Source organism: Carassius auratus, chromosome 13 (assembly GCF_003368295.1).
Source record: "Carassius auratus strain Wakin chromosome 13, ASM336829v1, whole genome shotgun sequence".
Classification (NCBI taxonomy): Eukaryota; Metazoa; Chordata; class Actinopteri; order Cypriniformes; family Cyprinidae; genus Carassius; species Carassius auratus.
In genome coordinates this window covers 25135476-25201984 of record NC_039255.1, presented here as the reverse complement: position 1 = coordinate 25201984, position 66509 = coordinate 25135476, and the positions used below count along the sequence as shown (strand labels likewise).

The following is a 66509-nucleotide window of genomic DNA, read 5'->3' as shown; positions in this document are numbered from 1 at the left end:
GTTTAATCTTAAAGTTTGAGTGGTTCAGATTCAGACTCGATGCAGAGCAGAGAGCACAGACAGAGATCAAATGATAGTAAATAAATAACGTCAGCGGCCATGGCATTGCACGAGCGATCGTTGTAATAGTTCAAAAGGGCAAACAGTATAAATTAACTCGAGTCAGAATGTACATGTGCACAGTAGCATTTGTCATCCGTCACCGTGACATCAAGTGGACTTTTGAAGCTGAAATAACGAGTGGATTCAGCTTGGACTTGGAATAACGAGAGGAATAACATGAATAACTTTCTTGTCGGAGGATTGTAATGCATCACAGGCAGTCAGGTACAAGGAAGAGAGACGACGGCTCTTTAAATTAGGTAAGACAAAAAGCTGTATTCTTCGCAACATGTTTATTGACTTGTAATAGCAATTTAAAGTGGAATATGTGAACGTCGGGACCAGTCGGGTCTGTGTCTTCCCGGCGGGTTCGGGTCCAGAATTCAAATAATATACGGGTCTGGGTAGGCATTTCTCGGATCTACGCGGGTCCGGGTCCAGCTTTTGAAATATTAGACGGGTCCGGGTCGGTTCGGTGTAGTACATTACGGGTCTCTGTCGGGTTCGGGCACGAATTTTTGGACCCGTGAAGACCTCTAGTCCAGACTACGAACGGAACCTCAGCTCCCTCCAACCAGTGCTGCCACTCCCCTAATGCGAGACGAATGGTCAACAGCTCTCGGTTACCTACGTCATAATTCTGTTCAGCAGTTGTAAGGCGATGCGAAAAAAGGCGCAGGGATGATTCTGATCATCAGCTGAGGAGCGCTGAGAGAGGATGGCCCCCACACCCATCTCTGAAGACGATGAACTGTCTCTCTAGGTTGGGGGAGATAAGGATAGGAGTGGATGAAAAGAGTGATTTGAGACGTTCAATCACTGGGCAGCCTCCGTCCACGAAAATTGGGTCTTGACTGATGTTAGCGCATTTAGGGGCGCTGCTACCTGACTAAAATTTTGGATAAAACATCGGTAGAAATTAGCAAAACCCAGAAAGTGTTGAAGAGTGACACAAGATTCTGGTCTGGGCCATTCAGTAACGGCCCGGACCTTGACATGGTCCATACTAACCCCCTGGGAAGAGATAACGGAACCGAGAAACGTGACTGATTGAGCATGAAAGGTGCATTTCTCTGCCTTGACAAAAAGACGGTTCTCTTATAGTCATTGGAGGACCTGTCTAACATGTTGCATGTTAACTTGGAGATTCTGAGAAAAAATCTGAATATCATCGAGGTAAACGAACACAAACAGGTTTAACATGTCTCTAAGGACATCGTTAACAAGAGTCTGAAACACGGACGGAGCGTTAACTAGCCCGAACGGGAGAACACGATATTCAAAGTGCCCAAGGGGTGTATTAAACGCCGTCTTCAACTCGTCACCCTCCCTGATACGCACAAGGTGATAGGCATTACAGAGGTCCAGTTTTGTGAAGTATTGTGCCCCCTGCAGGATCTCAAAGGCAGATGACATAAGGGGTAATGGATACCGGTTCTTAACCATTATGTCATTCAAGCCTCTGTCATATATGCACGGGCGCAACGTGCCATCCTTCTTCTTCACAAAAAAGAACCCAGCCCCCACAGGAGAAGTGGAGGGAACGATAGTGCCCGCGTCTAATGATTCTGAGAAATATTTCTCAAGAGCCTTACACTCGGGAATAGAGAGAGAATAAAGCCTCCCGCGATCAAAGTACTCCTCAGGAACCCCAGACAAATCACCTGGCTCCTCCTGAAAAACAGAAACAGAAGACACGGGAGAGGCAGCAGACACAAGACATCTGACATGACATGAAAAACCCCAGGAGAGAATGGAATTCTTAGCCCAATTAATATGAGGATTATACTCAGACAACCACGGATGGTCCAAAACTACAGGGGTCTCCGGGGAGTTGATAACTAAAAAAGAAATAGTCTCTCTGTGGTTACCGGACATGGTGAGACTCACCGGTGCTGTAGAACTATTCAGCTGGGCAAGAACGCTACCATCAAAGACGAAGACAGAAGTGGGGTCCCGAAGACTAACAAGAGGAATACCTTGTTCCAAAGCCCAACTCCTGTCCATAAAGTTCCCCTCCGGCCCAGAGTCTATTAAGGATGGACAAGATGCAGCGGATTCGGCCCAGCGAAGAAAGATAGGGAAGGTGGTCCGTAGGCGCGGTTGAGGGTCCAGAGAAGAGGCGCTCACCAGTCTCCCACTTACGACTGGTGAGCTCTGGCTTTTATCGGGCACGCCGCGGCGAAGTGTCCCTCCGCGCCACAGTACAGGCAGACGCGGTTTATGATCCGAAGCTGGCGCTCAACATGTGAGATGCAAATTCCTCCCAGCTGCATCGGCTCAGGAGCAACAGAGACAGTAGGTGGGAAGCATGCAGTTGCAGATGAGGGGGGTGTGGTGTGTGCGCGGCGAGCCCGTTGGCGCAGCTCAAAGCGCTTCTCAACTCGTAGGGCGGAGTTGATCAGGGTATCAAGGTGCATCGGGACATCTCGGGCCAATACCTTGTCCCTTATCTCACCATCAAGCCCCTTGATGTAACGGGCCACCAGGGCTGGTTCGTTCCATCCACATGACGTAGCGAGAGTGCGAAACTCCACGGTGAAGTCGGCAACAGTACGGCTTCCCTGTCGTCAGGAGGACAAGGTGCGAGAAGCCTCTGGGCCATGGACCGAACGGTCGAAGACACGTAGCATCTCTTCTTTGAACTGGACATAACTGGTGAGACAGTCAGACTCTGCATTCAATACGGCCGTCCCCCACTCACAGGCTCGTGAGCAAACAGGTGTGACTGATAAGAGAATGGAATTCAGCTTGCGGTAATGAGGGGTAAGAGTGAGAGTAGGACGAAAAACAACCAGCAGAGGGAGGAAAGGAAAAAAAGGAGGAAAGCCAGGATCATGACAGTCTATGCAAAGTGTAAACTATTAAATATAATATACAAATCATGCAATACTGTACAACTAAATAAGAAAAGTTTTTTATGGAGGGCTTAAGCTAATTAGACAAATTAGAGACAACCATTCTCATTTTGTATTAGTCTTTCTTTCATTTCACTAATACATCTTTTTTATATATATTATTATTATTAAACACAATGCTTACATTATAAAAATGTGCAGATAACAGACACAATGTAGGCCTAGCTGTCTCTGCAGGCTGCCTGTTTAGGGAATTTATGTAATTGTAGATTCTAAAGCATTGAATGGCTAATTAAATACATCCGTTAATCTAAGATTACCATGATCCTTCCAAGCTAGAGTCCCTCCAGTGAGTTCTGGCCATTTCCATCCCTCTGTTGAAGTCATTATGTTTCTGTACTGTAGGTTCTGTAGATTTTAACTTTTGTGCTGTGAGAGTTCACCCTCAGACAGCAGACAGACAGCTGTGAATGACACTTCTGGCTCTAAACTCATGTTAAATGGAGGAGAACTAGCTATGATAAAGGTGAAGTCAGCAGATGGAGCCAACACTCAAGTAAGAACTAAAACCTGCTACTAACCGAAGTGAAATTCACTTATTCATAACTCCACACAAGAACCACAGTGCTACCATGTTTTGTTTTAGTCTTTCTACTTTTCTTTCTACTTTCAATTGTTTTGTTCAATTCAGTGTTACATGCCATTTCTTCGTTATTTCTGAAAGTTTCAATACATTTTCAAATATGTAAAATAGGATTCCCATGATATTTTGGGGTTATAATCATGGAATGATATTCTGCAATACTTTTTCTAATGGTTCAGTAGAAATATATATATATATAGTTATTTTGATGAAAAGTTATGAATTAAATGATAAAAATGGATATATCAAACTATTTTAAAATGAAATTTTATCTAAATAAAACACTTTGTTTTCCTGCATGTCATGTGAAACATGAAAATATGGTACTTAATTACTAATTATTACTTTAAAATCTCAGGGCTACTTCAGGTAAAATATTATATTCGATGAAAGGGGTTCAGCTGACAACTTTTTTTTTCTTCAGGAAACTCTGCATTACATGTCATTAAGAAATAACATAAATTTGTGCATTTGAATGTATTTGAAAAACAAAGCTTTCCAAAGACATAGTAATGCATGGTTACATAACCCACTGAGTGATAATACAAATGGCTCGATTGCCTCGCTGCCCCTAAGATGTAAATAATGAACACATAAATACAGTTTGGCCAATTCATTTGTCATTAATAGCAGTCCACTTCTGTGATTTGGATTGTGTTCACATTAGAAGCGAACTGAAGTGAGTATCCCAGACCGCCCTTCACAGGCTGTGCACCCGAGTTCAGAAAACAGCCTTCACATTATCCAAGGAAAACCGCGCACTGGCGTCATACGAATCCAGCAGTGCAGCGACAGTGGGAGTGTGAAAGCCTCCTGTAATGTGTTCATCAGAATTTTGAGTGTTTCTTTCGGTGTAATTATAGCCAGCTGACTAGTGACTGGTCTCTGTGTGAATCTCCACAAGACTAGAAGAGTTCATAAATGTAGGCTATATAAGCAGTAGGCTATTTTAGAAAGAAACATTCAAAAAGGGAAAATGAATAAAGTGTCAGAATCAATCAATTATGAATTATTTATTGCTATTGAGTGAATGTAATCATATAATCAATAAAAGAGTGGTGCATCGAAATTCTGATTTCTGCCACGTATTAATTTGCTACGTGCTTCACAGCACATCCCTTCTATAACAGTCTCTTCCAGAGTCCTTAGAAGACCTCTGCAGTCAGATGGAGACAGAGATAGATAAGGCCTTTTCATTTAGTTCCACAATGTCTGTATCTTGAGTTATTTAGGTTTCTGTTATGTCTGGGTTTTAATGAGAAGCACATTCTCTTAATGTATTTGTAACCCTGTATTAAACTGAGCCTACTCCCTTCGAAGAAATTAATTCTAAATATTGGCAATCATAGGACGTTCTGACCTTCAAAAATGTGGAAGCGAAACTGGACCGCAAGGCATATCTGGGTATTTCTGTATAGACTGGAGACATACGACCAGTATCTCATATCTATTTGAGACATGACTTCAGCTTCGATCACAGGACCTAGGGGTATAAAAGAGGTGCAGACCCCCTCCCTTCTCAGTCTAGAGTCTACTCTCGTCTTGTCTATACCTGACTAACCTCAGTTTCTCATCTTTTCTTTATCTTTTATTCCGGGCTCACTTGAATGCTTTGAACTTTTACAGGTTTATTCAACTCAGATACTTTGACTATTATATACTTAGACTTTTGATACTTTGATTTTGGGTACTTTGAATTTTGGATAGCTGAATTTTGGATTTGTAAAACTGCATCTCAGGGCTACTTCAAGTAAAATATTATATTCGATGAAAGAGGTTAAGCTGACAACTTTTTTGTAAAACTGCATTTTTCCATCTCAAAAATATATCTAAATTACGGCCTATGCTCTCAATGTCAAATGCAGAAATGTCAATCCATGCATTTATGACCTCAAGGTTAGACTACTGTAATGCTTTATTGGGTGGTTGTTCTTCACGCTTGGTAAACAAACTACAGCTAGTCCAGAATGCAGCAGCAAGAGTTCTTACTAGAACCAGGAAGTATGACCATATTAGCCCAGTCCTGTCCACACTGCACTGGCTCCCTATCAAACATCGTATAGATTTTAAAATATTGCTTATTACTTATAAAGCCCTGAATGGTTTAGCACCTCAGTATTTGAATGAGCTCCTTTTACATTATACTCCTCTACGTCCGCTACGTTCTCAAAACTCAGGCAATTTGATAAAACCTAGAATATCAAAATCAACTGCGGGCGGCAGATCCTTTTCCTTGTATTTAGTAAATATAATGGCTACATTTAATACATATATGATATTTTACGCAACATCGTCAGTACTTAGATTTAGTTTTCCAAGAAAAAAAATAATTCTGAGAAAATGAAATTAACTACTTTTTTGTACTAAATTTACAGTATAAATGTTAGAGACCCAGTTCCTTTCGACGTTCTGTGATGTGAGAGAGCAGATGAAGTTTGAGTGTCCTGTCTCTTTAAGAGCTTTGGTCAAACCCCTTCACTCATTCTGACATCTACATGAGCACGTGTGTCATGTTTGTGTGCAGTGATCCCAAGACACTATTTTCAGCCGCATATATTGACATGCTGGGGCAGAGGTCAAAAGTCGATCTGTTCACTGAACACAAGTAATTGATGTAGAGGGTTAGTGTTCTGAAATAACTAGACATTAACTCGTCTGAAATGGTTTATGACTTCTCAGGAAAAAGAAAATAAAAGTCATACACGGAAAATCAGAAGCATGTTTACCAAAACTTCAACTAAAAAAAAACAATTCAGTATCAGCTCTGTTTAGATGACAGATGTCAGTCCTCACAATAAAGTATGAACATAGTAAATACTAAAGAATATGTGTGTCTGTTACTGTCTGAGCACCTCACACCTCTAGATGACAAAAGTGTGAAATCATTAGACCAGATTTTACTCCGGAGTGCTTATATATTAATATCTTTCTCATGTGAAAGAGCCATATGTTATCATGTGGGAGCGGACAGTTTGAATCCCACAGGCTCAGGAAGATGAGCAGGATACTGGCCCAGGCCAAGTGTGCTGGGAGGCAGGAAGAGATCTGGCTGTCCTGGACCCCCGACAGAAGAGAAGCAGCCCGAAGCACTTCACATGGAGCTACAAGATCTCACACAGCCAAGGCTCATTAGGTCCTCTGGCTATCAAAAAATAGCTGGAAAGGTGCTTGTGCTGTCTTTTTTGGACAATGATTCACACTCAAAGTTTGCAAGCATAAAAAGGCATACAAAAGAATTTAATTTTGATAGGCACTTCCTTCTTATTCTTTTTCTGTGACAGATGATAACAACCAGCTTTGTGCTCAGTGGCTCTCAACCTCGTTCCTGTGGATCCTAGAACAAGATTCCTCTCAAAGAACAGACCTAACTACACACGCACACACACATATATATGTACTACATATGCCTCTGTGTGTGTGTGTGTGTGGTAAGGTCTGTGTTTCTGGAGAGGAATCTCGTTCTAGGTTCCACAGGAACGAGGTTGAGCACCACTGAAACGTCTTGTGGAATAATAGTGTGGTCAGTATGCTACACCACCATCATCACATCACTACTGGAGCTCCTCCAGCACGGTTAGCTTCCTGAGCCAAACCTCCAGATCGGGAACAGCTTGTAATCACACCAGGCAGAACCGTGTTTTGGAAATGCAGCTTTAACTTTTAATCTGACAACAGTTTTGCTTTATTGCGGTAAAATATTAGCCTATCAAGGTATCCAAACTATGATTTATGCAAAGTAGACAGTCTTGTTATAATCTTACTATGTATATTAACAGAGGCAACATGCCGGTGTGTATGGATTAATATTAGGATGGTTTGGAGCTTGATCCTAAAAGTTTTGTGATCCTATTAGCTTTGTTTGCATGGTTAAAAGACTTTACATAGCCAAAGCGTTGGTTACATTAGATACAAATTTAGAAGAAAGGTTTGACTGGAGATTTGTTCTGGGGTTTAGCTGGACATGGCTATATTGGGCGTTTGTACCATGGTTTATAACTGGATCCCAGACCTGATGGGTGCCATAACCCATCAAATTATCTTTAATCTGATTCTGATAGGGATGTCTATATCTTTCTTAACAGCAGAAGAAGCTCTTAGTGATTAGACAGCTCTCAGGTCATCACAGCCTTGGTGAAGTTTCCTGTGATGATGCTGATGTGTAATTCAAGAGACTTGATCTGAAGTGAAGATGTTGGTCTTGGAGGTTTCTGAGCCACTTGGTGATAACTCATCATAAGTTACACTCTGAAGTAAATATAAGCTTGAAGGGAAGTCTTCTGAGGACAGTTTTCACTGTTATCCATGACAGATCAGTGGATGATGAGGAGCTGCAAGACGTCTTCAGATTCAAGTGCTGAATGTGATCTTTTTAGTTTGGGAATGTCCTTCTTAGTTAGGAGGGACAACAGGGAACTGATTGGATTATGAGAAGCGGGCATTAAAGAAAGACAGCAGCCTGAAAAACACCATTTAACTTGAACGAAGATTGCAAAGACAAAATGATTATTTGTACTTAAAATAACTTTACCGTGGTGTTACAGGCCTTCACATTGTGCATAAAAACACCAGCGAACAAAGAATTATGACAATTGTTTTCTTTAAAAAAAACCGTTGCACATCTAAGCTGAAGCTATATCTGTGGCATGTAAACAGTGATCAGATTGGGAATAACAGTAGAGATGTCAGACGGTGTTGAGTTTGGTCACGATGAGGACTCGTACAGACTGGTCAAATGAGGAGCAGACACACAGCCCCTGTTTGTCCGGGCTCCAGTCTACACTGGATATGGGTTGTGTGGACAGAGTCACGTTCTGCAGGAGGTTCACCGAGCCTGCTACGCCCATGTCCACGTCATCCGCACCCTTTTTAGTCCTCTGGGCTGGATACTCACTGTGAGAGTAGACAAATCAACCAAAAATGGCACAGTTTGAAGAATAATGGAGTTCTCTTCAGATGTTACAAAATATTAGCTGAAAGAAATCACTTACTATTTCCATAAATGCAGATTGCCGGCTCCTCCGGCCGTCATGAAGATGTCGCGGTTCTGAGGTAAATGCCTCACTTGCCATATTGTGGACTTGTGAGCCTGAAATAAAGAAAGCAAATGCTAAAAACTTCCAGAATAGTATAAAGAGTAATGGGCTGTTCACACAGAACACATGGTTCTATTCCAATGTGCTAATTTTCCAGATTTTCAAAGTAAACACACACTAGATATACGCGTATGACCGCTGCGCTCGCATCTTTAACAGCATCCCAGGGAACACATGTTAGGAGAAAACTGTTAGCCTGGATGCAATGTCGCTTTGGATAAAAGCTAATAGTCAAAACTATGGACCAATTAGAAGACATCATCAGATATCATACAAGTGTCCCTCGTGACTCATGCGCTACAATCCAAGTCTTCTGAAGCCTCATGTGATGAAAAGACAGAAACTGAGTCATTAATCAGTGACAGTTCCTCCTCACAGGTTTCAGATATCCGTCATCATGTATTGGTTTGAGACCTTAGAGTCATCACATGGCTTCAGAGGAATATAGTGCATAAATATTACATCACTCTTTTATGCTGCAATTATTGGAACTTCATGAAAGCAAACTAAATGATCATTCTGCACATACATAAATCAAAAACAATAATTTCAATACTACTCCCTCTCATGAACGCCTGTTGAGGGGAGTGTGGTCTACCTTCTCCGACACTGAAGCGAATCCTTTGGTGGGGTGCTGGGTCCTCATGTCAAACACATGAAACTTGCCCTCCAGAGATGTGGCCACTAGTTTGTTCATGTTGATGTCTTTCCTGTCAAATTCAACAGAGCACACCTGCCAAAGACAAAAAAAGAGAGAAGTTTTCCCCTGTTCCACTACATCTGCTCAGAACTGGATTGCTCCCACTGTAATGAAGCAGCTCTCTCTACACTATGCACTCAACACAAACCCTGTTTCTGTTCCTCATGTGCTGCTCAACCACCTTACAATCCCTGGCCAGCAGAAATTAAAATCATATCTGATGGTCTGTTAGTTACATTTATGGTCTCCTAATTTAAATCATCTTTTAATTTTAGGCATATTTATACACAGGCAACGTTATGCCAATGCATTTGAGATGCTTTGATGCTGCTGTAGCTGAAGTGTGCTTGCTCTGTGGTTAGTGAACACTGACGGTCTACACAGGCACTGAGGAGTGTTTAATAATGTACACTGAAACACTTCTGAAGAAGAGACCGGATGAAAATCATGTGATGATTTAAATGTGTTGAGTTGTTAAATGCATCGTGATACAGCTGCTGCTGGGGGTTTATATGAATGTGTCTTCAGAAAGGTGTGTTTATAAGCGCTGCGCTGCTTTGTGTGCGGTCTGTCTGCTTCTGCTCTATCAGAGCCATTGAGAAGGCGACATGATCTCACTGCCATGCGCTCACGTGTTATATTGAGCTCTCACTAGGTCCAAACAACTCCACATCTGTTTGAACAGGTTTAATCAGGACAGACAGCAGTTTCACTGAATTTGCATCCAGTTATTATTAACTCAATTAATAACATTATAAACACTATAAAATAATTTTATTCTGGGGAGTGATAAAGACAGCATTAATATGTTCTCATTCTCTATGGCAGTCAAATGTGGCCAAACATTTTCAAGTGTAACTTTAATCAATTAAATAATTCAGTAACACTTTAGAATAACGGTCCATTAGTTAATGTTAGTTAACTACTTTAGTTAACATGATCCAAGCAAGAGCAATCCTTCTACAGCATTTATTCATCTTAGTTCATGTTAATTTCCACATTTACTAATGCATTATTCAAATCAAAAGTTGTGCTTGTTAACATTAGTTAATGCACTGTCAATTAACATGAACTAACAATGAATAACTGTATTTTCATTAACTAACATTAACAAAGATGAATACAGTAATAAATGTATTGTTCATTGTTTGTTCATTTTGATTAATGAATTAACTAACATTAACTAATGGACCATTATTCTAAAGTGTTACCAATAATTCTACTATAGTTTAGTTCAGTTCTATTTAGCTAATATTTTTGTACTAAATATAATGTGCAAAAATTATAACCAATGAATGGTCATTTAAAATGTAACATTTTCTAATTATTTTTATTATTTAATATTACAATTAGTGTTGTATTTAGTGTAAAAATAGAGAATTTTTTATTTTCAATTCTAGTGCAAAGAGGCAAATTATTCATCTGTAATGCCTGTGATTTAACCACTAGATGCCCATATGGATGATTAATAAATATAGGCTAAGCCTACATGTCGTTTTTAGTAGTAAAAAAAACAATTATCGCAGGTCATAATTGCTTAATTATTATTTTTTTAGGTTTGGAGTTTTTCATGTATATTTAGACAGTATCAAACGCTTGATTTTTATAAGTTTCGATTTTTGTTTAAATGTTAAGATTGCATCCCAGTGTTATTTTATGATATTCGCATTAGCATACAACACAAGTGAATATCATAAAAGGCAAGCAGATACGAAATTTAAATACGCAATAAATAAATAAAAAAAGTTTAAAAACCAACTGCATTCAGCAAAACTCTTTATTGCATTCCTTACATGCACAGTCTTCACTGAAGCTCATTCAACCTTCTACAGTTAGAGAAAGATTACAGAAAGACTAAAAACCTCAAAAAATGTGATGTCAACTAGAATCTGGTTATAGTCACTATTAAGATGTTTTTCATGATATCTAACTGAAAATCTACTATAACTGTCTATTATCTAACGATAAACGTTAACTACAACACGCCTCATAAAAAACACTACTGCACAGATTTCTGAGAGCTCAACTAATGCATTAAACTATCAAAAAATGATTAATTTCTTGAGAAACAGTAAAATGAATGGGCTTCTTCCTCAGTTCCTATGGGAGAGTCACAGCAGTGTCTCAGTGGCTCTGTGCTCCATAAACTAAAGTCAGAGCATTCGGTTTTACTTCAGATCTTATAATTATACCATCTAACTTAGATCAGACACATGTACACAGAGTCTTTGTTTGGACTGTGATTAATATACAGTGGTTGTCTCTAATTTTAAATGGAAAGAGCACAGACAAAACCTTCGTTTGATTATATGAAGAGATTTATTTAATTTGTATTATTTATTTATTTGATTTGGGATTCGTTTTAAAATGTCAGTTTAGTTTTGTTACATATTTAAATTTCACAAAGAAAATGTGCAGCATTTTGTCTGAGAAATAATAAAATGACACCTTTTCATTTATTATGTCTTAAAACTCATTTGGTTAGAAATCGTATTGTGAACTCAGAATGGTCAATCGTATCGCATGGTGAGTTGAGTGAGTTGTTACACCCCTAATCAAAGCACATCCAAGTTTAAAATGTCTTACCCCGTTTTTGATGTTAGTCTCCCATCGTAAAGCCATGTTTCTGAGATCAAACAGCTTGATGTCACCGTTGTCGTATCCCGCACACACACAGCGGTCCTGGTCATTAAAAGCGTGACCTGCAGATAAAACACGCTGTAGTTAGCTCTTTCTGTGCTTGTATTTCGAACTTAAATCCACAGATAGATTTAGTTTGAAATGACTTTGATTTCCCTTGAAGTAAACTTCTGAACAGATTAAGAGTTAATGAGCCGGTTCTGCTCCTGTTGACCAATAAACTCCTGACTCTCCAGTGGTCTGGGACTGATCTTTCCAAATCATATTTATAGAGGTATGAATCGACAAAGTGCATTAAATACAGATGTTTTAGAACGGATTTATTTTCAATGCTGTTTCCAGGCCTGGAAATGACCATTTTACAATACAGAAGGGCTTTTCATACTTGAAGTAGTTAACCCTTTGGTCACTTTAATCCAGGGATATCTTGCTTCACGTTTCACACCTCTCACAATTTACCCTGGGTTAAAAATACACCCTGTGTACTCATAATCTGACCTTTCCCACCGTACATTCCTCAACGCCAGGTTAACGCTCTCATTTGCATATTTGCTGTGTATTTTCAGACTATAAAAGGTAAGAAGCCGGGGTTAAGCTCAGTGTGAAATGCTCCATTGATATTTTCAGGGTTTGCATGAGCATGAGGACTCAGAATGAGGGTAAAACTTCAAAATAAGCTTTTAATCCTAAATTTGAATTGGGTCACAAAACCCCCACCGAAAGCAACGGTCCAGCAGTCTCTCTTGGTTTCTCCCTCCATGGGCTCCATGTTCACCACAGGCGTGTCTTTCTGCCTGGAGTCCCACACCTTGACTGTGCCTGTTGATAAAACACACACACACACACACACACACACGCACACACACGCACACACACACACACACATGATTATCAAAGGTGATCAGAAGTGTCCCTGTTTCAGATGTGATTTGTAAGGTGTAGTCACCGTCTCTGCTCCCGGTGACGATCTCCGGGGCCCCGTCCCCGATGCCCAGTCCTCCCACTCCATCAATGCTGTTGATGATCTCCTTGTGTGCCTTCACCGAGTACACTGGGCTCTCCGGCATCTCCAGGTTCCTGCAGAGCAAGGCTTCAATCTCAGACTGCTGCCTGAAGCACAGATCACAACAACCAGACGATCTCCTACCAAACATTCAGACAGCCGTCGAAGTCCCCCGTGGCCAGGTGCCTCTGCTGCAGAGACGTGGCTCCAAACGTCCCACACTTGATCGGCTTGGCCTTCTCGATCTGGAATACAGGACAAGACATGCTCATTTACATTCAGTCAATTAGCTACAGATGCTTTTATCCCAAGTGACTTACAAATGAGGACAGTGGAAGCAATCAAAAACAACAAAAGGGCAATGATATGCAAGTGATATAACAAGATCAGTCTGCTTAACACAGTACATGTAGCAAGGGCTTTTAAAGAATATAATAAATAAAAATATTAGGATAATAACTTATGTAATAAACTGTTTTGCTGTCAAAAACCGCCCCAATGACAGACAAATGTTAGTTAAACTTTTAAAAGTTTGTTGATCCTGAGAGCGCGTGACACAGGCGTCGCTGTTACCATGACAACCGAGCGCCAGGAGTTTTCTAGAAAGAGACTAACGTTAATCCTGCTCGCGCTAATAAACGAGTGTTTGTTTCGTGGGCTGGATAGAGTGTGTGCTAATGTTGTGTTTCAGTGTTAGCTGTCGAAATTATTTGCAGCTGAATGACCCTGACCTCTTTGAGCAGCTGCAGCTCGCCGCGCTGGACCTCGTAGATCTGCAGCACTCCGGAGCCTCGGGCGAAGTTCCCCATACAGACAAACTTAGCGCTGCAGGGGATCCATCTGCTGTCAAACACCGTGTAGTTCAGACTCTTCTGGATGTGCGCGATGATCTGCGGCTTCTCCAACGCTGAAGACATGTTGCTTTAACCTTTCACCTTCAGTTAAAGAGCAAACCCCGCTCAGCTTGAGAGGAAAACACGAGAGATTTCAGCAGCCAGCGGTGCGCGTTCCCGATACAAGGACCCTCCCACAACACATAGCACCCCTACTCATAGCCTGACCAAAATCAACGACAAATCTCTACCATGCGGATAGACTATTATATAAGTTAATTTAATATATAAATATATAAATAATAATAATCATAATGATTAAGTTACAATTACTCTGGCAGCAAACATTGAAACACATCACTCATTCATTTAATAGTGGCACTGGTTGGGCAGCGATGAGGTCCTTTCTGTCTGTAAGATGGTAGAAGCCACATGTTCGTGGTAAACATCTCTGAACTGTAACGTTAGTGTCGGATCTCTTTCACGATGGAGTCTGTGTCAGTAACACCGGTGGAGGTGAGCGCTGCTGCGGAGGACTGTGAAGAAAACACGGACTCGTTTGAGAAAGTCACATCAAAGAGGAGTCATAAACGGAAGCGGGACGCGACGGAGGTGGACATGCGGCCCGAGGAGAGCGCGACAGCGGCCAAGAGACCGCAGTTCCCCGCGCTGTCTGGAGCCCAGCTCACGGTACTGATCTATGTCTGGAGTCGAGCTTTATAATACAGTCTTTAATACACGACTCTTTCACAAGTCAAAAACTCACCCTTTACTCTCATAACGCATTCAGGACCGCTACAGGGTCGCCTTATGAAATAGACTCAACTAAATGATTCAACTAAACACGCACTGTGTCTGATAAGCAGCTTTTCATTAACGAGGGTTTTTAGTGTGTTATTGCCATGTTTTTACTGCATTTGTCTATTTTGGAATAAAGAAGTTCTTTAAAATTTGAAATTACACATGAACCACATCAAAAAAAAAAAAAAAAAAATACAATCTCTCTCTCTCTCTCTCTGTGTGTGTGTGTGTGTGTGTGTGTGTGTGTGTAGATGATGCATCTAATTGTTGTATGATATTTATAAGAAAATATAATTATCAGTAAATTAACCCCATCATGATTGCTCAGAAATGTTTTAATGCCTACATATTTATTTCTTTAAAACAAAAACATATCTGTAATAGAAATAGTTTAATTCCCTTACTTAAACTGTGCTGTTTTCAGAAACTTTTGCAACTTTTCCAGGTCATCATGTCCCAAAAGTGTTCGGAGGGTTGAGTCTGAGTCTCCTGTCTGATGTTCAGTGGGCTTTAATGAAAGTGTTGTTGTTTAGGGAGGCTCGGTGGAGATGCGCAGGGTGCCTGTTCCTGCTCACCGTTACACTCCTCTGAAGGAGAACTGGATGAAGATCTTTACCCCCATCGTAGAACATCTGCAGCTCCAAGTGCGGTTCAACCTCCAAACCAGGAACGTGGAGATCAAGGTAAGTGCTGGCAGTCGCTGTAGGTTCATGTACTAGTGGGAAAAGATCATGTCCAGTAATGTCAGATCAAGTCTAGTGAATGAAGTGCTGTTGTGTTGCAGACGTGCAGAGAAACGAGTGACATCGGCGCTCTGACCAGAGCCGCTGACTTCGTGAAGGCGTTTGTTTTGGGCTTTCAGGTGGAGGTGAGTGTGACCGAGCTCATGTCTGTGCGAGATTGAAGATCCTGTCATTGGATGTGGTTTCAGAACGCCTGCGAGTGTGAAAGCATTAAGACAGAGATGTTGTTAGGAGTTTGGAGCGTGCAGTAATGTGTGTATCACATGTCTCTCCACAGGATGCTCTCGCTCTGATCAGATTAGATGAACTCTTTCTGGAGACGTTTGATGTCACAGACGGTGAGTCTTTAACCTCAGGTCCTTCACCAGAGAGACGTGTGTCCAGCCGCTGATTCCTCCGTCTGTGTGTTTGCAGTTAAACCTCTGAAAGGAGATCACTTGTCCAGAGCCATCGGCAGGATCGCAGGGAAGGGAGGGAAAACCAAGTTCACCATCGAGAACGTGACCAAAACCAGGATTGTGCTCGCAGACACGTGAGTGCACTCAGAACACACATTATTTACTATGTATTTGTTTATTTTTCTTCATTTTCAAGGGATGTAATATATTAATGCACTGTTATTTTAGCCATACATGTTGAGAACATGTCATATTTAATATTATTTCAAGCTATCTGTTTGTGCTCTTCATGACTGCATGATTTACATTTTTTGTTTTTCTGTACAGGAAGGTTCATATTTTGGGATCTTTCCAGAATATCAAAATGGCTCGAACAGCGATATGCAACCTCATTCTCGGTTAGTGAAAACTTAATGCCTAATGTTTGCATCTGAATGGATAAAAACAATCCCACTAAGAGGAACTCTTTCTGCTTTCTGCACCTCTCACAGGAAGTCCTCCATCTAAGGTGTATGGCAACATCCGGGCGGTGGCGAGCCGTGCAGCCGAGAGGTTTTAACACATGAAGAAACACAGCTCATGGACTGATGCGGAAACAATGATTTACTTTATTAGTGTAATATTGGCTTGTATGTGTGTGTGAATGATATGAGCGCTGCGTGAGCCTCAGAGAATAAACCGAAACCAGACACGTGTGGATCCAATGACAAGTTTTACACCTTTATTGTTTCATACAGTATCAAGTAGTCCATATATCCCATAATAGTTGCTTTTATTTGATGCAGCATGCAGAATAGACATCCCATAACCGACGAGCTTCATGTGCCTTCATACGTGCGAGACACCATCTCATTCACCAAAGCTGCAGAAAACCCATGAATATCTGGTTAGATCTGAAGTGACAAAACGAAGGGGCAAATGATGCGAGCTGAATATGATTGGATCTGAAAAGAATGCACCTCTGTCTGATTCTAATTTGGCAACTTATGTAATGCATTTCATGGTTCTGTTGGTTATAAATTTCACAGCTTAAGTGTAAAGCAATGGAATAGATGAAACAAAGCATGCAGAAAGGAAGTAGTTAAAGCGAGCACAGCAGAAGCCTCATACGTGTCAATATTACTGACGTATGATGCTGAGGTGGGAGGTGCGTTTGGTTACTCTGCTCCTGTCATGCATGGAAAACGTTTTTATTTGAAGCTCCAGTCTTATACACAAGAGTTTAGATGCCTTGAAGCTCTCATGTGGATGTTATACATGTATCAAAGCACACAGATCTCATGCTGCCGTTAGAAAAGATGGAGGTGAAAATAATCATGTATTAGAGACGATCGGACGCTTCAGCCACACACTAGACAAACTATCGAAGCAAGCGTCTTCCCATTAAAAGAAAGATGGCACGAGCAACACCTCTGGATGAATACAGGTTTGTTAGTGGTTCAGCTGTTCAAAACTGAAAACTTGAGTTATTAAAAGTCACCGAGCAACATTAGTTTATAAAAGAGACGTTCTGAGATCCTGCTGCATCTTCTCACAGATGAGACGGTCAGACTGTGAGTGATTGTGTTATCACCGTGTGCGGTTTCATCTGTGAGAGTCATTAAGACAAGAGATACATCTGTGTTACATCCTGGTAACTTTCTGCTGTAGCGTCTCAACGCTTCTGACCTGAAGATGCACTTTCCAACAATATAAACGTTATATCACCACTGATACAAAAACAGTTATTGAACATGAGTAAATGCTAGAAATAGTGTACATCACAGAAGAAAGCCAACACTGCCAACAACATTGTTCTGCTTGGCACATCAAACCCTACACAGATGTATTATATCATACTTAATATTTAAAAAAGAAAAAAAAAAAAAAGACGGCACAAAATAAATATAAAAAAAGAAGCATTAAAAAACGAAATAAATATGGACAAGCCAATGCTCTCTCCTGTTGAAGCGAGATGCTCTTTCAGTGTTCGTAAGCCCATGACTGAGTTCAGTAACACTGAAACACATAGAGAGCATCTGCTGGACGTCTGGAGCAGGTCGACAGATGGAGAGGGAAGATCACACATCCACCACCATCTTCTTGTGTATATCCAGACCTCCGACCACCTGAGGACACACACAACAAGACCATTCACTCCTGAAGACCTCTACATGAAATACACCGCCTACCGGACACTAGGCTAGTCTCCTGAGAAGCGGCAGGATTTTAACATCACAATATTAGAGGGAAAAAACTGCTTCTATAGTGTATCTATAATTTGTGTATTGTATAGTCTGTCATTCAATAAAGTTATTTTAAAAAAGCTATTCAAATACACACACACAGACAGACTTACAGCACAGAACTCCTCGAAGGATATCCTCCCGTCCCCGTCCTTGTCAGCGTTGATGATGGTCTTGTCCACGATCTGCTGCAGCTGGGTGTCCTTCAGGTTGTTGCCCACCATCATCTTCAGCACCTGGAACAGCTCTCCGTTGGAAATGTAGCCGTCCTTGTCCATGTCATAGATCCTGAAAGCGACTGGATCCGGGAGAACAGCAGAAGATGACTGAGAGTCCAGCACTGAGTGATGTGAGATCAGAGGTGAAGTGTGTTGTACTCACAGCGCAGTTTCTGCTCTTTATCACCCTTCACACTGAACTGAGAGACGCCCTCGATGAACTCTACACACACAAACAACATCATTAGACCAAGAACTCGAGCAATTTAGCTTTTATTATTTTTTTAGTTTCAGTTCTAGTTAAAAAGTTAATCTAAATGAAATGAAATGGTAACTAGCTATACATATACATATATAAATTTTTTTTTTTTCATTTGAAGGCAGATCTTTGGCCACTGATAGAGATTCGTGGTCAGTGTTATCCTCCAGGTGGGACGCACTCAGAGGCAGACCTTCTTTCATAATGTGTCCAGCCAGCCATTAGCACCAGTGTGTCATCACTGTACTAGGTTTGTGGTTTAGGTTGTTATATATTCATAATGACATCATTAACGACATCATCTATCATTAAGCCCCTCCCCTCGAACACAGGTGAGCCAATGGCAGTCCAGTATCAGTTGCACGGGGAATGTAACGCAGACATCTGTAGGTTTCAGCTTCATAGAGAAACACTGGAAGATCTGAAGCTTGCAGCGTTTTTATGGGGTTTATGATTCAAAAATGGAAAAATGATGTGCCTGGCGTCCTTGTAAGACTGATTCCAGATGTCCTGAGAGGATTGGCAATGGAATTCATTTTATTACATTTCCCTAAATCATAAAAAAGTCCCCAAAACATTCACCACAAATCCTAATGAAGAGTAAAACATTACTTTTCTGGTTGTCATACTTTCATTAAGTTACCATTTTGATTTGTTTAAGCAGAACGTTAATATCTTCTTGTGCTTCAGAAAGGTATCTCTGGCTAAAGCCAGCTAACGTAAAGAGTCAATGCTAATACAAACCTAAGCAGTGAACTGTTCTCACATCATGTGAAGTCAAAAACACATAAACGAAGGTCTGCTCTTCAGTGGCTCTCTATATTAAACTGCTAACTGTATATTCATTTAATCGTACCCTGCGGTACATGAACAGTGTTGATCTGGGATGTTGTGACAAATGTAACATGAGGCATCTCCCGCTTGCATTGTGATCTGTAAACCCAGGTCCAACTTGAATGGTGATCGTTGTGTGTCCAACATTTAAGCCGTCAATGTAAGACGGTTAGCAACTATGGTTTGCTATCCTGACGCCAAACCCTCCTGCTTTCTCAGCGATAGGGACAGGTAATGGGGTTTTTAATGGTTTAGTTAACTATAATCACCTTTCTGAACACATATGGAGATATTTTAACCAGTGTGAGAGAATGTGAACGTTGTTGGCAAACGACACAAAGGGCTTCTTTTCAGGATGTGATGCAACAGGTCTGAGCTTCTTTAAGCTCATTTGTTGAAGTGTTTCACAGCTGCAAGCTTGAGTTCATGCACACATGATGCAAACATTCAATAAAGACAAATCCTTAGATTCATTATGCAATGCATTAAAATCATTACACATCTGCATGTGTAGGTCTCTAACAATCAAAATGCTATATAAAAAAATCAAAACTGAGCTTATTTTAAGAAACATTTCAATATTTAGTCTGTGCATCAAAGCATGATATTTCATGACAATATAAATTAAAAATAATAGCCACCCCAAATTCCCAATTCTTCCTATTTTATTGCAAAAGCTATCATCCCCTTTACAAAAATTAAATACAAATAACTATTATATTTAATATGTCTGGTATTTTTGTTGTACTGCCTTTATGCTGGTTTAGATGACATTTAAATTTAATTTAAGTTATAAAGATGTTTGTACTAATAAGACAACTTTGTGAATGCATGCATGTAAAATAAATCAAATGTGCTTAACTTGTCAAGAAAATAATAAAATAAATCATAGTCCTAAAATACACCCAATTATAAATGTACAAATAAATAATATCAAATATGTCTAGAATAAACATTTATGCTCAGAGAGTGATGATGGTTCTGGGGTGAAATGTTTTCATCAGATGCGTTTCATGTATGATTTCCAGCTTCAGACGAACAAAGCGTTTGGATTCTTGTGCAGCTGAATGATTTCTGGCATGCCTCACCTTTAAAGTCCACCTCTCCGTTGCCGTCCGTGTCGAATATCTCGATGACCCTCTGCACCAGTGGATTCTGCTGTAACTCGGGCAAGGACATGAACTCCTCCACGCTGAGGGATCCCGAGTTATCTAGGTCGAGTTTCTTAAACCTCTTTCCCAGCCTTTTAATCTCATCAGCATCGACTGGCGTGGACCGAGAGAAAACGGCAGACACACACAACAAACACAGACATGGACAACATTAGCAAACACTTGAATCCAGCGCATGAAACAAACACTGGCCGTGTGTCGGAGCACAACACCACCCAGTCCAGCCGCTCTCTGTGCTTCAGCCAAACACACAGCAGATGAGTGAAGCGTGACACACTCACATCCTGTGACGGGATCCTTGGCTCGCGCTGGCATGGCTCGGGTCACCACACACAGAGGTTTGCCCATCGCACTGTACCGAAGAGCCATGCGGATCCCCCTCGCTGCTTATTACCACTGCCGAGCTCTGAATATCAAACTATAAGCTCATTCAGATTCAGTCACATGACCCTCCAGCTCTGAGCTCTTTACTGCACTACATGTGTCTGTTCTTACACTGACGAATGTTTGGAATAATCATGACCTGTATTGCTTTTAATCAGCAAATCTGCATCTATTTAATCAAAAATGTAATTTATTTCTGTAATGTGCAGCTGTATTTTCAGCATCATTACTCCAGTCTCCAGTCACAGAAATCATGAAAATAAACTGATTTACTGCTCAAGAAGCATTTGCATTCAACATACTGCATTTCATTAGATCTGTACTCGTACTCTGCATTTTGACAATGAAGTTGAATCTAATTCTAATCTAATTTCTGATTATTACCAGTATTTTTGTGTTAAACTGTAAATATACCTCCATTCAAACAAATAGAACGAGACATTTTAGGAGGCTGTGAATGAGTCTTAACTTTTAGAAAGAATATCTCATTGGGTTTGAGACTTTAGTCTTTGCTGCTTTACAGATCTTCTTCAGGCACCAAGAGCTTGTAACACTCCACAGAGAAAGGAAAACTTGAAATCGAACATATGACCCTTTCTTTGTGTTGGCAGTCAGCTGCAGGTGTGTGGATCATAAAGAAGATGATATCTGTCCTCCTGCACACTGATATGTGCACATGCATCAACTCCACGCTCAGATCAGTGACGGTGATGAATCACCAGCATTAGATCGACTGTAATTAATGCAATTAGAAACACTGAGATGATCGAGAGGACTCTGTTAAAAGCATGACAGTCGCAGGAGGTCAAACTATCATGAGTACATGAGTACAGTCACTTTCACTGAGCGTCTGATGTGAGAGAGCACATACGCACTGAAAGCAAAACTGATGATGGGGTATATCACACATTCAACATATTACAGCCCAACACAGCTGGAGTACTAGACCATGGGAGCTTGTTTGTGTCACTCGACAGTACGGCTGTCACTTTTGAGAAAAATCTAATTCGAATATCATGCAATTAATATACCCCCCCCCCCCCCCACACACACACACACACACACACCCGCACAAAAAAAGCACAAAAAACTAAACACCGCAGCCTAAAGGAGATTCAATCACAAATGTATTAACAGTGAGTCATAAACAGGACTATCTGGATTATTTTCTTTTTACTTAATGTTTGAAACTGCAGGTTATCAACTTAGAATATCAACTTGTATGAAGTGCCACTATGCATATCCCACAATATTAGGCTAAAAAAAGAAGAAAAAAAAAACGATTCAGAACAGGCAAAAACAATAGCGTGACAACTTAAACAGCAGCAGAGTAAGGCATATAGCCTAATTCATTTCTTAATATTGTTTGCAAGAAACACCAGTCTATCAAGTTGATCTGGATTAACACATGTGCGCACAGACGCGCCTGACTACTAGCTAGTACGGTGTACATTTTAGGACAGCCTCAGACCTCAGTCATTAAACGAAAAGGTGTCATGCCTCAGACTAAACGGCATCGCGCCTCGGGACTGAAAAGCTTCAGGTCTCATCTAAAATGACGTCAGGTCTCATACAATTAGGCATCAGATGAAACGAACTCAGAACAAAAGGCAACAGACGAAACGGACTCAGGTGGAGTATTGCGTTCTGGTGTTTTACATATATACATATATAGTTAAACCATGGTTATTTTTCGTAAGGGTAATTTTACTACTTTGCCAAAATAAAAGCTCGCTGGTTGCAATATGGCTAACTAACTTATTAAACGTGCACACAAGACTCTCGAAAAGCATGTTCTCTTCCCTATATAACTTAATTAGTGTAACATTTGAATAAAACTGTAAAACTATAATATATTAGACACTGGTTATCTCCTTTTGCCAATCAACCAACCATTATATTCCACTTCCTCTGAACGGCGTGCGTGTGACGTCACATGAGCCGGGGCAACACGATACTTCACCTGAGTCCGTTTCGTCTGATGCCTAATTGTTTGAGACCTGACACCTGACGTCATTTTTTCTGAGACCTGATGCTTTTCAGTCCTGAGGCGCGATGCCGTTTTGTCTGATGACTGAAGCCTTTTAGTCTGAGGCATGACGCCTTTTCATTTAATGACTGAGGTCTGAGGATGTCCTAAAATGTACACCGTAAGTTAGCTATTATTCGCTTGATTTGGTCATGGGCCTACGCTACAATACCTCTAGAGTGCCCTCTACTGGATAAGATGCAAAGAATTAAATAAAAAAACAAACTGTCTAATCATTGACTGTAAAAAATGTGTTACAAATGGCATTTTAAAAACCAGATATTTTATTTATAGTTTGATTACAGATATTTCACGTCATGTTCGAATGCATATTCGAATATCGAATAAAGAGTGACAGCCCTACTCGACAGCTTGGGATGCTTTCGGCCTCTGCCACATTAAAGTATTAGAGATATGCCGGTATCAAATTTTCCTCTTGCGATTAATTGCACGGTATACGGTATTATTACAGTATTGAAATGTAGTTTTAAAACAAGTCATAATAAAGTATGACAGGTTAAGTAACTTTTTTTCTTATAACAAAAGAACTGAACATTTAAATAAAAGCAATACAGGAAAGTGTGTAAAGTTAAAAGTTTTACACAGATTAAAGTGCAAAAGATCTAAAAGACCAATTGGTATCACATTACAATAAGACCTCATTAGTTAACTTTAGTTTACCATTAACATGCACAATGAGCAATAGCTACATTTGCTAAAGAAGTTATTAATCTTTGTTAAAAAGTATAAGTCTTTGTTCATGTTAGCTCATTAAATAACACATATGCAACTTTAGAGTTTAACAATGTGTTATTAAATATTGTAATACCTAAAATGAATGAATGTTCAGAATAATTTTTCATTGGAAGTTTATGTTAGCTAATGAATTAATTAATGTTAACTAATACACAAATCTGAATGGCCATTTAAAATGATTTAAATATGTTTCAGAAAGTAGTGCAGCTGCTTTATTTACGGGGTTTCCAGAGTAAGGACTACATTTTCTGCAGTTTAGCGCCATCTGCTGTCAAAGAGTGAATGTGGTCTCTCACGTGTTCCTCATGTGCTTCTCATCTGTGTTTGTTTCAGAGCGCACAGTCTTTCAAGCAGCATACAGCTGTGTTCATTTTGACCAAAAAGTATTCTTAAAATGCATCCCAATTCTGAATAATTTGTAATAAGTAATTATTCACAGTATTTAGAAGTGCACACGATAATAGTATCATGCACATTCATTCACTAAATGTGAACATAAAAATCACAACACAAAAAAGTCTTGCTGATTCCACGCATGGCTCTTAGTGTCTCGTTTCTTTCTCTGTTCCTCTCTGTGAGTTGAATGGCGCGTGTCATTTGCATTAGACATCTTCAGTAGGGCACAGCAATGGTTAGATTTGACAAATATTAACTAACCCAGGCCTGGCCTACCGCAGATGCTCCTGATCTCTCGCTACGCTCCTGATCATTCGCACACATCAGAGGGAAGCAAAACCAATTAAAACCTTTCAGAGCTAAATATAAGCCTCAGCATCTCTGGAGACAAGCTTCACTTCATCATGTTTAGCTTGATTTGTTTCACAACTAGTGATTCAGGAAAGAGTGAGCACGCTTCAATCACCATCTAGGTCTGATTAGCATTTAAAAAAATGAAAGCATTGTATGCAAATTTGGAAGAAATGTAATGATACTTACAATGCGAGCACATTTCCAGGGGATAACTTGCCTCATTTCCCTACAAGAGAAGAACAGGAGCAGATTTCATGAACTTTCTACACATGACCTCTTCTCATACAGGTACACATGTTATATAATAATAATAAATAAGCGTCATATTTTAGGAATCAAAAACACTGAGCAATTTGTGAGACATTCAAAGTGAGTCGACCAATAGGAGGACTTCAGATGTCCACAACACCTGTGAAGAGACGACGCCAACTCTGAATCAACATGCATTTCCAAATCATTGTCTTTTTTTTTCTTTTTTTTAACACATTACAATATGATAAACAAAACTAGCCTACCATTGATGCCCTGTCAAAAAGCTCCTATTTAGGTTATTTTGAAAAAAACACTGAAATAGCCTCCCACCACAGAATCCTACATCCTGACGTTGGTTTCTGTCTTGTCTAACAGTACTTGTGCATCACCTGTGATCGCAGAGACACAAACCAAGCGCTGCTCTGTTCTAGAAGATCAAATACTAAATGGCTGCACTCTCTGGATCTCCATCTGCTTTGATTTATTATTTATAAATTCAGTTCAAGGGCTCACAGGTCCATATTCTGTCTGTGGCACAGCACTGAGCCTCCAGGAGTTTAAACATTACGATTCGTTGTGTGTTTTGACCAAACACGAGCGCTATGTCAGGGTGAATGTGTGATGTGTGTGAGTGTATCTGCAGCAGAGAGCGTGGGCTTTGTGAACGGATCATGTGACCAGCAGCCCGAGCTAAAGCCCCACAGCGGCGATGCAAAGAGAGGGACTCGGAGACCCCGAGAGACACCCGCTGATGGGGACGGGGCGGCTAGGACTGGGGAACAGCTTTGTGGTTTAGTCTTGCATCCTCAGAGATGAAACATCACAGATCTACCAAACTGACGGTGAAAAGCAGATGCAGTGTATGCAAATGGCATCTGAAGTGTTTTTGAAGAGTGGGACTGGGTTATTAATACCAGATCCCCCGAGTCCAAAATAAAGAAATGACACCAGTGATTATTCACAGTAGACCTTACTATCCACGAGTAGATAGAAAGAGAGAAGCACTGCGGCTCAGAAAGGAAAAGATGGCTGAATCGTTAGTGGGCTCTTGTGAGATGTAAATGAACTCTTTCGTGGGCTGAACATTGTCTGGAAGACCTAAGAGGCAAACACTCAGAGCAGTTTATTAATAATGCATTCGCCATTCAGAGTCAATTAGACCGCACAAAACATGCACTGCGCAGTGAACACACAGCCCTGCTCCCTGCAGAGCAAACATGAATACACTAACAAAACTGGCTGAAACGTCTTCAATAACACTGGGTGAAAGGAACAGAGAGGATGTCACATGTGTCACGGCTGGAGAAGCTGCGTACAGCTGCTCATGTTCATAACGCTCGGTCTCTGGTGTCCTTTTGAGCAATACGGTATCGTAGGAGGCGGAAGAAGTGTTTGAGATGGAGACGTTAGACTAGACAGAGGAAACCTTGAATAGGATATCCAACAAATTTTCTTATCGAGCCGATACCGATAACAGTTAAAAAGAGCATGTATCGTCTGATACCGATACGGTGGCCGATATATCGTGCATCCCTAAAATACAGTAATTATATACCATTACTCCTTTAACACATTTATTACATTGTCTACATTACAAATAAAATGAAAGTTAATATGAATATTTCAGATTTCTCCCAGAACACCATGGTGCTGTTAGTGTTACTACAGTAAATCCATGGTGAATGATTGTTGACCGTCTCGTTGTGTCTGAAGCATGTGTGTTCTTGGCTGTATTCAAGATCTTCACACTGGATCTCACAGCACTGTTTAGTGTTGCATGACTGACACTTATTCACGAGTAAACACATCTTCACTAGTGAGCTTGCCCTGCCGTTTGAACTCTGACCCAAGTGAATAAACAAACATTATATCGCACAGTTTTATCGTTATCGTTTTTATCGGCCAGCACTAGCAAAAATATATTCTGATATCCACGTAACACCACCTGTCTATGGTAGTAATAACTGAAAATATCAGCCCTAAAACTAAAGATTATTATTCTCTACTAAAGCTTAAATTGCAGGTATGAGTAATAAAGAGGAGGGAACTGATATGATCTTCATTCTCCTTCACAATGCCCACAAAAATGACTAATGCTCCCAAACAGCTGTACACTGCCTGAGTGCAGGCCTCCGCTTGACTGATGTGTGTGTGTGTGTGTGTGTGTGTGTGTGTGTGTGTAATACCTGGAGAAAGCCAGCCGCTAGCATTCCTATTGATCTCAACTCCATACAGGAACAACATTATCTTTACATGTCAGACAGACTCTTCCTGTCTAGGTGGGCGGTTCTCCAACAGAATCAACTGCAATGTACCAGACCTTACATGACGTCCAGTGAAAACTCTAGGAAACCTTGACCCCGCAGGCATACTGATACTAATTATTTAGTGCCTGAACTAAATCTAAGACAAGATGCACATTAAATATCACATGTGATGTATCGTGCAGCCCTGGGTCAGTGCATGTGGTCTTAAAGTGACAGCAGCCGATAAATACCTGCTTCTAAATAACATCTCGGCTTTAACATAGATTGATCTGTATGTAACTAGTGCAGTGAGTGCTACTGTGTTATTTTACACTTCATTATTACATTTCTGCACCTGAATATGCTTGTCATTTGTGTAATTGTTCTTGTTTTACTTTACTAATTTTACTAAAGCTAGTAGTTTTGTTGTGGTATAGAAGTACTTAAAGTAAGCTCGCACTCTTTTTTTAATTAAATTGTTGCTGGTTTTTGCCTTTATATCACCACAACCATTTATGATAATACATTTAAACTTAAATCATAAATCCAGAAAAATTAAAAAAAAGCACAATTCCTCAGAAAAAAAGTAGTCGTATTTACTACTATTGTAAGTAAACAAACAAATAAATAAATGTTTAAAGATGTATTAATTCTTTTTTTTTTTTTTTGTATAAAAATGTAATTAAACCATTAAATTAAGACAGAAACTACTATCAAAAAACAAATTTGGGGGGAAATACAAGATTCAACAGGGCCCTAAAAATGTGTTTATCTGCGGGCGGCAGATCCTTTTCCTATTTGGCGCCTAAACTCTGGAATAACCTACCTAACATTGTTCGGGAGGCAGACTCACTCTTGCAGTATAAATCTAGATTAAAGACCCATCTCTTTAACCTGGCATACACATAACATACTAATATGCTTTTAATATCCAAATCCGTTAAAGGATTTTTAGGCTGCATTAATTAGGTAAACCGGAACCGGAAACACTTCACATAACACCGTACTTTCTACATCATTAGAAGAATGGCATCTACGCTAATATTTGTCTGTTTCTCTCTTGTTCCGAGGTCACCGTGGCCACCAGATCCAGTCTGTGTCCAGATCAGAGGGTCACTGCAGTCACCCGGATCCAGATACGTATCCAGACCAGATGGTGGATCAGCACCTAGAAAGGACCTCTACTGCCCTGAAAGACAGCAGAGACCAGGACACCTAGAGCCCAGATACAGATCCCCTGTAAAGACCTTGTCTCAGAGGACCACCAGGACAAGACCACAGGAAACAGATGATTCTTCTGCACAATCTGACTTTGCTGCAGTCTGGAATTGAACTACTGGTTTCGTCCGGTCAGAGGAGAACTGACCCCCCAACTGAGCCTGGTTTCTCCCAAGGTTTTTTTCTCCATTCTGTCACCGATGGAGTTTCGGTTCCTTGCCGCTGTCACCTCTGGCTTGCTTAGTTGGGGTCACTTCATCTACAGCGATATCGTTGACTTGATTGCAAATAAATGCACAGACACTATTTAAACTGAACAGAGATGAAATCACTGAATTCAATGATGAACTGCCTTTAACTGTCATTTTGCATTATTGGGACACTGTTTTCCAAATGAATGTTGTTCAGTGCTTTGACGCAATGTATTTTGTTTAAAGCACTATATAAATAAAGGTGATTGATTGATTGATTGATTTTAATAAACCACTGTTAAATCATATAGGTTTCATTATTTCAATTAATTGTACATACTTTTTGAATAATTGAAATTAATTAACCATTAAAAAGAATGGGGGAAAACTGATTTCATTGACCCTGTAAATATCAGTGTAGGCTGTATCTCATATACATGCATTGAATCGCAGATCCCAGTGAACACATCAGGAGCTCTGCATCACACTATTCTGTAAGACAAGGCCACACATAGCCATTCCTGCAGAAGACGTTTGTCTAGGGCTGTAGCTGCTGAAATACTGAAGTAAAGCAGTTCTCTAGCTGTAATATCATCACCAGAAACCAGGACAGAACCTAGATTTCAACACCAAAGTGTGGCCAGCTATGATGGACGCAGCTTCTCATCAACCTGCTTCGGTCTGACGCTTCATCCTCAAGGGTTTCTGCACTACACCATCATCAGAGTCCTCCAAAATACTGAAATCTGTCCGAGCCATTGCCTTGTGGGAGAATGCATATATAACTGCAGAGATCAACCGCTTACTGTTTCTTCTATAGGCATATCAACACAATATCTGTAATACAGTCAATGAAAGAATTACCGGTAGTCACGGGTCTGGAGCATTCTGTAAGGCACTGAATAAGCAGCACCACATCAGTCTTCATGAAGACTCATATTTAGGCAAACACAAACTCAGCGTTTCAGGGTTACAGTCTGACAGAGTTTGACATGACACCCCTCCCAACAGCTCTCAGTCTGTCACAAGACTCTTCCAGAAAAAGACATCGACTACGGCACACAGTTTTAATAAAATGAAGAAGCCCTAAGGACCTGGAACAGAACATTGTAGAGCAGACCTAGATTTTGCTCCAGTTAACTTTAATGAAAACGATCAGCTAGAAGCTTGCTTTTCCAGCTAGAAGCTTGCTTTTTGCTTTTCCAAGGTAAAGGCTAGTACAGGTGAGGCTTCTGGATTGGCAACTTCTTGTCGGTTTACACGGAAACCTGTTAAGTCATCACATTAACAACGAAGTGTAATGAGTTTCTGGTGTAAGACTTCACTACTGAATTTCTAGTGTAACAGACATTTACATCATTGGTGATGATGGTGCAATACCGTGGATCTCTATAGGATTAAAGGTTTTCTTGTAAAAAAACTACATGAATGTTGTAATCATTCAATATCACGGTATTACCATCGGATACCATCACAACGCTGCATTTGTTATGTGGGCATGAAGCAGTTTGGTAGTAATTATTGAAAGTGCTGAATGTAGAGATGTAGCACTGCAGGATACATTGAGTGAATAACTGTATCATTCATATAAAGATGGATTATAGGTGAGATGAAACATCTTGAAACAGTGTCCATTTCTCTTATTTATCAAACTGTTGATAGAATAATAGCAATGGAAATGTCTGGTTGTTGTAATAAATGTGGTGTGTATATGTATTGTCATACTTGACAGCATCACACGAGGCACAGCTCAGGTAAACACTCATTTTACAAACACTTTGCATGAAAACAGACTCAGCCTGACAGATGCTCAATAGGAAACCCATAAATCTTCATGCTATGACAGCTTAGCCAAACGTTGAATGTGTTGCCCAGGGTTTGCAGGAAGCATCTGAAACTACGATATGTGGTATTTGTTTACAGTGCTGCAAACGTGTCGTGTTGTGTTCCTTACCATTTTGCTGCTTGCGCGACGGAATTCGCCCTCGGAAACGAACAGCAGTAAATGACAGCACAAAAATAAGAGGGAAATTCTGCTCTTGGTCTTGTTGTTTTGTGAAGAAAAGGCTGGTTTTGACACAGCAGCAGCGTAACCTATTTTCCGTCCGTTTCCGTGGGCTTCACTGCAGCAGCGAGGCGAGGAAGCGCCGCAGGGTGGGGAGGGAGGGAGGAGCCGAGGAGGAGCGCTGCTATTGGGCGACGCGCGAAGGAGGCGGGGCAACGAAGCGCTGATGGGCGGTGCTTCGGTACACTACATACGGGAAACCTTTGCTCCTCTCCCTCCCTTCACGCTCACTCACTCCTGGCAGTCTGTCTTTGGCAGTGTTGGGGAAAGTTGCTTTTAAAAGTAATCCATTACAATATTGCGTTACTTCCTAAAGAAAGTAACTATAACGTTACTTGGTTACTTTTTATTGAAAGTAATGCGTTAGGTTTCTTTTTTAAAAAAATTTGGGCTAGGCTTGCTTGTTTGCTTCTAATATAAAAATTATATTTTTTGCAAACGTAACAGCCCTTTCACACCGAAAGCCTCAGGCTGAAGGAAATAAACTCACGTCTGTACAGTAGAATACAGAAAAAGAAAGTACAACACTGTTCAGCAATAAAAAAGAAGAAATGTTAGTTTGTCTTGTGCAATTTTTGCTTATTAGTATGGTTGAATTAAAGGTCAGTAGCAAATTGATTAATAAAATGGGATTGGACACATAAAGGATATTTGTATTATTTAACATATTCAATTATTGCAGCTTTGAGTTGTCATATTTTGAGTTGCTTTTAACTGTTTTTATTAATTTTGAGGAAACCTATTTTTTTTTTTTTTTTTTTTGAGATGTGAGATGAATTAATGCAGGTTCACATTTATTCTAGAACTAAAGTAACATCTTACCACCAATTTCTCTCAGCATGGAGACAGAAGAGCATTCAACCAACAGATGGGAAAAGAGTAACTCAGATATTTTCTTGTAAATGAAATATTAATGCATTATTTTACAAGTTACTTGAAAACAGTAATCTGATTAGGTAACTAGCGGGACTTGTAATGCGTTACCCACAACACTGGTCTTTAGTCATGTAATTAGTTGGGCAAGATTATATCTGCAATGAATAATATTTTTAGATAAACAGTTGGTTATGGATCCTCTAATGTTGATCCTTGGTCTTATCGTGGTCTTGGGGTCTTTTCCTCATTTTTAGACGTTGAGGTCTTAAAATGTTTAATAATTATGCTAAAACCTAGTCTTCTTGATATTTCATAAACACTATGCTGCAGCGCCACCTGTTGGCTGCATGTTTGGATGATGTGAGCATTCAAGTGCTGCTTTATCTTGGTGACCCTCTATTAGCAGTCATTTCCAGCTGTGGGATGATCAGTCATGCGTAAAATTAAAATAAATAAATAACTCGTGGTATTTCTGCAGTGACACTGGGGTCTGCATGCATGGCGACGTGTTTAGGTCCAAGATGACTCCGTTAACACACCACATCCATTTTTGGTACATTTTATTTTTCTTTTAAGGAACATTAGGCTACCATTTGAAAAAATGAAAAAATATGGAAAAATACAACCAACTTACAATTATTGCACATTAATCACAATGCACCATTACAAAACACCCATACAAAGACACTATAAATGTATTAATTGGCTCAATTTTACTGCAAAAATGCTACATTTACTTGAATTAACAAACGGTGGCATGCTAACAATTCTAACATGTAATCTATATAAAATCTGTAAACTGTAAATATATCACTGGGTCCTTCTGAGGTAGACAACTGGAAGGAAAACTGCAAAAGAGACAACACTACAAAAAACAGGGTAAAGTGCTCCTATTTTGCATCAGACACATTGCTTTGATTTTCCAGCAGCACCAAGACAAATCCAACAGAACTCACACTCCATCACAAATCATCACTAACAGGAAAGGCTACTACATCTCTATTCATATTTCAGTGGGAACGACGGTGTGTCGTTTAGCTCAGATTAAGATCATCTTCCCTCTCTTTTAACCACAGACTCTTTTACAGAAACAGTTCTTTATTGATCCACATGAGGGTGCGTGTGTCGTTGGGTTTACACTCGTACTCGATGCTGTTGAAGCTGTTCCCCCATTGACAGTGGTCTCTCTTGTTGTAGTTGTAGAACTTGACCTGCCAGACGGTCTCGAAAAGCCCTGCCTGAGTGAACTGTCGAGCACAGAAACCACACATCAGGAGAAACTCTCATTTTTAGTCACATGGCTGTTATAATATATTCCCAGTGAGCTGCATTGCTTTACTTTCTACTTCAAAGTGAAACCTGATGTGTCAGTTCTCACCTGTATGTTGACCTGAACAGGTTGCCTCTCCCCGCTTTTGGTGTGTGTTACCCCCTCAGTGTCATACATCCCAGTGTACACTACGGACTGAGGGTCTTTAGACTGCTGCTCCAGCGGAAAAGTCACTCCGCCGATAGTCATGGATCTGAGGAATGAGATGAGTATTGCATGTTTACATAATGATAAGATTTAACAAAACCTATACCACATTCTGAATATCAGTCATTTACTGTGCTTTATGCATATGATACATAACGAATACATCTTCTAAATGAAACAGAAATTCAGAACGCAATGTCTATTCGAACTGTCAGACATCTTTGCCTAGATATGTGTAGGATTACACGTAACAAAGAATACTTCATGCATTACAACATGTATCCAGTCAAACATTGCTGATGCTTTAATCGTCTGGATTTGACTGCCAAAGGAAGCAATCTGTCAGCTCCCTCTGTCAGTGCATGAGATGTAGACACAATCCTGTAGGTTAAGCCCCACAATCGTATGTATAACAACAACATGCTATATGCACAAATCTGAGTTGCTTCCATTTACTTTCATTTATTTTTACTATCATCAGTTCACCATGCCAAAACCAGTGCAAGGATATCCATAGCAAACAATAATAATTCAGCATTGCTGTCTTGTATAGGCTATGTCAGAATACTCTCGTGCTGTAAAATGGTACCACGTCCATTTGTAATTTCGCATCACTATATAAAGTGTCGTTTATTTATTCCTATAAGCAATAACAATATTTCTCAGACACTGAAATGCATCAGTGCATCTTATCTTTCAACGCTGATGCAAACCAGGCTTTATTCAAAACTATGATTTTCAGTTCAAAACGAGACAACCAATATATTTTCAATTTCTGGAATTACTATCATATTTCTATGTACTCACGTCGCCTCCACCGCTCCCGGTTTAACGACCACGTCGATCTTATATTTAGTTCCCGTCAGTAGTTTGATGGTTCGGGTCTGACCGAACCTCGTCCCGTCCGATTTGAAGTAGACTGGTCCGTTATTCGGAGTGGTTTTCAGCGAGACGCCGACTTTAATCAGTTGGGGTATGTCAGCCATGATGCCAGATGATGCGGAGAAGGCAGTCAGGTGCAAGAAAACAGGTCAAGATATTTCAGGCTGAACTAAATCGTTACGCCGTAACGCGGAAAAAAGCCACATCGCAGAAGGCACGTCCAAAGTCATGTCTGCTGTTCCTGTCCATAATCCGCACACGAAGAGTAATCCGAACAAGCGCGTGTGTGTGCGATCTAATGAGATCACGAGAGAGCCGGTGGAGCACACTTCAGATTAACACCATGCAGCATTCAGGATTTTAGATAATTGATCATTCAAATATGCTTCTGTCAAACTAAGTGCCTTGCAGTACAGCAAGCTTCTGTTGCTCAAGGATATCAGGTGTGAACAGTTTTGCCACTGAACAGGTGTCAAAATATTATGGTAGGCTACCCTATTTAGTTTTTTGGAGCATGTTTCATGCATCAAATACAATATATTTTTAACTACCTTTAAGTACCATGTACTGCCCTTCTGAAAAAAATAATAATAATAAAAAAAATATATATATATATATATATATATATATATATAGACACACACACACATACACACACACAGGGCTATACACCCACAAGATATTTTGAAGCCACATATACAACCCTATTATTTGTATGGCCATCATATAAAAATATCTAAATCCTTAGGCTCAGGCCATGTGACATAATTAAATGGGTCATATGATGCTTTTTTAATATCATTATTTTGTGAATTTAGTGTAATAGAATATGTTGACATGCTTTAGTGTTCAAAAAACACATTATTTTTCAAATACTGTACATTATTGTAGGTCCTCTATGCCCCGCCTCTCTCAAGTCCCTCCTATGTTCCACATATGTTAGTACGTCATATATTTGTAGAAAAAAATAAACGTTGGAGGCCATTTATCGCGTGCAAAGTCCTAAATTAATTTTGCAGTTATAGCATCACAGCCATGGCAAAAAGAAAACAAGGCAGTTTAATGAATTTTGGTTTTATTAAGAAATTGTTTAGTGATGACGTTAATAGCACGACTGATTCACCTGCTGCAAGCACTGTTACCTCCCGCCGCGATATATAATAGTGCATATACAGTTGTAGCTGTTATGTATCTTTGTAAGTCATTGCAAGTCCTTTTTTGAGGCACTCGTGTCGATAATGTATAATAGTGCCTACACTTGTAGCTGTTGTAAGCCCCAAGAAAACAAAGTGGGCTCCCCCAAAGGTCACGGTATAGTTCGAACACTGATTGGCTGAACACTGCAAGCCCTCGTCAGAAATGTAACGCCTCTTTCCATAATCGCTAGCTTCATCTTTTAAAATAAATGTAAAGACTGTTAAGACAGCTGACTCCACTGAGCCTTAGCTCTCTCTCTCTCTCACACACACACACACACACACACACACACACACACACACACACACACACACACACACACACACACACACACACACACACACACATGCAAAACTCTGCATTTGAACAGTCAATAGCAAATACTTAAACTAATAACAAAACATACTTACCTCTCCTAGGTTCATGAAAGGGTCGTCCATAAAATGCATTGCTGTTCTGTTTTAAGTAATCTTAAAGATTACTTTCTGAAGGCCAAATAAAGTGCTTTTGCTTTCACCTAAATACACACACATCTCCCTGACATGACTGCTTCAACACTAACTGTGTTACTGAAACCACGACTCCTTTCTTTGCATGAACATTTGGCTGGCATTACGCAAATATTTCCACACAGTGATGTGGGGGCGTGTTTGAATGAGGGGGCGCAGTCTTAACTTTGAAAAATAATATCTGTTAGGATTTGAGACTTCAGTCTTTGCAACCTTACAGATCTTCTTTATGCACCAAGAGCTTGTAACACTCCAAAGAGAAAGGAAAATAGAAATTTGCCTCATATGACCCCTTTAAAGGTTTCTCATAAACAGCACCTTCACTTCCCTTTTCCGTTTCTTCATTTTTTTGATATCTCATTTTCTCCCTCCTGTTTATGTGTGCACATTTTCCTTGTACCTGTCACTTCTTTACCAGCAGGTCTACTGTTACGAAGACAACAGTCTCCACCTCGCTCCAAAAACAGTCACCTCTTTGTCATTTGCTTCAACACAATCTAAATTTGAGTTAAATTCAATGGATTACATTGTTTTGTCATTGTTATTTCTCTCAAAATCTATTTAATACTAAAGATTAACAAACGTATATTTCATACAAATATTTAAACATTTTCTAAAGTACCTAAATGTCAAAACTAGTACAAAATATATATTTTTTAAATGATACTGAACAATAATACTCATATTTCTGTTCTCCTCTCTAGCTCCCTCCTTTACTATAAATAGGCATGTGTCTGCTAATTTATTAATGCAACTTTACAACAGATAAATCATTTTTTTCTTCTTGAAAACTATAATTTCATCATCCAGGCTTTCCAATAAGTTGCACGTGAGGGGAACAAAAGTAGTGTCCTTCCGCTTAAAGAGTCGATACAATGGTGTTGGTATTGGTTGCTAAATTTTTCTTGGATTTAAACCTGATGAGAGCGAGCACCCAAGGGACCTGACTGAAGCTGTGTGCAAGATCTGCTCATGTGTGATCCACGCAAAAGATGGGTAGACGACCAGTCTTCATGACCACTTGTGTGCTCGACATCCAGCAGAATATGCCACGTGCTGGGCCTAGCAAAAATAACTAGCCAGGGTCAGCAGATGATAACTGGGGCTTTTGCAAAAGGCACTAAATATAAAACTGACAGTGACAGATGGAGGCAGTTGACAGATGCGGTAACTGGCTTCCTGGCCAAAGAAATGGTTTCGTTCAATACAGTGGAGAAGCCGTCATTCAAGGCCATGCTGCATGCCTTTGATAATCAGTACGAGCTGCCAGGTCGGAAATATTTCTCAAAGACGGCTATCCCAAACCTTTTCAACATGGTTAGAAGTAACATCACGAAAGAGCTAGGTGATGTAGAATATTTGGCCCTGACGATGGACATGTGGTCCAGCTGCAATACGATGCCCTACATGTCAGTGACAGCGCATTATGTAAATAAAGAATGGACACTGCAGTCCAAATGCTTACAAACTTGCTTCATGCAATTTGGAAGAAGCACTGCGCCGGGCAATTACTGACTGGAAACTACAGGAGAAACAAATTGGCTGTATAACTGCCGACAATGGGCGAATATTATTGCAGCCATCCGGCAGTTGAAATGGACATAGTTAAGTTGCTTTGGGCACAACTTGAACCTGGCCATAAACAACTCGCTTGCGCAACACAGGGCCAGCACAGACCGAGCTTTTGGGGATTGCCGACTGGGGTTTGTCCACACTGCGTTTACGCACAGCTGGCTAAGGTGACGTGAACTGCAGAAAACACAAGTGGAAATGAAACTCCCTGAGCGCTCACTGATCACGGTCATTTTTAAAACAGTTATCTAACAATGAACAAATTATTTAAGAACTATTAAAAATGTATTTAATATGTATTTTATTATTTACTGCATCTTTACTGACAGGAATGTGCGACACGATGGGGCTCAAAACAGCAAATGGTGGCGAGACTGCTGGAGCAGGGGCAAGCCATCAAACGTGTGTTTGCCCAAATCAAAAGTCACCCCCACTCCTCCAGCTAACATGGGAAGACATACGTGTTCTGGAATCTGTGAACAACACACTGAAGCCAGTAGCAGACTTTACAGACATTCTCTCTGGATAACATTACGTGACGGTGTCCTCACTGCTGCTCATGTTGGCCCATTTAGAAGATGTGCTGGAGGAGTCAGGTGATGATTCAAACTGATATGATCTGGAGCGTCATCCTGGAGCAGATGGAGGCAGATGGTGATGACAACATCCAGAGGATGATGTGTAAATCAACACTGCTAGACCCAAGGTACCGAGGGGACCATATGAAACCTCCCGAACTTCATTCTAAAATTTGTTATGATGGAAGAGATTGTAAGAGAGATCGCTCTGTCGCTGCCAAGACCAACACCACGTCCCTCACATGCTGGAGAAGATGGAGAGGAACCAGATGCCGGCCACGCTCACTGATGAGCAAAGGTCGAGTCAGAAATGATCATGTACCTGCAGGAAATGGCCATCGATGGGGGAGAGGACCCACTGACTTGGTGGAAAATGAATGAAGAAAGGTTTCCGTTCATGGCAAGATTAGCACGGAAATATCTGTGCATATGTGCTACCAGTACAGCCACAGAACATGTGAACATCTGATCAAGCGTTTGGACACAGAAGCGGTGACTGTCACGCTGTCAGTCTCTGTTTCCCTGGGTGTCCACTAGTGAGCTCACTTCACCTAAGGCACTTCACCATAGGCACTATAATTCCTCTAGTCTGGTCCTGTCTTCACAGTAATTGCACTCCTGTTAATCGCACAGGTGCAGGAAATCTATTGTCACTAGTCTCCTTATAAATACCCGTCTTTCCCTGCTGTTTGTATGGAGTCCTTACCCTTCGTGTACCTATGTTCTCGTCTCCCGAGACTCACCCTTGCCTTCTCGTCCTCCGAGTTCCCGTTCCGTTCCTACCGGTTCCCTCTTTTGTTTTGTTTGTCTCTTAAGACTGTTTTTGTTTGATTACCCTTTTTTGTCAATAAACATACTAGCAATTGGATCTCCCACTCTCCTTGTGTTTTCCTAGTGCACGATCATCACAGTGACACGCGATGTCAGACTTAACAAGCGAATAGACTACTAATAATTCATTAATAAGGGCTGTTTTTTGTACCATTTTAAGTTAAATGTACAGTGTTAGACATGTAAAAACTATTCCCATTATAACCAGTAAAACCATTACAAATTCTGTGATTGTTTAAAAGATTTTCCAGCATGGTTTAAATGACATGGTAGACTCATACGAATAAGAATCAAATACAAATCACACCATTACTATGTAAACACCAAGGTATTTGATTTGGTAATCATTTATTACAATACAATGTATTTTATAATAATGCCAAGTATAGTGGTATGACCACCATCTGATATATCACTGTGTCACAACCGTTCCACCTTTTTGTGTTTAGCTATTTTGTCAGTAATATTTGGTTTAGCTTCCACTTTCAGCAGCATCTGAAGACACTGAAGATGAGACAATAAGATAAAAGTTTATTATCTCACGTCCCAAGGTACAACTCTCTCACTTCCTTTCCAAACCACATGTGAAAACACCGTTCATTTAGTGGATTTAAAAAATCTAAACATTGAATAATCCAGTAAACAACCGGATGATGTTTTAAATTCTCAAATGGGTGTCACAGCATCACTTTATTATTGTAGATAACCTGCAAACACAGCCGAGGCCGAGTCAGACCGCAAACATGCATTGCTCCACTCTTTTGTAACACATCTATCTTCACAACTATCTTCATTCAACTTCCTGTAAGAGTATTGTTTTTTCTAATGTGATGAGTTTGTTGTAGTTTTATTCCCACGAGTGCAGGCTTCAAAATAACTTGAAGCTGCACCACGACTGGTTCAGTAAGGGCTTCTTATTGAGGACTAATACGGTTCTTTGCAAAAGTAAATAGTAAATAATGTCTGTTCTAGCAATTAAACACAACGATACTATAAATGTTGACATTCAAATTAAGACCAGAATAGACATTTTTTGTCTTTGTCATTTGTCTTTCACTATCACTGACAAGCATAATATAATCATGGGTGCCCACGGGTTCCTTATCATTAAACACAAGCATATCGTTTGCCCTCTGACACATTTGTGTGTGGGCTGAAAACACAAAGGAAACTAGCTGACCATGAAGTTGCCTGTCAGAGAGTGTGCAACTTCCCTTTCATCAAAATGTGTCTATAACTGTCAACTGAGGTTACACGTCAGACACAAATTCGTCTGAACTGTATGGGTCTTACATTCACCACTCCCTGCAGACCGACACTCTTTACTTCATAGTAATGGAGCCAACAACAATCAGAGAAGGATACCTCGTGAAGAAGGTAAGACCTCCATTCATCTCTGATTCTGTGGCTCTTCAATCATGTGCTTCAGGGTTATAGAGCATTACGTTTTCTGTCAAATGTGTCAATGTGTCAGTTTCACTGGTGACCTTAAAAGGAAATTTTACTGCCAAGAACAAAAAAAAAAAAAAAAAACTCTTTATTTAAAATCACTGGACTACATGAAAAGAAACGACAAGATGTTTCGACGTTCATCCAAACACCATTTTCAATTGTAAAACTGAACATTTTATAATATGGATGTTTTAGAAAGTCATGAATGTATATAGACAACATTATAGATTTTTTTCTTCTTTTTTTCAGATTAACCCAAAACAGCATTTGGCTAGTTGATCATTTAATTAAAGTTTTTGAGACTTTGGCAGTATTTTGCACTGCTGGCACTGAACAATTTAGTTACAAGTCTCAAGACAGGCTGTACTCTCTTGGTTGTAAACATGCACCATGACAATACCATGTATGATTACTGATATTTTGTCATGTTTTTCCATGAAGTTGTTCTATTTTGGGAATAGAAGTGGAAACACCCTCCTTTGGATTTCATTTTTTCCGCACCATTTGAATTGAACCCCTAAAATAGTTTTGTAATAGCATTTCATAATATTCCTGTCTTTGAGAAGCACTGGATCCTGCAGCTGAAAATATTCAACAAATCAAGCCACAACTGTGTGAGAGAGCTGAAATACAGAACTGAAAATGGCCTAAATCGAAAGTTTCCACTTTATTGAAATTCTTTTGCATACTGAAATTCAACCAGTGTTGATGCAATGCTTCATATCAATCAACATGTTTCTTTTATCTGGGGATTTGTTTGTAGCTCAACACTACTACTGCATTTGTATTCAGTAATTGTGTTGGCCATTTCAGGAAGCTACAGCGCTGAACGGTTCTTGTTTTGCAGGGGACTGTGCTGAACTCATGGAAGGTGTTGTGGGTGGTGTTAGCAGACGATGCCATTGAGTATTACAAGAAGAAGACAGACAACAGTCCGAAGGGAATGATCCCTCTGAAGGGTGCGAAACTGACCAGCCCATGCCAGGATTTCACTAAAAGATCGGTGAAGGAATCACACACCTTATAATACCAGTATACTGATGACATATCTAGAGTTTCTCTTGAATATCTCTCGTATGTTTTTTCTGAACAGCTAGTGTTCAAGGTCAGTACAGCTAAGAACCAGGACCATTTCTTTCAAGCGGCTCACCTCGAGGAGAGGGAGCTCTGGGTTAAAGATATCAAGAGAGCCCTCACCTGTTTACAGGGAGGCAAGAAGTTTGCCAGGAAGTCAACGCGCCGATCCATTCGCTTACCAGAAAATGTCAACCTGAGGTATTATTATTACACAGTGCTTTCAGTTATAAAGCTTCAACAGATTTGAAATCTTTGTGTTTTGAATTCAGCTCACCCTGCTGTGAATGATAACCCTGCTGGTCTTTTCTCTGTCCGTCTGCAGTGAGCTCTATGTTTTAATGAAAGATCAAGACAGTGGAGTTAAAGAGCTGAAGGTAGAGAAGGATAAACGGCTGTTCAATCACTGTTTCACAGGTAAGATATTCACTTCAGCTCAAGTGGTCAAATGAAAAACTAGTCCAAACCTGTCTTACTTCTGAAAAGCAGAAGTATTGAAGTACAGCACCGGGGTGTTTTCCCCAGAGGAACAGCTCTCTGTAATCTCTGTAATCTCTCTCTCTGTGAGTGTTGTTGACCTGTAAATGTCTTCTGGTGGATCCGCTGGTAGGAAACTCAGTGATCGACTGGTTGATTTCTGAGGGGAAGTCCAGAAACAGAGCCGAGGGCCTGATGCTGGCCTCCGGACTGCTGAACGAGGGATTCCTGCTGCCCGCCGGAGACGTGTCCAAAGACGGCGCAGAAAAAGGAGCCGAATGTGTTTTCCTGGACCAAATCGAGGCTCTTTATTACTTTGTGAGTTACTGGCTCTATTCCAAAAGTCAACTCACCTTTATTTCTACAACGCTGAATACAATACAAAGCAGCTTCACAGTTATAAACAGGAAAATAACAGAATCAGTAATGCAGACCTCATCGAGTATGTTGCAAATTCTACAAAGACAATTATGTCACTATTCAACTCAATTGTTCATCAATTATATAACAAACTTGATACAGCTATAAAGCACCTCTACAGTAGACAATGCTATCATTATTCACTACAGTTCAGTTGAAGATTTGTTCATATTTGGTGCCATCGAATTGGCGATATTACTGAATATCAAGGATCCCATATCAAACCCCAGCTGAGCATGGAGTCGATGTAGCAGTCCTCCTCCAGATAAACACACTGCATGTCAACTCAAGATTTGGGGATTGATTATTTAAAAAATGTTGCATCCTGCTCCTTCTGCTTGAAGATCAGGGAGCTGCCTACATAGGCTGTATTTTAAGACATCATTTAAAAGGTCCTATTCTTTGCAGAAAAGAAATGTAAACTTAAATATTGATGTAAAATGTTTCATCTTAGTGATATGCTAAAGTGAAACTGAAGTAAATTGAGTGTAGTCTCTCGTGCCCTGCACAGAAGAGCCTAAGTAGGGCGTCTGTGAAATGCTTTTTGATTTGGAAGAGAGCTATGCTGTATTTTCAGTTCTGGGTGAGCCTGCACCTCATATACAGGGCATGTGTGTGTGACGCGAGAGCTGGTGTTGAGCTTGTGTGTGTGTGTTGATCTGCAGGCAGATAGTGGTTTCTTTTGTGAGGGTTACTCGAGCGATGAGGACGTGATCTTGAAGGAGGAGTTCAGAGGGGCCATAGTCAAACAGGGTCTTCTGCTGAAGCAGGTGAGCACTGAACACACACACGAGGAAGCAACGCTGGTGTGAACGTGTCTCACAAACACTAGCATATGTTCCAACCCTAACCTTCAAAACAGACATGTGTTTGATTGAACAGGCTTTGATTTGAATGCTCCCTTCTTGTGAAATATAAGTATTTATAAGCATGTAAGATATTAGATGTTCTCAGACATTTCTTTTTTTATACACAGGGTCACCGGCGAAAGAATTGGAAAGTCAGAAAGTTTATCCTTCGAGATGATCCTGCTTATATCCACTACTATGATCCCACCAAAGTAAGTTCCTGGCACCTCTGAAGATTTAGCATTTAATATTAAATCAGTTTTGGATCATGTGTGTGTCTCTGTAAGGGCGAGGACGATCCTCTCGGCTCCATTCATCTGCGTGGCTCAGTTGTGACGGCGGTGGAATACGTCCCTGACGGTATGACGACTAAACACTTTTTACCATCCAAACAGAATACAGTACATCTCAAAAGAGTGTTATCAGATTGTTCAGAGACCTAAGAGTTGGCACCTTTATTGCTCAACAATCATAATGATATATCCATTGCTAAGGGTTTATACAGTGAATGAATAGAAATGTTTCTCTCTCTTGTAAACACCTGCAGCCAAGAGACAGGAGGTGGATGGGAATCTCTTTGAGATCATCACGTCAGATGAGGTACACTACTATCTGCAGGCAGCTACAGCCGACGAGCGCAAGGACTGGATCAGAGCCGTACAGAGCGTCGCCAAGATGGGGAAATAACGGTGGTCTGGAGAACAGCAAACACACTTGATAGAGACTTGTTTTGTCCGCCCACTAAATATCCTAAAATCTCCTCTTCAGCATTTTCTAAAAAAAAAAATTCGATTTCGTTGTTTCTTCACCTTCCACATTTGCACAGAGCGAGAGGCTTTCTAACAATCATGTGACATGGGTTTCTCAATTTAACACAAAACACAACCCTCCCACTGAGTTCGAGACAGGATGTGGGTGAAAGGTTTCACCAGAAAGTGGTGTGAATGGCATTGATCTGGCCGTCCTTAGCTGTCCTGCATTTTCCTGTTCTCATTTCAACTTCTCGTTTCTGTTCTTGAGTGGGGTTAGATTTAGAGATGTGACCGTCTGATAGGTGAGGTGATGTAACGGTCTCCAGATATCACAGCTCTACATACTCACTGTCCTGATCCTCAAACCTACAGCCAGATATACTTCAGGAACATTCTGATGTTAATATATACACTGTATTTTATTACACACATCTATTACACAATACAATAAAAACTATATAACACCTTTAAGTGGGTTACATATGTCAATGGTGCACAGTCTGGTAGTTGAATTGTGAGGAGTGTAGTGTAGCCTACCTGGAAAGCTTGTTGTTTTTTTTAGTTTCTGCAGATTTGTTGTACTTTTGAATGATTTTTGTGTATGGTTTGGTACTGATCTTTAGTGAGGGGTGTACCATATTCCTGATACACAAAGCAGAGCGTTTGCCATGTTTCACATCACCAAACTACACTGGGCTACTCTCATATCAACAGAGACTGCAGCCGAGCGTCCACATTAAAGGGGGGTGAAATTATCGTTTTCACTCAATATCCTGTTAATCTTGAGTACCTATAGAGTAGTACTGCATCCTTCATAACTCCAAAAAGTCTTTAGTTTTATTATATTCATAAGAGAAAGATAGTCTTTACCGATTTTTCCCGGAAAAACACGACCGGCTGGAGGCGTGGCGTGTGGGCGGAGCTAAAGAATCACGAGCGCCAGTAGGCTTTTGTGTTGAGAGCGTTTAGAAGCTGTGACACCGTGAGGACAAAACCAACCAAAACAAACCATAGCTAACAGTCAGATTCAGTGTATATTTATGATACAGAATCAGATCCAGAGGCTGAAATTTAACAAGAGCAGCAGCAACGACGTCTCTATGTGGTATGTACTGAAACTGTATATATTTGCTTAGCGGTTATGGAAAAAAGTTCCACTTCATGTCGTCTTTTTTTTTTTTTAAGCTGTACATGTGGAAAGTGCAGTTTGATGACAACATCGCATGTTGTTTACTTGATGTGCTTACGCGCCGATAGCTAAGTTAACAACACAGAGATATTTGAAGCAGTTTTACTCACCGCCTGTGGTTCCAACACACGATCGTGACCCTTTTTCCTTGGGACTGCATTATCCTTAAGAAATAAACGATGTGCAAATCCGAAATGCAGGGGAACAAACAAAAACACTTGCACAACTCCGTTAATGCTCTGTAAAAATAAACTCCATCCACTGGTCCCTTAATGCTGTTTTTTCTTTGGTAATCTGTGCAGGGTTGTCTTGCCCTGGCAACCAAAAACACACTCCTTTTGTGACATTTGGCGACGCTCTGGCTCTGATCAGTGAATGCCTCTGCTCTCAATGCTCTGCTATACGGGAGCGTGCTCTTCCAGCAGAAGTGCCTCAGGACCCATATGAGGAAATTCTGCTCCATCTAACGTCACACAGAGCCATACTCGAAAAAAACTTTCTGAAACTTGTGACAAACCGGAAGGAGTATTTTTGGAACAGAAATACTCCTTCAAACGTACAAGTTAATTTTTGAAACTTTGTCCATGTTTAGCATGGGAATCCAACTCTTTAACAGTGTAAAAAACTCAGTATGCATGAAATAGCATTTCACCCCCCCCCCCTTTAAGTAACAGCTTTTCAGCATTTGAAGCACCAAACTACTAAATGCATGTTTAATATGAGACTCAAACTCAAAATGTCAGGACCACCTAACGTGTTCAAACTAAGTAACCAAAAACAGGACAAGCTAGGAATTAAGTGCAAATCAGTACAGCTCATGGTGACCCTGCGATTCTGATATCAGGGTGTTTTCAGTATGCTCACACTGCATGACTAACTCCATCACACTTACATGGGCTCTTCACATTTGACTAATATGGAATGCTATATGACTTAAGGGTTATTTATTTTGTATTTTTTTTACTAACGCTAGGACCAATTTTTCAATACTTGGGTCATGCTAGGCTTCTGCAGTAATACCATACTGAGATATTAAGATGAAATAATTTCAGAACAATCAGATTGTAGCTGAACACTTATACAGGTGTAGTAAGTGGACAAATGAGGAATAGGAACCTCGCACTGTAATGTAAATATGGTCCATGTGACATTTACTGAAGTGAATTCTAACATTAGAGAATGTCATTGTTGTTTTGGAAAAAAAAATACAAATGAAAACAATGTGTAATGCTACCTGTTTGTGTTCTGGAATAATGGCTTGATTTGAGACTCTGGAAAGTGTTTTGGTAGTTTTGTACAATTTGAATGTGATATTTATATATAGCAATACTATACAGTACATGCAATGAGGTGGTTAGATTTATAGAGCAAAATAAATAATGTTATAAAAATAAGAAGATTAAAAAATGTAGCTACATACCTATGTGTCCAGTAGGTGTGCATGCAGATACATGTTTAAGACACAAGAGGACAGTAAAGGCCCAAAGAAAGAAAGAAAGAGTTCTGATATCTTTTATAATAAAATAATATACTGTATAATATTTAATAAATGCAATAAATGAAATTTTAACATATATTCATATAGGAAAGCTGATGATAATGATAATAATAATAATACCTTTTTAATTACTGTTTTTCAAATTAAGTCAGACTTTATGACCAAAAAAAGACTTCATTAAAAAATCTTACTGAAAGTTTTTAATAGTAGTGTAGAGATGACACATATGGCCACTAAGTTCAGTTGTGATCTCATAGAGTCTATAATAATTCATGCATCAGCTATACTGTGACATCGAGAGCATGTTTGTATTGTTGAAGCCACTCCGGTTAACATGATGGTGTACAGAATAAAGACCTGTGAACCACTGCCAATACAATGCAGTTAAAACAGTTTTAAATGTACAGGTTTTGATTGGTTGTTTATCAGTTATTAATGAAGGGTTTTCTGATTATAGTACCAGCACTATAGCACATACATTAATTTAGTGGAAGCCAGCCACGGAAAGGAACCAATCAGAAATAAGAAGAAAAGAGCAGTGACAGTACATTCAGTTCTAACTGCAGCACCGTCAGCATCTAATAGCTTTTTAAATGCAATACATATTTAAAATGAGATGTTGTCATAGGATGACATTAAACTCAGAATGGCATATGATAAAGAATCATATAACACTCCTACTTAGAGTATGTGATATTGCTTATATATGGTTAGGATTACAATAATACTGCAGTTTTCAACCCTCAGGAAGCAGTTGCTACCCACGTTTTGATTTTCAAAAAGAGTCATAAAGCTCCTGCATACTGAGTTAAGAGTTATACATCAAATGTAAAGATGGAAGCCCACACACAACCATAAACTAGATCTGTCCATGAGCGGATGCTACAAGTTTAATAAAAGCCGAAAAACATTCTGCCATTTTACCAAGTGGTTATTTTCTGCATGCACAACACGACATCTGTGCAGACGTCTTCTGTGTGTGTTCAGGATCAGCTGTTTTTACCCAGAGATGTTTAAAGACGTTACAGAACGCTCACATTAAAGAACCCAGCCTGAGCGGCTCTCAGTTCAAAGGTAAGGCATCATTATACCGTCATCCCCTCTGAACGCTCTGGGAGAATGCATCTTTCTCACAGAAGATCATTGTTATCTTGTGAAGGCATCACCCACACAGCTCTGTATCTGATCTCATGCAGTCTGTATGAACCGACATCACATGGGTCAACCTGAGCTAACCGACCCACACCTCTGTCTGTATATTCACATGCTTGTCTTTAGTTCTAACTCACTTCGTTTTGTTTTTAGTTTCTGAAAGCATTCACCTACAAAATACTCAATGTTTTAAACATGCCTGACTTACTTCTTTTGCTGCACACACATAAGGAATATCCTTGAAATTTGTACCAGCCAAAAATACTGATACTATTTATTTTGGTTACACTTTATTTTGATAGTTTACTTTAGACATTCTACTGAATCTAATGCAACTACATTATTTTAACCTTCATTATTCATTATTCATTATTCAATGGCTTTTAGGGGATCTGTAGAAACGTAACATTAAAAATAGTGTAATGATCTCTGTGAACCCATCAATCACTGACCACACCAGTAGTGAACCTGTCATATTTAATGCTATTTGATGCTATATTTGTAAATACATGGAGCATCACTGGTTTTATTAATTCTATGATGCATATGTAGATTTTCTGCGCTCCAGTATGAATAAAAAATACATTATAGCACTAAATAATTGCCAGTCCAGAAAAAAAATATACATATGATAATTCATGTTTTATGACATTGTTCAGAAGTGTACTGGAGTTTTAATTAAAGGGCACTATAGTTTTATAAAATAGCATTTTAAATTTCATATTGCAAACTCTGATTTACCAAGCCACCAGAACTGAACAGAACCAAAAATCATGGTAAAATATATATATATATATATATATATATATATATATATATATATATATATATATATATATTATTTTTTCAAGGTTGTCAGGTCTGTGAACCTGTGCCATCTACAAACCTGAATATTCCAGAGACCTGAGAGAGCTGTTGTCACGTTCCCAATTTTCTGTCTTGTTAGACTTTACGTCTAAGTTTTGGTTGTTTGTTTCCTGTTCTTATCTTGTAGTTTCAGGCTGCTGACTGGATGCTTCACTGCATTATCAGACAGTTACTACTAATGTAGTGATCTACAACAAAGAAGAGTGGGTTATGGTGAAAACTAAGAAAATTATGACCACACTAATTTCACACTAAATGAAATCAAAATTTGATTGAAAAGTTGATTGAAAAACCTAAGGTGGTAGAACACACCAACTGTCCACCACCCACAACTTTTAGCTTTATTTTATTTTAGCTCATCTGTCATGGATTTGAATAGGAGGATTGTAGGACATCAACAGCAGAAAGGGCTGTATCTATGCTGCCTTCAAAAACTGCTCAGCAGAAGATATATTAGGAAGCAGGAAGTGAAGCTAACATTGGATTTGGGTATGTCTTGGTTCCTTTAAATGTAACCTCAGAAAGCAGCATTTTCAGATTTCAGATGTAGCCCTGGTGTTAATTAGTTCCTTGATGGCCCTTCTTTCTACTTTATGAGGTCTTGATTGTCTGTCTTAGTGGTTCATCTGGGGTTGGCCTGTTTCCCACTTGATTTTAAGAGATCTTACCATGGCTCTGTATCTTCATTTGTCTGCAGACATTGTGATTCAAAAACTGAAAGCACCTCTCACCTTACTGTTATGAAGACAAGGGTGTTTCTTGATCTTCAGCGCTTGCGTTCTGTGTTTTTGTTTGAAGAGGATGAACTACCCTCCTATGATTGAGCGTTTATCATCAGTGCCATTTGACATGTCCAAATGAAATGCCTAAGAGACTCTTAAAACGTGCATGTCAAAGTAGGCTGGCAAAGTACTGATTTTCTCCTGCATGTCTGAAACACAAGTACAGTATAACCTCACATTCTGCTGTCATTGAATCACATGATTGTTCATGATAAATGTATTTTTCCCTCCTTTTTTGGACTGTGTTTATGTGGATAATATATATAACATATCTTGTAGTTTGAGGTTGCATTTGTAAACTAAGGCTGAGATATATATATATAATCAGCCTGAGATATGTATAAGTTGTTGTCTGATGAAAAATAGATGTGGTGGGAATGTTGTGCAACTCTGCTGTTACTAGTGTGCCTTTACAACAGCAAAACATACCACTGGAGACTGTCTTTTCTTTCTTTATTGAGTTTGTTTGTGTGGGTGTATGTGCACTTTTACATTTGAAATGTAGCATCAACAACAAAGTTGGAAAATTACCATTTCCTGCTAAAACTGGTGCTTGAAAAAGAGGCCAGTTACAATGAAAGAGCACCAGACAGACTTTACTATGCAAATATTGTAATGCATTTTTATTTGATTTTAAATGAATGGAATCTTTATTTTAATTGAAATGTAATACTTTGAGAAATATGTTTGAGAAATATCAATACATTTAATATTCCTTGGAAATATAAATACAATGCTGCCTTTCAAACAACATTACAATATTGGAAAACTAAAAGCATCATTCATTCAAAAACCAGCACAGCACTTTCCTGAATGCCTGAACACCCATTTGCTGTTATCTTTGCTGAAGTACAGTACTGAAAAATAGAAAAAAAATATATTTCTATAAAAACAAATCTCTTATGAAAGGATTCTCGTGAATTGGCTTAACACAGCAGATGCTCTCAGCAAAGTGAGATGAAAGGTGTGCGAACATGTTTGCTTGTGAATAGTCTCTCTATAATACTAAGATTCATGCACAGACTTCAAATGCAAAAGGACCAGACAGACTGCATTGAAGAGTTTTTATATTGGAGAATAATATTGAAGGTGAACCTTGATCTAAAGTGTAGACAGAATTCATTTAGTAGCATCACTTATGTCAGATTACTTTCCTTGCAGAAATATTCATAATTTGATGAGTTATTGGAGCTAACCCTTTAACAAACGCCTCAGCTCAAATCTTCCAGCCTGTCCTCCAACAAAAAACGACCATATAGGTCGTTTGTGCAAGCATTTATTACGACCTATATTTACATTTTAAAGTTAAGCGCCCTCTAGCGGGAGTAAAAATAATGACAGTCTCGCGTTGCGTCTGTCGTCATGAATTGACGTATAACATCATTACCAATCAAAATGCACGTTTATTTAAATGCAATGTGTGGGCGTTTTACACCGATCTCACAGTATTTCCTACATATTTTACTACTGTAGGTGGCTTTATTCGTCCGAATGACCACACCTAACCCCACCCCTAAACCTAACCCTCACAGAAATCATGCTAAATTATGATTTTTGAGCATATACATTTTCGCGCACGTCTGTTCCCTGGGATCGAACCCATGATAGCATGATTACATATCAAGGTATAACGCAATAATCTACTAACTGAGCTACACGAAACGCAAACCGGAGGGCAAATGAAAGAGTACAAAACATTAATATGAAAACGACCTTTTACCTATAGGGGCGCAATTGTAGTATACGCTCTGCTGGGTCGTATTTCAGGGATTTGGACAAACGACCTATACAAGCGTATTGGTTGGAGGACAGGTTGAATCTTCCCAGGTCTGTTTTAATAGATTAGTCCTCAACTTACAATAACAAGGTCATCTTTTTCACATCATTTTTCAGTGGAACTTCTGAGTCATAAATACTAAGAAATAGATACAAAACACGTGATCCCAACAAAATCCCCAAATACTGGATAAACAAAGAATTCCACATTAAAGAACGTTGCTGAAATGTTTGGGGTTTGTGGGTTCCCAGCATGCACTGCAGCATGAATAAATTATGTGGTTAGGAATACCATTTTGCTTTTTACTGACTTTATTTAAACCTTTGTTGTCGTTTTGTCGTTACTGGTAGTTGTTAGTTGTGTTGTGAGGATAAAAACTCAGAATTTCACACTGTTGTCACCAGCTGCGTTTACATGGACCCTACTTATCCGATCCTAATAGGACTAGAAGCACAATCAAAATAAAAAGCTACATGTACACAGGTCAGTCGGATTGAATTGGACAGATCCGATAAAAATTTTGATCGGATTGTAAGGGCTGGTTTATTCCTTTTGTAATACGAGCAAGAGGACAAGTATGCACTAGATTGGATTGAAAACCGAAACTGGAAAGTACTGCGCATGTGCAGTAACGTAAAAATTGCATAATGATGTGCGAAATTAGCTGTTCTTACTGGTGAATAAAGTGTCATAAATTAGTGTTTAATCAACTCCCCTTTCACTCAGCGTCTGTGAAGAGGAGCAGGACAGTGTCCACCAGTCCTTGTTTAAGACTCTCATCAACAGAAGACTGGTTTTGGGTGTGGGAAGGGGCACTTTTACTGTTTTATAACAGTTTATGTGCTGGTCGTCGCCTAATTAGGACCCGAAGTAGATTAATATCACATGTGCTTTTTAAAACAGTATGCGACACTAGCAGGGAAACTCTGTATATTCATGAAGTGTGCGCATGTTAAAAGATTAAATCCGATCAGAAGCTTGTGACATATAAACATGCTTATCAACCCAATCACTTTTTTTAGCGTTCATGTAAACACTACGTTCAGATTCGTCAGTTCGTCATTGAAGCAAAAGCTGTCCATGTAAACGCACCTACTGTCTTGATTCACATTCACATGATTGTCACTGTGTCTTGTTGCTAAAGGTCTATGTATATAAAACTATATCCCGAATATCTTTGATTTGTGAGATTATTGCTTGTTCAAAATCATTCATATGTAGTTCACTTCATTAATTGGTTTCAATGTGCTGACTATGTTTACATAAAAATGACAGTGTCATATTGAATTGAATATTGTTTTACTGTGATTTGATTATCTTTTGTTGTGAACACCCAATTCATGTGATTTATTTTGTTATATAGCAGTCAAGTCACACTCACACTCCTGTGCCTGTAGTATTATACTGAGAAAACCTTTAATAAATCCAGCAGGTATAAGAAAATGAAAGTAGAGAACAGTAATGGAGAGGACATCAAGACTGAGCAAAAGCTATATTTTGTGTGCCAACAAACACTGAGACTATGGATGTATATTTTCTATCTACATTAATTTATACAGTGTTGCACTTTAGTTTGAACATGTTCCAGTCCTGTTTGGAAAATAATCAATATGGCTCAACCTTGCTGCATTAAAAGTGCTCCATACTGCTGTCTGCTTTTATTCTAATTTCACTGGTAGTTTTTTTCTGAGCAGCCACTGAGAGCAAACTGGAGAACTCAGTATGAAACAAATTGGGAGAATACAGTATTTAGTTGTTTCGTTTATTTTTTTGTGGCTGACATGTTTATCATATTATTTTCCTTAAATGTACATTTTACTGTAGAGTTAGGACATCCCTTATGAAAAAGAAGTTTATTCAAGTGTGCTATAAGTATACTTCTTTTAAAATAAATATAGGAAAGTATGCTTTTAGTTTACTTTATGTACTTCTCAGAAATAGGCTTTATGTATTTCCTCTTAAAATTGCATTTAAGTATACTTGACTTTTACTTAGATTAAAGTGTTTAAAAAAAGAATGTATGATATATATATATATATATATATATATATATATATATATATATATATATATATATATATATTAATCTCGATTAATTTCACTGTGATCTTGGAATTAATCTAAATTAATCTAGATTAAAATGGCTAATTTGAAGTAAGTATTTGAGAAAAGGTTTCTCAAGGTGGCGCATTAGACTAGCGACTCATTTCCTGTTTCCAAAATGCATCACAAACTGCTTGAGAAAGCTGTTCTACTATAATAATTGGTGATGAAATTATATTATGTTCAATAAGATGTGCTTGTTAGTGCTGATAGAGGTGTGCTGACGGGCTTGCCTCGGTTGCACTCAAAACAGTAGTTTGGCGACGTCTCTTCCCCTGCGCTACATCAGTGCTTGGCCCCGGCATCTTCCGCATTAGCTAAGGGATGATTTGCATTTGGTACTTAAGACTGGAAGAACTCCTGTAAACTGATTCCACATTGCACAAGTTGCAAACAACCTTGCAGTGCGTATGCGCTGCGTATTTTTTGCACCAATGTTAACCAATGTCACCCCAGCCAACACGTATATGTGGGGCCCATATGGGTTACAAGTGGGCTACAGGTGTACAGAGTGGGCATGGGCTCAAAATTGGCATCTTATCTGGGGCCCACTTGGGTAAACTAAGTAGGTCCCACATGGGCAAACCCAGGTGGGCTCCCCATGTGGTAAATACTTGGTTCACTAATGGGAAATGAGTACATGGGCTGAAAATGGGCTACTAACAGTGTTGTGGGTAACGCGTTACAAAGTAACGCGTTAGAGTACTCTAATTACTTTTTTCCTGAAATGTGTAACTTAACGCGTTAGTTTCGTGCGGAAGTAATGAGTAACTTCGTTATTTTTTTTAAGGAAAGGAAAATCCCGACTGCAGCCTGCTTTTTGTCAGACAGTAGTCCTAGGTCTACTGTGCCACCTGCGGATGTATCAGCGGAGCCGAAGCTCTGTGATCGTAAAGTCAATGGCTGTGATGCGTCTGTGCCCTGCGCCTGACCCTGTGTGTGTGTGGGTTTTTTTTTTTTTTTTTTTTTTTTTTTCGAACTCCCGGCAAGATAGCAGAGAGGACAGCGTTTGGTTTATGGAAGTACGCACATTATTTTCAATTTGTCAACGAAAAAGAAAAGAACATAACGGTAAAATGCACACTCTGTGAGTGACACTTTAATAATAATTAGTTCGACTATTAAGCGCTTTGTCATTTGCCTGTGTGGCAGTGAAGGATTTAATTCGGTTTGTTATCATTTTTGTTTGACAGGCAGCTGTTAATTTCTGTTAGATCGTTGGCTGGCTGGTTGTTCATCATTTCTAAATGGATTTAAATCTGCAAGTCTGTTTAAGGTTGTGTTCACCAGTAAGCATACTTGTACTTTGATAACTGCATTATTTAAAGTTAAAGAAAAATCAGGAGTTATCTTGTGGTGCTCATAATATACAGTAGCCTAGGCTACCCGGGCTGGGTAGGTGCGAATTTTGATTAATAATATGTTCTGTGATAATAAATAAATAAAACGCCATGTGGAATAGCCGATTGCTGACTGTCTTTCCTGTTATTGTTATCCTGCAGTGTTAATTTAGTCGGATGACTGACGTCATTCATTGTCGGGAGTCACGACTTCTAGGCATAGACAGTAAAAGAAATGGACACAGCGACCCCATTGGAACTCAATTGAGACAAATGAAGCCCAGTTTTAGCGTTTTTTAGCACTTCCGTTTCTGACGCGCAGACTCAAACGAAGCTTGACGACGTCAGCAACCTGTCTGACAGATGTAAATCTTCTAAGTGGCTGTGCGTGCAAACTGCCATCGTTAATCTTGCAGAGACGGCGAGCTTGAGCGGGGAGTTCTTTGTCGTGAGTGAGCAGGAGTAAGTATTCTGATTAATTATTTTGTATAGTATTTTAAAATGTAACGCCAGTACGCCATATTAAGTTAATTGCCTGTGAGCTTCTCCTCCTGTCTGTACGGTAATGCGACAGAGAGCCGAGTGGTTATGACGCAATCGTTAGCCTATTTTTACAAAAACTGTTTCTACGGGGCCATAATGTAACATAGAAGGTAATGGAGCCCTTTATACATTGTCGTGTATCTTTAGAAATAAATAATGGACAAACAGAGTCTTTAAACGCCTCAGATGTAAAGTTATTCGCTGTCAAAGTGACGCCAAAATGAATGGGAGTCAATGGGAATGCTAACGCAAGTGAAGTTCTGCTAAAAGATGGCAGCCCCCACCCGACTTCAACTTCCGTTCGAGTTCCTTGCCCCTTGCTTCTAGGTGCATTTAAAGGGGCCGGGGGCTGTGTCTGTCATGTGTGCGCCGCTGCAAACGGCTTTTAATTTTTGGTAACGCATGAGTACTCTAACGCGTTACTTTTATGAATAGGTTACGCTGTATCATAACTGATTACTTTTAATTGATGGTAACGTTGTAACCTAACTAACTACTTTCCAAAGTAACTATACCCAACACTGGCTACTAATTCAGTTTAGCAAGAAGACAAGTGCAAACACAGTCAATCCCAGAGGTTGATTACATGGATAGATTGTACACAAATATTTTGCTTTAAAATTATTTTTTATTGTTATTATGACAGTTTAACACAATGTGACTTAAATACCAAAACTGCTCTTGTACCCAAATTCCGCAATTTAAAATGTAAAATGTAAAATCTAGTCCAAAGACTCATTTATATAGCTTGGAATTAGACGCTACATGAGAGCTGCTTCCTTTTATTGTCCTTATGTGTCTTATTGTCTTGCTACATGTTGTTGACTGTTGTATCATTGATATTTTTGTATTATTTTTGTGTGTACAGCACTTTGATAAACACTTGCTGTTTTTAAAAAAGGGCTTGATAAAAAAGCTTTGACTTTGACCCTAAACAACATCAAGTGCTTGCACACAGAGAAAACATACTAAAAATAGTTTACAAAACTTTGGCAGGATGGATCTCGCGATATTTTATTCAGCAATACCCATCCCCCACCCCTCCCTGCCTGAATCGCGCCATCGTGGCATCGTCAGCACTCACTGTCTGTCATTCACAGGGGGGCAGGGTTTCATATTTTATTGAAGTAGCCCTGTGCGCCGCCATTGGCTAGCGGACCCCCACCTGCTGTTAGCATTCCATTGACTCCCATTCATTTTGGCGTCACTTTGACAGCGAATAACTTTACATCCGAGGCGTTTAAAGACTCTAAAGAGTTCACGCTCGCCTTCTCTGCAAGATTCGGTGGGTAATTCAGATTTCTCTTGGCACAGCTATTAGAAGACTTATAATTGTCAGACAGGTTGCTCACATGACATTTACGTCATCAATCTCAGTTTGAGTCTGCGCAGTACGCTCGACCCCCAGGAAGTGCGTGCTTCTTATTGCATAGTTGGTGGGGAGGAGTCAGCAATTTAATCATAGAAATATTGTAGTATGAGGTGTCATGTTTCCATAAATAAAGGTTTTAAAATACAAATGTTGCCCTAATCAAATATATATATATATATATATATATATATATACATTTATATACATTTTTTTTTTCCATATTCAAATAAAGGTTTTAAAATGAAGGCTAAGTGTCACTAATTAAACTAGTGTGGCAGGATGGCTAGATCCTCCTATATTTTGATTGTTAGGATTGTTGGCCTATCAGTGGTTAAGGGTGAGCATATAAAAGGTGGAGTTGTGTCACAAGGATGTGTTGCTCTTAGGTGCCCCGCCCCTTTCTGGTACCAGTGTTTACATGGTGGTTAGCAGTGTGGCTAACTTGGTCACAGCTCACTTAGGGTTCTTTTTGTGCATCTATACAAAGGGTAAGCATTAGAGTAATGTGACTTATGGCATCTTTGTACTCTTGTTGTGCTAATGTTAGTGTTTTGTATCACTTTTAGCCGCATTAAGTCGACTGGTTAATGTTGCAACCGGTGTTTGGTCAGACTGTTTACTTGGGTACGTATATAAAGTTTATAGTACAAAGTTTAATCATACTGTGGGAACTAGTTGGTTGTTTTTCATTGCAGCAGTTCGTTGCTGCCCGCTCCTGGCTCCCACACCATCGTGTACATCGTTCGTGACTTTGCTTCGGTGTGACGTTTGGCTGCATCTTCCTAGTTTTTATTAACAACTTTTGGTTCCGGTTCAGTGCTGGCCCTGTCCATTTAGCATCGCGAGGTGCTCGTGCGTTGGAGAGTTCCTGCTGTGGTGCGGGACTCCGGACATCAGTATTAAGAAGTGTTTCTGTCTTGTTCCTAGCTTGTTTGTTGTGCATTTGTTTTTCTTTGTACTCCATGTGGAAGGCCGGATGACTTGAATTATTCAGATTTATTATTTGATTGTTCATTTCTTTTGAGCCCAGTGTGTATTTAATTTTTTTGTTTTAGTTTAACTTTATTCTCTTGTGAATGTTTGTCTGGAATTGTAAATTATTTTCCTTTAGTTTTTTTTTGATCTGGTTTGTTCATTTACAGGTGCTGTGGGTCAAACCCCAAAAAGGGCAGGGAGGCAGATCTCCACATGTGTGCGGTGGTGATGCTATCTTGTCACCGTGTGCAGTGATTCTTTAGGAGTTGATTCCAGCTGACCACAGCCCTGTAAATCTTTGCTCTTTTTGTGTGATCAGTAACAAGTAACCAAACATTAAGTGTGTCAGTGCTCATGTGATTTTTTTTTTTTTTTTTTTTTTTTTTTTTTTTTTTTTTTTTTAGTAATTTTATTATTTGGCTTAATAAAGCTCTGTATTTTGGTACCCATGTCTCTCGCTCTATTTTTTTGGAACCGAACCTGCATTGCCTTGATTAGCACCTGTGGGTGTGTAGTATTTCCCTGGGTGCAAGTCTTGGGGTGGCGTAGTCCTTTGTCTAGTGTTCTAAGGTGTGTTCGACATCGGCTGCGGCTGGATGCAACCGATCGGCGAGAGTAGCCGCGTGCAGGTGGGGAGGAGCTGCAAGCGGAGATATGAAGCCGGACACGTTGTGGCTCCCGTAGTTTGCTGCAATTACGTCAGTCATGGCAGATCACGTGGCGATTGCTTACTTGATCGCGTTTAAATGTGTGTATAAGTGGTGTTTTGAAAAAAAAAAAAAAAGTGGTGTTTTGGAAGGGTGCCTTCCAAAACAACATACCATATTGGATATATACTATATCAGTATGACATGGGTGTTTCTGCTTATACAAAATGATAAAAGTAACCTATAAAAAAATTCCATGGTGGGTATGTGTTTTTCAAGAAGGTTTCAGCAACAAGATTTACAGTGCCCTCCTGCTGAGCTTTTTAACATTTTAAACATAACACCACTGATTTTCATATACAGAAAAGCACAATTCTGTTGGATTTATATTGTGATTTAGACCAACTATTTGAAAGTGAACAGAATGTTGTCAAGTTAAGTTGAAGTTACAGCAAGTTGTTAGCAGTTTGCTAACCACATGAAGGTGAAGTATAAACACAGCTAAATAAACTAGAGAATATGAAGAAACCAAACAAATGGAGGAACATAATGTATTATGTATCATTTGTATAGGAGCATTTATGACCACATTAGATTGTATGCTTTTTAGATTAACATTTTAGTTCTTAAAAATGCTCATTTGAATAGGTTATGCTGCTGAATACTGTAAAAGGTCTGTATAAAAAAGAAAGTCATGCAAAATAAACATACACAAACTTTATATTAACAATAAAGTAAATACAGTAAAACAATATTTAATAAATATGATTTATAAGATGAAGACGACATAAAAACGTATTGAACTGTTTTTAAAGTCCATATGAGAATTTCTGAAACTGAAGCCGACTCGCAATAAACTTGAAACGCACGTCATCGGTGTCATCAGTGAATCCAGCCAATCGTGGATCAGAACCTGTGCAGCCGCTCTTCAGAAGCTGCGCTGGCTGAGTTCTCCGACTACTCTCGAATCGCTCTCGGGACGGCACACGTCACAGTCACGTGGCGTCAGCGCTGTATCAAGTCGGACAAAATTTCTAACCGGCATGCACTGCTTCAAGTCAGCCGACGATCGGTTTGCGCAAAACTGCATGAAGTCGAACAAGCCTCTAGTGTCTGTTTGCCTATGGTCATGCTGCTACACTAGTAAATGCAGTTAATTGTCCGACATGATGTTTTATAAACAAAGTTTAGGAGGAAAACACGAGAGCACTAGAGAAGGTATAGCCTAAACACATGGACTAGAGACGACTTGCCACCACCCCGCTCCTCTTTTTCGGCTGGGGATATGGGGAGAACTTTGGGTTTGGGCTAAATTCCAAACTTGGAGTCCTCCATCCCCTTGGACAGCACACCAAATACACTTATTATATATATTTTTACTCTATTCAATCATTTGTAAGTGTGAACTCATGAAAGCCACCGCCACAGGTAATCGGACAATATTAGTTTGTTAAAAATGTATTTTTGGCGTCTTATCATGTATCTATAAATCAAAATGTATTGCATTTATGAAGAAAAAGTTGGGGTCAGCACCTAAGGCTCTATCACTATTCCGTCAATGATGTACAGTGTCTTTGGGTGGATTAGGACTGTTTGTGATTTGGTCTTAGTGTGACTTAGGAATCCTCTTCAATACTCCCAAAGTTTCACAGATTTAGGAACTAGTTTTAGGGCTAAAATGCTTTGTGAAATACTCTTAGGGCAAACATGTAGGACTCCTAAAATTAGGATTGACACACCCATTATTTTTAAGAGTTTCTCCTAAATCGTCAATTTAGGAACTATTAAGATGTTAATAGTTCAGGGCCCGTATTCATAAAGAATCTTAATGCAAAAAGTATCTCCTAGTGACTAAATTCTTAGAAAATTCTTAGAAATGTGGGCGTTTACTCTTAAAATTAAAGAAAAAATCCTAGTAAAGAAAAAATTCAAAAAGCATCTTAACCCTTAAAAGAGGTCTTAAGGTCAAACTTGTTAGGAGCACAGATAAGGACTTTTAAGAGGCTTAAGAGTGTCTTTAGCAGAGGAGAAAATGACAGAAAGATAAGAGGCAGAAGAAATGTGTTGCAGACAATGGATGACAGCGAGTTAATAAGACACTATAGATTATCTAATAATTTATCATTTAATATATAAATTAAAGTAATCACTACATTATGATATTTGGCAACTGGGAAAATGCAACAATGCAATGTGATGATTTGGGTCTGTCACAACCTTCTGTAAGCAGAGTGATCACACAAACAATTACAGCACTTTCAGAACATCTTATTGTGTCATAGTTTATTTCGTTTCCACTGGACATTCCCACCTTGCAGGCTCAAAATACTGCATTTATGAATATAGCAGGCTTATAGGTGCACACAAGCAGGGGGAATGAACAGTTAATAGTTTGTGCTATACGCTCCCATGTCTGCTTCTTCTCCCTTGCTGTGACAACCGGCCCGAATTTTCCTTTAAGAATGGCCTTGTGTTCATCCACTAACTGGGCTAACAGTAAACACTGTTCCTCTGTCCAGTTTGGCTTTCTTACCCTTCTTGGTTTTGATTCCATGTTTGATACATTAAAACCAACATTCAAACCGCCGCTTAAATAGGACAGCAGTCACTGTAACTGGAAAGAGTGGAACAATTTTTATCATTCTAAGCCAATCAAATACATTATAGGAAATTACAAGCATGGTAAATAATAAAAAAAAGATTTATATACACATATAATGTGTGTATGTGTGTGTGTGTGTGTGTGAGAGAGAGAGAGAGAGAGAGAGAGAGAGAGAGAAAGGTCAAATAGAATAAATTACGCATGTAAATTCAAAGTGAGAATCAGAATAGACCCAATACTTAAAATCACTCTTTTTTTCTTCCAATCACAGTCTTCAAAAGATTGTGTCATACATAGCAACAGGGTCAGCCCCGCCTCCTCACTAAGATGAAAGTTTTTGTCTTTTCCTTACTCAGAGTTGCTCTCAGATCAGTCCCGAATCGCTCTTAAGATAAGACTCCTACGTAAAAGTTTTTAAGCTAAATTAAGAGTTTTCTGAGAGGATTCTTAGAATCTTTATGAATACGGGCCCAGAATATCAGTATTTTAATAGAGACATTTACAATTATATTAAATGTAAACAAAGCAGAAACATTTGCTTGACCAGCCGCAACAGCTGCACATTGCAAAATTATTTATTTACCTCCAACTCTTGCAAGAACACAATGCTTTGCTCTTGCTCTCCACATCTCCCCAATCAATTCCTCCTGAAAAATTGCTCTAAAAGAAGTATAAACACTCTAAAAAAGAGAGACTATCACTTAATTTTCATAATGTTTATTCTTTTTATACTTTTCACAAATCAGCACACAGACTATTTGTTCTCACTTGAGAACTCCGGTCACACAGTCATGATCTTGTTATTTCCTTGTCACTTCTCAAGTGTTTTGTTGTGAAACATAGTTTGCTGACAGGACAGAGTTGTCGGTGATTGTTCCTCTTGAAAAGTCATGCAATATGTAACCCCCTGTCCATCATGCAGACTGAATATTGTCTGAACGATACCCAGATAGTCATGCAGTCTGAAAAAGCTGTGATCTGACTACTTTGAAAACTGTGCAGTGTGAACTCGACATAAGGTACCTCACAAAACTGATTTTGGACAGACGAATGAGGTAATAGTTTAATTATCTACAACAAAAGAGAGAAATCATTAGTGACGAAGTGAATATTTTATAAGTACAATACTATTTTCTCACTAGAAATGACTTCAAAAGTGTTAAAAGTTTGTCAAAATGTACCTTTTGCACAGCCTGTATGTGCAGTGCTGGGCGAGTTCCAGGAAACCCTGATCTATATCGACTTGATGTGGGCCACCAAAGGGTAACCTGACACATCTGTTTGAACTGTGGAAAAGGGAATAAAAAAAGTGCCACAATGATTGTTCATGAGTGTTCTGAAGATGAATGAATGTCTTATGAGTTTGGAACAACGTGAGGGTGAGTAATTTATGACATAAATTTTATTTTGGGGTGAACTAACCCTTTTTTTTTTTTCTTTAGATAGCTGTGTTTTCTAAAGTTGTAAATGTACAAGTACTAATAGTCATGCTCATATTATTATTAAACATTGCTTAATAAAGTAAAGCATGAACTACTATTTTCTGTTCATTGAATACCTTTAACATTTTATTGTAGTTTAGTGGATTACATAGAATGCTTGTATTTAGGAGTTTACTGTACAATAAGGTAACCCAAAACATATGGTAGCCCATATATATATATCCGTTGTGACCCATAAGAGCCCTAGATAAGTATGATCCGGGCCCCATCATTAACCCATATGGGTGGAACCTTGTGGGTCCTAAATGGATCTACCTGGGCTACCCATATGGGCTTGATATGGAGCCCACCATCAGCCCATAATCAACCCATCTGGGCTAACCCATGTGGGACCACAATGGAAACTGAGGACAAAATTTGCTTGGTCCCAGTTGGGTAGCCCAGATATCAGCCCAGGTGCAACCCCTTTGGGCCCCACATGGGTGTGTTGGCTGGGACATTTTAATGTTAAATATTTGCAATATCCTAACAAAATAAGTGGGCCACATGGGTGTGTTGGCTGGGACATTTTAATTTTAAATATTTGCAATATCCTAACAAAATAAGTGGGCTAAATGTTGTGTTTAAAAGTTTTGCTGCTTGCATTAAATATAAATTGCTTATGTTTATTGAGTTTAAACTAATACGATTATTAAAGATTGTAACTGTTCTGTAATAAAATAGTCACAATGTTGAAAAGTTTTTTTTTGTGGACTAAACAGCCGCAGATCTGTAGCGGAGTTTAAATTAATCCTGTGTGAAAGCACAATGACCCCTGATTTCCACTGCACACATCTCTGGCCACGATTCAATGCTTGTGTTTACACCAGACGCGCCGCAGCACTTTTCAAAAGCATCCCAAAAGTGGCTCTCCACGCTGCTTCGCTACAGATAGGCACCTAGTCTATTTTTGATGCATGCCGCGTCCAAACCGCACAACGAATACAAAATAGAAGTAAAAAAAAAATGAATACATTTCAAAATAAACCCCCTGTGCAGACATTACTATATTCATGCTAGGAGGCCAGAAAGAGATGACGAGAGGTTCATCCTCGAAGTTGAAAACCTCACAATATTATTTGGCACCACAGATCCTTTTTACAAGGACAGTTACAAAAAGTATGTGATGTGGAGTTTAATTGCAGGAGTTGTAGGAGTGGAATAAACCTAATTAAACAGGACAAAATATTAACATTCAGCCAACCATGTTAGAACACACAAAAATCAAGAAAAACAATGTTGGACCATAAACCGTAGTGTTGGACAGGCAAATCACGTGGTCTTGCGAATCCTACAGCTGCACTTCTGGTCAGCTTCTGGTGTGAGTTGACACCGCGTGGAGGATGCAACAAAACCTCCTCGGAGAGGTAACGCGATGCTGACACATGCAGTGGAAATCAGGGGTGAGTCCATGCTGCTTCTGCACCACCGCATAAGGACTGTTTACGCACTGCAGACAGAGAAAGTGTGAACAGCCATGAGTCTTTTCAAAGTTTCCATTGGGAAGTTTCTTAAAAAAAGAATTCCCTTAAGCAAACCTGGCGGCTTCAGCTGCAACCATGTTAGCACGTCACGTTTAATTTTGTATTCATACATCCGCGCTAAAATATCAAGGTGAAATCATCATAGCTGGCGTAGTATAGACCCAGCTCCCAACCCAACTCTGAGAATAGATTAACGGCGATATTTTTTTTTTATCGCCCGGTAAGAGTCTTGTGTTAATGCCGATAACGGCCCACCACTAATATATATATATATATATATATATATATATATATATATATATATATATATATATATATATATATATATATATATATATATATATATATATATAACAAAATATAATGCAAATTAAAACCTAAATAGGGACATAAGTAGTATACTTAGTGAAAGTGAAAGTGACGTGACATTCAGCTAAGTATGGTGACCCATACTCAGTATTCGTGCTCTGCATTTAACCCATCCGAAGTGCACACACACACTGTGAACACACACCTGGAGCAGTGGGCAGCCATTTATACTGCGGCCCCCGGGGAGCAGTTGGGGGTTTGATGCCTTGCTCAAGGGCACCTAAGTCGTGCTATTGAAGGTGGAGAGAGTTATGGTGTTCTTAATCACAGCTTTCCTTAAAATACATACTAACTGGACCTATGGGAGGAATTTGCTGCATTCGTGTAGTGAACTCTGGCGAGAAACGGATTTGCCTCTTACCATCTGCCCCACGGAGGATCCACTCCGGACCCAGAGCCCAGCCCACCATCTCCTGATGTGCAGAGCGCATGCCCGTGCCTGCTGTGACCGATAAGCCATCGCTGCATAGAGCGAGAGAGCTGAGGTTCGCAGTGGAGTCAGTGCTGCTGAAGACGTCAGTCTAGGTGTGTGAGCCGGCAACACCACCTCCTCTCTCCGTCATCTCCCCTGGTCCCATCTAGCCATCCTTTGTCCTTGCTTCCCTCATCCAGCCCTGAGGGGGCTTCTGATTCTCTAGTGCCTGCTCCTAGAAAGTGCCCTCCAGTGCTTTCTCCTAGAAAATCCCTGCCCTCCCACTCACTCCTGCCTCCTCCACTGCTGTCTTCTGGTAGCCCCTCTTCTCACCCTCAGCCCACTATCATTGCAGTGCGAGCCCCCCACATGACTGCCATCCTCCAGCATCACCATGGTCAGAGTCTCCCTCACTTCCGCCTCCTACCTCCGAGGCCTGGACTCTGCCTTGGCCCGTTGACCCGTCGGCTCCACCATGGCTCCAAGCTCCCTCCTCTCCATCGGTGCACGACAGTCCACAGGTCCTGCCTGGTATCTGTACTCCACCGGAACCTTCCCACAAAGCTCCCACCAACGCCTCCCTCTGTTGTTACTACGGTGTGAGGAGGCACCTTTCGGGAGGGGTTTTTATGTCAGAACTATGGATTTGTCAATGTGTGTTTTTGGCCCTGTGACAGTTTCTGTCTTCCATGATTTGTTAATTGGTTTCCAGCTGTGTCTAGTTTCTTCCCCATGTGTTCCATGTCCTCGTTAAGTCAGTAATTCCATACACCTGTGTTTCCCCAATTATCCTGAATTTTAAAAACCTCAGTCTATTGAGTTAATTTTTGTTGGAGATTTTTCATCTACCCGCATGTCCTGTGCTCCTGTTAACCCCATTGGGTTTTTGAAATTGAAAGAAGAGTTTGGAGCATGCCGTGTTTCCTCGTTCCTTGCTCCTTGCAACACATATCATAATGTGACAAGCTTTAGCTCTCTCTTTGTATTGGTACAAAGAGTGTGGTGAAGTGGTACTTTTCCATCAGGTTTCCACATATCAGAACAGCTTAGCATCAACTCAGACCTCGATGAGCCTTTAATCTGAGCCACAATCTCCTCTGCCTCATTGCAAGTCAATCATGGCCTCAGGCTTGCCCTTCACTCTTTGTATGTGCATGTGTGCGCGTGTGTTTCTGTAAACTCCTCGGGCCATTGACATCTGGCTGTTGTATTAAGGAGTGTTGTAAGGGAGGAAGGGATGTCTAGCAGGTCTTACACTAGTTCACTGCCCTCTTTTAATCACTACTTCACTGTTAGCCATTCAAATCCAGCACAAGCCCACACAGAGATGATTACAGATGAGATCACTTTAGTATCACAGCTCTTTCTCTTAGATTGCAACGTGATTAAACTCTGTCATGCTATTCTACTCTGTTACAAGAATGATCAAAAATCAGATTTGCCATGATACCGAAGCCTTTGAGATTTACCTTTACTTTTGAGATCTAATAAACAAACAAAACCATAACCGTAAGTATTCACATGTAGCTTTTTTTGTTTGTGTTGTAACATACAAGTGACCAGGTGACCATTCTTGCCTATGTCTTTAGGAAATATTATTACAAGAAATCTATTAAATCAATATTCAATGGTTTTTGAAGAAAATATAGCATCCCAAAACTACTTTTTTTACTACTTCTCCCATTTCTTAACTTTAACTTAACTTAACTTAACTCATTTGTATTTATTTTTAAAAAAAATTTAAGAACATAATAGTCATAAGCACAAAAAACAATAAACAAAATATTCTAAGAGGGTTGCAATACAATAATCTACAATATAAAGGTAAAACCATAGAAGCAACTTATGAATATTATTTATTTATTTTTTTAAATTTTCCATTAATGAAAATAAAACTGAACAAGAAGTAGTGTAAGGAATAATTAAGGGTTTACTTTCAAATATTAGTTTGGAGGTAACATCTCAGTTACATATGTCACCTTGATTCCTTCTATAGGGAACAAGACACTGCGTGAGATATGGAAAAAACCTCTGGTATGACGATTGTCTAAAGCCCTCTACCATCACCTCAATTCATTTACCAATTGAGCTAGCACCATGTCTAAGGAATACGTCACATATACTTGTAATTTCATGTTCGCGCCAAATCAGTTTGTCAGTACGAAGGAAGCACAGATGCAAGGTGGGAAAATTAACAACTAAATATTGCTCCCAATTTAGGGAGCCAAGATTACACACGTAACCGAGACGTTCCCTTTCATAGGTTCACCCGATGCTCATACCTCTCAGCAATAAAAAAACAACGAAAAACATGTTAATTTTTCTTGAGTAACTTTTGCTTATCAGTATGGTTGAATTTGATCATCGAAGGTGAGCAGCAAAGACACTGTGTAATAAAATGGGATTTAAGGATTAATAAAGGAATTTATATTATTTTACATATTTAATTATTGCAGGTTTGCTCATATTCAGATTTTTTTTATTTTATAAATGTTATTAATTTTGAGGAAAACTTCATCTGTACTTTTTTTTTTTTTTGTGAGTGAGATGAATTAATG

The 66509-nt window shown here is 39.5% G+C and overlaps 5 protein-coding genes across 5 annotated transcripts; 2 read left to right on the top strand and 3 right to left on the bottom strand.

Moving 5' to 3' along the window:
- Positions 1-7240: 7240 nt before the first annotated feature.
- Positions 7241-14073, bottom strand: dnaaf10 (dynein axonemal assembly factor 10). Its single transcript, XM_026279264.1, has 8 exons — positions 13771-14073; positions 13184-13284; positions 12983-13113; positions 12754-12855; positions 11983-12098; positions 9295-9429; positions 8592-8689; positions 7241-8493 (listed from the first exon to the last, which is right to left on the bottom strand). The coding sequence occupies exons 1-8, from the start codon at positions 13954-13956 to the stop codon at positions 8286-8288; spliced, it is 1077 nt and encodes a 358-aa protein (XP_026135049.1). The 5' UTR covers positions 13957-14073; the 3' UTR covers positions 7241-8285.
- A 175-nt stretch (positions 14074-14248) lies between these two features.
- On the top strand, positions 14249-16518 carry LOC113113101 (RNA-binding protein PNO1-like). Its single transcript, XM_026279266.1, has 7 exons — positions 14249-14562; positions 15207-15356; positions 15458-15541; positions 15694-15754; positions 15831-15948; positions 16142-16212; positions 16306-16518. Exons 1-7 carry the CDS (start codon positions 14359-14361, stop codon positions 16371-16373), a joined length of 756 nt encoding a protein of 251 aa, XP_026135051.1. The 5' UTR covers positions 14249-14358; the 3' UTR covers positions 16374-16518.
- On the bottom strand, positions 16517-30554 carry ppp3r1a (protein phosphatase 3, regulatory subunit B, alpha a). Its single transcript, XM_026279267.1, has 6 exons — positions 30303-30554; positions 24628-24667; positions 20439-20615; positions 18421-18480; positions 18153-18337; positions 16517-17922 (listed from the first exon to the last, which is right to left on the bottom strand). The coding sequence occupies exons 1-6, from the start codon at positions 30303-30305 to the stop codon at positions 17875-17877; spliced, it is 513 nt and encodes a 170-aa protein (XP_026135052.1). The 5' UTR covers positions 30306-30554; the 3' UTR covers positions 16517-17874.
- A 1294-nt stretch (positions 30555-31848) lies between these two features.
- On the bottom strand, positions 31849-34157 carry cnrip1b (cannabinoid receptor interacting protein 1b). Its single transcript, XM_026279263.1, has 3 exons — positions 33574-34157; positions 32668-32812; positions 31849-32536 (listed from the first exon to the last, which is right to left on the bottom strand). The coding sequence occupies exons 1-3, from the start codon at positions 33750-33752 to the stop codon at positions 32372-32374; spliced, it is 489 nt and encodes a 162-aa protein (XP_026135048.1). The 5' UTR covers positions 33753-34157; the 3' UTR covers positions 31849-32371.
- A 5374-nt stretch (positions 34158-39531) lies between these two features.
- On the top strand, positions 39532-43829 carry plek (pleckstrin). Its single transcript, XM_026279262.1, has 9 exons — positions 39532-39712; positions 40635-40790; positions 40881-41062; positions 41187-41278; positions 41472-41656; positions 42424-42528; positions 42735-42818; positions 42894-42966; positions 43154-43829. Exons 1-9 carry the CDS (start codon positions 39671-39673, stop codon positions 43291-43293), a joined length of 1059 nt encoding a protein of 352 aa, XP_026135047.1. The 5' UTR covers positions 39532-39670; the 3' UTR covers positions 43294-43829.
- The last annotated feature ends 22680 nt before the right edge of the window (positions 43830-66509 follow it).

What these genes read in the sequence shown, in the direction of transcription:
- plek (XM_026279262.1), top strand. Translation starts at nt 39,671, where the DNA reads ATGGAGCCAACAACAATCAGAGAAGGATACCTCGTGAAGAAG. An exon ending in AAGGATACCTCGTGAAGAAG is followed by an intron (nt 39,713 to 40,634) that starts GTAAGACCTCCA and finishes CTTGTTTTGCAG; the next exon opens with GGGACTGTGCTGAACTCATG. An exon ending in CCAGAAAATGTCAACCTGAG is followed by an intron (nt 41,063 to 41,186) that starts GTATTATTATTA and finishes GTCCGTCTGCAG; the next exon opens with TGAGCTCTATGTTTTAATGA.
- LOC113113101 (XM_026279266.1), top strand. Translation starts at nt 14,359, where the DNA reads ATGGAGTCTGTGTCAGTAACACCGGTGGAGGTGAGCGCTGCTGCGGAG. An exon ending in TTTTGGGCTTTCAGGTGGAG is followed by an intron (nt 15,542 to 15,693) that starts GTGAGTGTGACC and finishes GTCTCTCCACAG; the next exon opens with GATGCTCTCGCTCTGATCAG. An exon ending in GATATGCAACCTCATTCTCG is followed by an intron (nt 16,213 to 16,305) that starts GTTAGTGAAAAC and finishes CACCTCTCACAG; the next exon opens with GAAGTCCTCCATCTAAGGTG.
- dnaaf10 (XM_026279264.1), bottom strand. Translation starts at nt 13,956, where the DNA reads ATGTCTTCAGCGTTGGAGAAGCCGCAGATCATCGCGCACATCCAGAAG. An exon ending in GACGGCTGTCTGAATGTTTG is followed by an intron (nt 13,114 to 13,183) that starts GTAGGAGATCGT and finishes CTTGCTCTGCAG; the next exon opens with GAACCTGGAGATGCCGGAGA. An exon ending in CTGCTGGACCGTTGCTTTCG is followed by an intron (nt 12,099 to 12,753) that starts GTGGGGGTTTTG and finishes TTTTATCTGCAG; the next exon opens with GTCACGCTTTTAATGACCAG.
- ppp3r1a (XM_026279267.1), bottom strand. An exon ending in CCTGGAAATGTGCTCGCATT is followed by an intron (nt 20,616 to 24,627) that starts GTAAGTATCATT and finishes GGTCCACGCCAG; the next exon opens with TCGATGCTGATGAGATTAAA. An exon ending in CCTTCGAGGAGTTCTGTGCT is followed by an intron (nt 17,923 to 18,152) that starts GTAAGTCTGTCT and finishes GTGTGTCCTCAG; the next exon opens with GTGGTCGGAGGTCTGGATAT.
- cnrip1b (XM_026279263.1), bottom strand. Translation starts at nt 33,752, where the DNA reads ATGGCTGACATACCCCAACTGATTAAAGTCGGCGTCTCGCTGAAAACC. An exon ending in CCGGGAGCGGTGGAGGCGAC is followed by an intron (nt 32,813 to 33,573) that starts GTGAGTACATAG and finishes CTCATTCCTCAG; the next exon opens with ATCCATGACTATCGGCGGAG. An exon ending in CTGTTCAGGTCAACATACAG is followed by an intron (nt 32,537 to 32,667) that starts GTGAGAACTGAC and finishes TGTGCTCGACAG; the next exon opens with TTCACTCAGGCAGGGCTTTT.